This window comes from Moschus berezovskii, chromosome 17 (genome assembly GCF_049115385.1).
Source record: "Moschus berezovskii isolate FMDL1 chromosome 17, NW_MosBer_1.0, whole genome shotgun sequence".
NCBI classification, from domain to species: domain Eukaryota; kingdom Metazoa; phylum Chordata; class Mammalia; order Artiodactyla; family Moschidae; genus Moschus; species Moschus berezovskii.
In genome coordinates, this window is record NC_142476.1 from 49,922,381 (window position 1) to 49,993,872 (window position 71,492).

The 71,492-nt window shown below is 48.6% G+C and overlaps 1 protein-coding gene across 1 annotated transcript; it reads left to right on the forward strand.

Annotated features, from left to right (window-relative positions):
* Positions 1 to 10,689: 10,689 nt before the first annotated feature.
* Positions 10,690 to 45,720, forward strand: DISP3 (dispatched RND transporter family member 3). The gene is made up of 20 exons (XM_055418829.2): positions 10,690 to 11,788; positions 12,723 to 12,942; positions 24,825 to 24,961; positions 26,207 to 26,341; positions 26,751 to 26,911; positions 28,100 to 28,239; positions 29,878 to 30,026; positions 30,264 to 30,425; positions 31,335 to 31,496; positions 33,632 to 33,745; positions 34,570 to 34,706; positions 35,892 to 36,076; positions 38,417 to 38,547; positions 38,625 to 38,797; positions 39,799 to 39,925; positions 40,628 to 40,773; positions 43,039 to 43,198; positions 43,797 to 43,910; positions 44,327 to 44,493; positions 45,358 to 45,720. The coding sequence occupies exons 1-20, from the start codon at positions 10,690 to 10,692 to the stop codon at positions 45,718 to 45,720; spliced, it is 4,182 nt and encodes a 1,393-aa protein (XP_055274804.2).
* Positions 45,721 to 71,492: the final 25,772 nt, after the last annotated feature.

The window sequence follows — 71,492 nt, forward strand, 5'->3', positions numbered from 1 at the left end:
TCCCTGCCATGGGTTTGAGTACTTTTCAGTGTTTGCTTTCTTTCAGCTTTCAATTTATCCTTGAGCTTCGCTTTCATGGTATGGGGCCAAAAAGAGTCTTTGCAGTATCCCCAGACCCACAGATGAGATCTGGGTGTGTATGGTGGGGGGAAGACGGGGTATTGGTCTCTGGAGCTTACCCCAGAGCTAAGAACTGGCAGGTTACCATCTACTATGTCCCAGCAAAGCTGATGGCATCCAACCAGCACAAGCTATTTGGCCTTTCCTGCTTCTTCTTGGCTTGATGTTTTATCAGGACCCCACAGTGTGCCCCCACCCAGGTATACATTAACTTCTGAATAGGGATGAAGGGGAACCCCCTGTCCTCTCTCTGCCTCCCTGTCTTGGGCAACAACTAAGAATCAGAGGGTTTAGCGAGCATTTCTCCCTACCCACCATCTGACAGATGGGGGACCACCATCCAGAGATGTTCAGTGACTTGTTCTAGGTGACACAGCAGGCTGGTGGCAGGGCAGGTCCCACTGCTGCTGCCCCAAGACCCATCCCTGCTGGCACCTCCTCCCTTGTCCCTGAGCTTCAGCTCGCAGGAAGCGCTGGCTGGAGCTGGAGAGGAGACACAAGGGGAATTGTTTTACATATTTGTTAATCGGGTCTCAGAGAGAGAGAAGGGCTCTGAGCTCATCAGCCAGGAAGGAATCCAATTTGGCTTTTATGGCCATGGTTATTGGTTGTATTTTGTGGGGATCTTTTTATTTTTTATTAATCCAGCAGTCTGGGGCTGGGGAGCCGACTGGTTTCTGGGCCCCATGGGCCCTCCTGCTCTCTCGGAGTTCCAGGCAACAGCCAGGGGGAGAGGTGGTAGAAAGAGCAACCTGGACAGTTGGGTCCAGGCATGCAGTGGGGGATTTCAGGAACCTTCTGATCCTTCAGGTTAGGGGTGTCTGGGGGCCTGGCTGTATTTCACAGGTTCTGTAAGTATTGTTCGTTTTATTAAGCTTTTATTGCCTTTTTCTCAGAGATGCAAGACTGCTTGGTGGGCAGGCCTGGTAGGTCTGGGCCTTAAGGCCTGAGTTGTGCAGACAGAACAGAATAGGGAGGGAGGGACAAGAGTGGGTCAGTGGGTGAGATACTAAAGCTCAGTGGCTAAAAGGACGGGCTCTGACTTGGGCCTGCAGAGGCTCAGATCTCAGCCCTGCTCCTGAAAACTGCCTTATAGAGCTGTGGCTGGGTCAGATGAGGAGTCCACAAGCAAAGCAGCAGTGCCAGCACACAGCAGCACTCGTGCTGTGCCAGCCCCTTGAGCAGGGTCTTCTATTTTCTTTCACTGCCTGGCCCCATCAGGAAGAACTGAATGGCAGACCTGAATGCCATCATTTCTTCCTTCCCATGGCCAGAGGAAGGGGCATTTGGTCGGAGGACTGAGTCCTGGCCAGAGATCCAGGAGCCTGAGTCCATCCCCAGAGCCAGGGGCGGGCAGGACAAGCCTGAGGAGAGGCTAGTGTGAGCCCCAGCAGGGGGAAGGCCAAAGGCAAAGTCATCTGATGAAGGAATCCACTGGGAACTGGGAGGGTGGCCAAGGCAGCAGGGTATTGCACAGAATAGTCCTGAACCACCTACAAAAGAATCATGTGGAAGGTGGTATAAATGCAGGTTCCTAGGTACCACCCCCTGAGCATCTGATTGAAGGGATCTAGTGCCTGGCCCAGGAGTTTGCATTTTAACTGCCTGGCTTCTGATCCATATTAAAGCCTGAGGCTGATGTGTGTGTGTGTGTGCGTGTTAAGACACTTCTAGTTGTGTCCAACTCTTTGCGACCCTATGGACTATAGCCCGCCAGGCTCCTCTGTCCATGGGATTCTCCAGGTAATACCAGAGTGGGTTTCCATTTCCTCCTCCAGGGGGATCTTCATAATCCAGGCAGGGACTGAACCCTCCTGTATAGGTAGGCAGGTTCTTACCCACTAGTGTCACCTGGGAAGGAGGGCTGATATAGCAAAAAAATAAGAGTTAGTTCTAGCCAACTTGCCAACCTGCCCATGCACATGGGCTGGGTTTGGGGCACTTCCCATCTTTGAGGCTCATCGTGACCATGACTCAGCAAGCAGGGTGTCACCACCCCATTTTACAGATGAAGAAACTGAGATTTGCCCAGGGCACCCAGCTAGTAGCAAAGCCAGAGTCTGAACTCAGGACTGTTGCTGCCCTTTCCCCCCAAAACCAGGCCCTGGTGCTCTTAGTTCCAGACATCCCTCCTGCTGGGGGACCAGTTCTGTTCCACTGAGCCCACCAGAGAGAGAACACGTGGAATGGGGGAAACCTAGGCTGTTGCGACAATTAATGTTGGTTTCTCTGGTGCTGGTATGTTTCCCCGGGTGATATATTGATGAGATCAAAGCTTGTTTGTCTGATATATATCGAGCTGTTGGGCTTACGAGTCAGTACCCACAGTTTCCTCACCAGCTGTCAGCCTGGGGAGCCCAGCCGTCCTTCATGTGCTCCATCTTTGCAGCCTGGTCTTCTCTGAGAAATGAGGGGTCTGGATATGCTTCCCCGTAGAGCCCCCCTCCCAACACTCTTCCCTCTACCACCCCAACCTGGGCTTACAATAAATAAGCCCAGATTTTCTTTGGGGAAGAAGAGGTTGCTCTAAGTTTCCTGCCCTCTGCTGGCACATTTAGCCAATGAGGATGGTGTTTCTTGGGGGGCAGGAGGTCTGATAGAGAGTAACTAGGTACAGGTGTTTGCTTCAGCTGCAGCCGCAAAGCCAGACTTCCTCAGGGCTCGGGCAGGGAGGATGGGGGTAGTAGATTTAGGGTCTTCTAGGGAGAGGGGCTCAGAAAGTCACCCAGCCATACTCTTCTGTGGAACAGACCTTTGCTAGCTCTGTTCCCATTTTTGTCTGAGATTCTGGGTAGGACTTGGGGCTTCTTGAGAGAAGTTTCTAGGAGGGTCGTAGGATCCAGATGCTACAGTGGGGCTTCCTGCTTCGCTCACACTTTCCCTCTAGGGAAATTATATTAGTGAGTGTTCTTCCAGAGAAGCAGAACCGACAGGATGTAGGTTAAGTAATTAGGTAGGTAGGTAGTATTAGTTACTTAGTTGTGTCCAACTCTTTGCGACCCCATGGACTACAGCCTGCCAGACTCCTCTGTCCATGGAATTTTCCAGGCAAGAATACTGTCGTGGGTTTCCATTCCCTTCTCCAGGGAATCTTCCCTACCCAGGGATTGAACCTGGGTCTCCTGCATTGCAGGCAGATTCTTAACATCTGAGCCAGCAGGGAAGCCCCGGTAGGTAGGTAGGTAGATATCGAGGGATAGAGAAGTTGAGACTTCAAGGTCTGCAGTTGGCAAGCTGGGACCCAGGAGAGCTGATGCTGCAGTTCCAGTCTGTGTCCAAAGGTCTGAGATCTAGGAGAGCTGGTGATGTAACCTCCCATCTGAAAGCCAGCAGACTCGAGACCCAGGAGGAGCCAGTGTTTCAGTCTGAGTCTGAAGGCTGGAAAAGATCAATGTCCCAACTCAGGCAGTCAGCAGGGAGCATTCCCTTTCACTCAGCCCTTTTGTTCCATTCAGGTCTTCAACTGATTGGATATGGCCCACCCACATTAGGGAGGATCATCTGCTTCACACAGTCTGTACATCCAGAATCATGTTTGGTCAGATGCATGGCATCCCATGGGGCTTCCCAGGTGGTGCCAGTGGTAAAAAAAAAAAAAAACAACCTGCCTGCCAGTGCAGGAGACACAAGAGACATGGGTTTGATCACTGGGTCAGGAAGATTCCCTGGAGGAGGGCATAGCAACACACTCCAGTATTCATGCCTGGAGAATCCTGTGGACAGAGGAGCCTGGCAGGCTACAGTCCATGGGGTTGCAAAGGACTTGTGACATGGCTGAAGCCACTTAGCACGGACGCACTGGCATCCCATGGCCCAGTCAAGCTGACATGCAAAATTAAAATTAACTGTCACACCCATGCTTTCCTTGAAGGGAAGGCCAGGCTTCCAAGACTGCTGGAGCCTTCCTTTGCATCATGCCCTGAGCTGCCTGAAACCTACCAAAGGGTGAACTGCTGAGACCTGTGTGATTTCGGGTCTTATGGAGATGCTGCAGTCTTGCTAAAAGACAATGGGTTTCTTCAGTGAGAACTAACACCTCAGTTCTCAAGGAATTCTAAGGATGCTTGGAATAGTAAACAGAACACAGGCTTTGGAATTGGTAGACCTGAGGTTCAAATGCTAGTTCCACCCCTCATTAAGCTGTGTGACCGCAAGACAGTCACTTAACCTCTATGATTGTTTATTCCTCTGTAAAATGGGGAACTTATAAAGCCTCCCCTGTGGGGCTGATATATGAGAGAGGGTGTTTGCACATAGTAGATGCACAGCTAATTATGTTAGGATTCTCTTCCTGGGTGTCAGTTTCCATATCGAGTTAGTTGGACTTTCAGCTTCACCTTATCTGTGTGATTTTGACCCAGTTCTGCCGCATGTCTGCAGTGTATCTGCAGCCTCCCTGCCTGACATGGAGTATCCAGGTCTCCGAGAAGAATTTGGAATTCTGGATGGCAGGCACATAGCTGGGGTATATAGAGGGTGGCAGACTCTCAGAAGATGGGGTATTAGGATTTAGGATAGTGGCACCAAGGAGGGACCAAGTCCTCCTCTTTCCTTTCATCTCTTTTCCACCCAGATGAGCTGAATTCACCAAAGGGGAGATCCATAACCAGGGAGTGGAGAAGGTACAATGTCCCCAGTTCAGCACATCAGGAGAAAATGGAGCTATTCGACTCAAAATATCTCATTTTGAATTTCTGCCCAAATCTCTCAGCCCAAGAGTAAGAGAATCAAAGACCCCAAGATGTTTTCAAGGACCAGGGAGGCAAAACACCCTGAGACAAGAAGAAAAAGCTGATTAGCTCCTAATTGCCGTTAAATTATATATACATATACGTGTTTTAAGCCGAATCTGCATGGCTAATGTGATTTTTTGATTACATTTTAATAGTCTGGCTGGGATGGGGGAATGAAGAAGGAAGGGTTCTGTCTCCCTTCTCCATAAGGAGGGAAGTTGTAAAGAGGGATACAGGCAGGCTCGGGGGTGGGTCCACGTCCCTGGGAGCCTTTCTGGAGAAGAGCAGGGCACAGTAGGGGGCTGGGGGTGTCTTTGAGGCAATACCGCTTCCAACCCTAAGTCCCATTCTGTCCGAATGGGGAAGTCCATCTGCCTTGTGACTTGACAAATGCCTCTTTTCTAGACCTTAAAAATAGACTCCCTGGATTGACTCTGTGGGTCCCCATGTCATCTTCCCCAGGCCTAGTTCTTCCCTTGGACTGCCCAAAACTTCCCCCACCCCACCCCTGAATTTGGTGATGGAACAGATAGAGCACACCTTTGAGCCAAGGGTCCTGACTCGGCCACTGTAACATGACCTTGAGGGGACTTTCCTGGCAGTACAGTGGTTAAGACTTCACCTGCCAATTCAGGGGGTGCGGGCTTGATCTCTGTTTGGGGAGCTAAGATCCTACATGCCTCATGGCCAAAAAATCCATAACATAAAATGGAAGCAATATTTTAACAAGTTCAGTAATGACTTTTAAAATGGTCCACATCAAGAAAATCTTAAAAAGAAATATAACCGTGGATAAGACCGTTTGCTGGGCTTCATTTCTAAGCTGTGAAATGAAGGAGTTGGACCAGTGCTCTGAACCCTTCTGGGTCTGATAAGCCAGGATCTCCTTCCTGGTCATTTTAAAGACCCTCCCCTGTCCATCTCAGGGGAACAGAAGACTGCACAGTGACTCACTCGCTGGGCATTTACCACCCCCCGCACTCCCTAGGTCCTTCTGCTTTCTAACCAGGGTCTCTCTTGCTGCAACGCTCCTTGTTTCTCTTTTGGGAGGACAGAGCCCCACCTCCTCCCATGCCTATTATAGTAACTCCTCAAAGAGTTGAAGGCTGTTAGCAAAATCCCTCTACATACATGTCCTATTTAAAACATGTTTTTAAATGACATTTATTTATAATTCTAAAAGGCAGGCTGTACCTGATCATTGTAGAAATATTGGAAAGAGACAAGTATAAAGAAGAAAATAAAAATCACCCATAATTCTCCTAGTCAGAGATAATCACTATTAATGGGCTTTTTTAAATGCATATATTTGTAGTTTTTTTTTTTTTTTTCCTGTTATAAAATTGGGATTAGGCTGCAAATGTGGCCTTGGCTTGCCTCAGGCTTGGCCCTTGAAACTGGGCTAGGTTCTTTTTCTCCAAGGCTCCCCAGTGTCTGCTGTTCCCCTTTAGGTGGCTGTCTCATTTGTCTTTCCCAAGAGGAGGGAGACCGTGTTCCATGGATGTGTGTCCACCTTGGTTCATGAGATCCCAGGAGTCCCAGAGTTTAATTCTGACTATCTCTGAGTGTGTGTGTTGAGGGGGGCGGTGTATGTGAGACAGAGACAGATGGAGAGGGAGGGAGAAAGCACACACGCAGGTCACTGAGCAGGAACACCCTAATGGGAGATCATACAGGCAGGAACACAGTCCATGGTGATCACAGTCCGTCTTCAGGCTCTTTGTCTGAGCCAGTGACAAATATCAAAGAAGCCATCCCGATCTCCTTTCCACGGAGCAGCTGGAGCTCTTCACTAAGCTAATCAATTCCCATCATTTGAGAAAGGAAAATAAATTTGTGATTTGTTGCCCATCCTGGGAGTGGGTGCTGAGAACAGGGTTGTCAGCTGAGGCATTAGTGTCAGACCCCAGCTGCTAGCTGGGTTGGTGGAGACTCTCAGATTGTACCCATCTGCCCTTGGCCTGCAGACTAGGGCTGCTCAGAGAATCTGGGAGTGTCATGGAGGGACCTGGGCTTTTACCATTCCACAACCAGATGGGGGAGATAATATCTCCCATCTCCCAGATGGAGGAGACAAGGCACCAGGAGGGGGCCGGGACATGCCCAGGGCCACACGGAAAGTTGGAGGCTGAGCTGGGTCTGGAGCCATGTGTGGTATCCCACCTGGCAGTTTTTCTTTTCAGAAGTAGGCTAGGAAGGAGGGCATGGAAGTGGATGGGGGGAGGGGAGTGACAGTAAAAGAAACCAACAGATCTACTTCCTGTTCATTTGTCTCAACCTCTCCAAGATCCTTCACACCCAAGACAGAAGAAACCACACTGTCTGCCCTATGTTTATATTGTTATCTCCTCTGTCCAAGGAGAGTCCAGGGGGTATTTCTACCTAATATCTAGTCCAGATGCTTCTGCTGCTTCTGAGATTCGCTTTCCTTCTTTCATTTAACAAATACCTGCTAACTACTGACACACACCCTGGCCCCCAGGCAGGAGTATTCAGGAGTATTTTAGACCATGGGGACCCAGCAGGGAACACGACAGTCAAGTCCCTGCTCCCTTGGAATTTATGTCCACTGGGCTGTGGGGCTCTCACTGGGAGACAAAATGGCTGTGCTCAATGTTCTGATCACTTAAATCTAGCAAGCACAGACTGCAGGACACAAAGTCATGTGGGACAGAGTTCCATTGCAGTTGTTCACTTATTATTGCTATGGAACAGCTAATCCAAAACCTAGTGATATATGGCAGCTGATACACTATGTTCATGGATTCTGTGGGCCAGAATAGAGCACAGGAGAGGGTGGCTTAGCTCAACTCCACAGTTCCCTAGTCTCAGCTGGGACAACTAGAAGGTTGGGTATTACTTGGTGGCTAGGGGCCCAGAATCACTGGAGACACTTTCACTCATATCTGGTGGTGGATGATGGCTGTCAACTAGGTTGTCAGCAGGAGCTCCTATGTGTAGTCTCTGCATGGGCTAGTTTGGGCTTCCTTACAGCATGGTGGCTAGGATCCAAGGATGAATGTCTTAAGAAAGACAGGTGGAAGCTGCATCTCCATTTTAACCTAGCCTCAGAAGTCACAGAGCATCTAGATTCAAGGGATGGAATGAAGATATAATTTCTTGGTGGGAGAAGTCTTACAGTCACATCATGAGAATATGTGAGATGGGAGACATTGTCGTGGCCATCTTTGGCAAATACAATGGGCCACATGGATGTTTTAGGAGTTCACAGCCTTTTGTGAGGAAGCAGAGTGTAAAAGAAAAGTGGCTATCATTTCTCAAGCACTTATACCTCCTAGGCACTATGGTCAGCCTGCTGTTTATATCATCAAGCAAGCTCTGTGTTGATCACTGTTAGCCTTGCTTTGCAGATGGAAAAACTGAAGTTCAGAAATATACTGCCTGCCTTAAGTCATATAGCTGGGATTTGCATCCAAGTCTGTCTGTCTCTCAAATCATGGCCTTTACCACTGCTACAGTGCCTCTGCTTCCCTGTCCTCAGGTAAATTTTTATCCCAGAAGTGTGGTGAGAAGCTTGGACACATATCTTGGAAGGGGTGGGTATGGCTAGTGTTCAGATCTGGGAAGTCTTCTTGGCAGAGGTGACACTTGAGCAAGGTCTTGAAAGATGTTTTAAACTTGGACTTCTGGGGCAGAAAGTAGCATTCCTGGTGAAGTAACAATGGGCTAGAAGGATCATTCAGGGAGTGCTGACATGACCCAGAATCCTGGTCTTAGACCCACTCACATGCCAACACATTGAAAACTGTACCCTGGGTAAGGGGCTGGGGGCCAGTAGATGGATTTAGTCCCCAGAAAAAATGCAAGCATCCAGTGTCCCTCTCCACTATACTACCATCAGCTTCCTCCTTCAGCGGTTAGGGATGGAGTGGAGGCTCCCACACACAACCCCCACCTCCATGTGCAGATTTGGGTTTGCCCTTTGCAGATGGGGTGAGCCTGAGCTGCCTCTGGTTTACTCCCACAAGTTTCTACTGATGCAAACTGAGCCTGAGAGCAGGTAGCATCCCCTCAGGAGGCTAGCTTTAGGGCATCAGAAATGAGAAGTTTAATTATTGCATCCGTAGGAGTCTCAAATATTTCTGGAGCAGTTCCTGCCCCTTCCAATCTCTCTCCCTATCAAGTCTTCCTCTCTCATCCACACTTGGCACCCTCTCCCTCACTTTTCTGTTTTTCTCTTCCTTTATTTCCCTGTTTGCATCTATCTCCAACCCCTGCCCCCTAACTCCACTCTCCTGTCTCCTGTTTTCATTTTTCTCTGTCTCTCATCTCTCCCATGTCCTGTCTGTCTTTCTCTGTTTCCCTCCTTCCCCTCGCCCTCTCTTCTTCACTTTCTTTGGGATGATGGCAGCCTGTTCTCTTCCCGGACAAACCGTCTAATTGAAAAGGAGCATTCTAGAGAATGTTAATAGGAAAAGCAGCATTAATTAGCCAACACTGGCATAATTAGCTTCCTCCTCTCACTGCCTGGCGTCTAACTAGATAATGAGTCTCTTTCCGTCCAAACAGAGGGCAGGCAGGACAAGGGGGCAGGCCATGTCTGGGGACACCAGGGGGCCTCCTGCCTTTGGGCCACCCTGCTGGAGTCCTCAGACTGCCCTCTCCTGCCAGGCCCTCCTGCTGCTTGTGCCCACATCTTGGGGAGACAGATGCCCGGCCTCTGTCTGTGCCCAAAGTTTTGATGTCCCTGGAGCTGCATATTAAGTGGTCTGAGCCCGACAAACAGTGGCTGCAGCTGCAGCATCCCAAAGAGGGGGTGGGGAGCTATTGAGAGTTCTTGAGGACTATGACAGGCATCTAGTGCTGTCAAAGCTACGTGGGCAATGGCTGAGCACATTACAGTCCCCAGAGAGGAGCAAAGAAATGTATTCATGTGATATATAATAACAAATATCGGAGAAGGCAATGGCACCCCACTCCTGTACTCTTGCCTGGAGAATCCCAGGGATGGAGGAGCCTGGTAGGCTACAGCCCATGGAGTTGCTAAGAGTCGGACACAACTGAGCGACTTCACTTTCACTTTTCACTTTCATGCATTGGAGAAGGAAATGGCAACCCACTCCAGTGTTCTTGCCTGGAGAATCCCAGGGACAGAGGAGCCTGTTGGGCTGCCGTCTATGGGGTCGCACAGAGTCAGACAGGACTGAAGCAACTTAGCAGCAGCAGCAGCATAATAACAAATATACCACACAGACTGCAGGGTGCTTCCTCCCTAGACCTTCCCCACAATCGTGTGAGGCAGAAATGGCCACCTGTGCTTAATAGACAAAGACTCTGAGGCTCACTGCCTTGCCAGTGTTCACACTACCAAGACCCAAACAAGGGTCCAATTCCAGAGAGCGTGTTCTTTCCCTTCTACCCTGATACTTTTGGACGACTTTATAGTTGCTCGTTAAATAAAAGTGCTTGCGACAAAGTCAGACCTCACATTGGCTTTGAGTTCCAAAATCAGAGAATGCAGCAAAAATTGGGAAATCATGCATAATCAAAATTCCCCTCGAATATCCCTTCCTTGTGGAGGAATGTCTCTTCTGTTTGCAACTGGGCGCTGATTCTCCTTTTTCAGTGGCCTTGAAAGCCCTGATCTAGTTGGGAGCTGTGATGGGCAAATAACAGGATATTTTCTTTCTGTTTTGTACACATGTGGTTGAATTCAGTTAAGTGCAGTTAAGTGCCTGTTTGATGCGATTCCATTGTTGTATCTGTCTTGGTTATGAGTGGGCGAGGTTAACACTCAGGGTGGGCGACTGCAGCTACGGGAGCACCATCCTCTCCTTCTCTGTAGCCTGCTCACCCTCTCCCTCTCCTGTAGGCTATGGACTCAGAGGATGACCCCTTGCTGCAAGATGTGTGGCTAGAGGAGGAGCAGGAAGAGGAGGAGGAAACAATGGGTGAGGCCTTTAGGAGGGGCCAGAAGAAGCCGGGGCCCCACGCTGGGGCAGGGAGGCAGTGTTGCTGGCGGCGCTGGACCTTGCCTTCCTGGCCCCCAGCCTCGGGCTTCTGGAGTACCCTGGGCTGGGCCTTCACCAATCCGTGCTGTGCAGGGCTGGTGCTCTTTCTGGGCTGCAGCATCCCCATGGCCTTGTCAGCCTTCATGTTCCTCTACTACCCGCCACTGGACATTGACATCTCCTACAATGCCTTTGAGATCCGCAACCACGAGGCCTCCCAGCGTTTTGATGCCCTCGCGCTGGCGCTCAAATCCCAGTTTGGGTCCTGGGGGCGCAACCGGCGCGACCTGGCCGACTTCACTTCTGAGACACTTCAGCGCCTCATCACAGAGCAATTGCAACAGCTACATCTAGGGAACCGCTCACGGCCGGCCGGCCGAGCCCCACACACGGTGGTTGCTGTAGCCACGCAGAGCGGCTTGTTGTGGGACACCACCACCTCCCAGAAGCCAACAGCCAATCGAAGAGGGCGTCTACGGCGAGAGGCTCCACCCCTGGAGAGGCCAGCAGCCAACCAGAGTGAAGCCCCGATAAACTCGGGGCCAGACAAGAGTGGGCGGCGCCCACCCAGTGCCCCGCCCCCCATAGAAGCCAAGGCCAATCAGAGCTGTGCCCGCCGCGGCGCCTCACGCTGGGACTACTCACGCTCCTATGTGAGTGCCAATACCCAGACGCATGCGCACTGGCGTATAGAGCTCATCTTCCTGGCACGTGGCGACGCTGAGCGCAACATTTTCACGAGTGAGCGGCTGGTCACAATCCACGAGATTGAGCGCAAGATCATGGATCACCCGGGCTTCCGGGAGTTCTGTTGGAAGCCCCATGAAGTGCTCAAGGACCTGCCGCTCGGCTCCTACTCCTACTGCTCCCCGCCCAGCTCGCTCATGACCTACTTCTTCCCCACTGAGAGGGGTGGCAAGATTTACTATGATGGCATGGGCCAGGACCTGGCTGACATCCGGGGTGAGCAGCCCTAGGTGTGCTGGGGTGGGGCCTGTAGGAACCTGGTCTGAAGGACCCTGGAGGCGGGGCTTGTAAGGGGTGGAGACTGAGGATAGGTGGGGCTTAGGGGTGAAGATGCATGGTTAATAAGGTGGGGGCGGGACTTGGAGATAAAGGAAAGGTTGACTCTGCAGTACTTTGCAGGTTGGTAAGAGGATGAAGTTGGAATTGGCTGTAAAGTGGAGTCAGGCTGGAGCTGAGTGCTGGGCAGGCCTGCAGGCCATTTATTAAAGAAGGGCAGGGAGAGGGTTGGATGTGAGATGGGATCTGAGGGAGGCAAGGAAGGAGGTACATACCTAGATTGATGGAGATTGGGAGTTACGCTGTGCCCAGAGTTAGATAAAGCTTGGCCTGGGGCTAGGGCAAGACGTTGGTTAGAGGGGAGCTGGCATGTGGTTGCAGAGAACTGGGCATTTGGAGAGAGGCTGAGGTTGCAGAAAGATCAAGGTGGATTAGTTTGAGGTACATTAGGGATGGGACTTGAGAAAGGATGGGGAGGGGACAGAGGCTGGCCTTGGGGCAGAGCTTTGGTATGTGTTTTAAGGGGGACATGGCAGGGTTCTAAGCAGATGAAGGTGGGACAGGGATGGGAAGGAGTTACAGGACTACAGAGACTGAGCCTTGGTATTAGGTGAAGTTCAAGCTGAAATGAAGGTGTAAACTTAGTGGGAGCCACCTGAGCAGATCTTGGGGGCTGCTCTTTTTGGGCAGCATTGATTTCTCTAAACCATCCCTCTGTCCTGTTAGAGACAGTTGGAGGCAGCCCAAGCTGGGACAGTTTTCCATTTCCTTAAAAAGGGGGTGAGATGTTGAGGAGGGCAGGATGACTCTGATGGAAGGTTTGTGGGAGCTGACTTACTGAGCTCCTTGGACCTCTTGACCCCTGCCCCTGCAGGCTCCCTAGAGCTGGCCATGACTCACCCAGAGTTCTACTGGTACGTGGACGAGGGCCTCTCCGCAGAAAACCTCAAGAGCTCCCTCCTACGCAGCGAGATCCTCTTTGGAGCACCCCTGCCCAACTACTACTCGGTGGACGATCGCTGGGAGGAGCAGCGGGCTAAGTTTCAGAGCTTTGTGGTCACCTATGTGGCCATGCTGGCCAAGCAGTCCACTAGGTAGGCAGTCCAGCTGCATCTGATGTGTGCCTGTCCTTGTTTGTACCAGGAAAGGGCTGTATTAAGGTAGGGAATTGGTTTCCAGATGGTTCTTTCTCATACATCCCAGATCCCCTTCTGCAACCTTTTCCCTGGAAGTCTTTCTTTTCAAATCAGAGGCAGAGCCAGATACATCCTCATCATCACTATGACAGATGAAAGGATGCTTTTCCTGATCAGTGCTAGTGGTTAGTGAACATGTCAGCTTTGGAGAACTTCTGCCCTGGAGGTCTTGGGTATTGATTTTCTTCTGCAGTGGTGCTAGAAGGCTTTCTGGAAAGAGTATTAACCAGGGAGTAAGGAGTTCCTCTCTGCCTTTACTATCCAAGGAGATAGTGGGCAAGTCACTTCACTTCTCTGGGCCTCTGTGACTGCTAAAATGGGAATGATGAGTCCTGCTACCCTTCTGCGGTCATTAGAAGGAGATGAGCTAAGAGATGTGACAGAGCATTTGGGCAGTAGGTGCTCTGATTGTCCTCTAGTCCTTGGGATGTGTGTCTGAGAAACAACTGGGCCCCTCCCCACCGGTAAAATCACTTGATAGTTCATCTGTCAGTCCTGCGGGGCAATAACTCCAATACCTTTCAGTCTCTTGCCCTGACAAGTCAACCCCTGGCACAGGAGGAATCATTCTGTCTGAAATACCCTCGTTCCTTTATTGAACAGCTACTGTAATAATCAAAGTTAACATTTATTGTGCTTGTCCTGTGTCACATACTGTCCTAAGCCATTTATTCACACCATCTAACTTAATTCTTACACCATCCTGATGAGGGAGGAGCTGTTATGATTTTCTCCATCCTACAGATGAGGAAACTGAGGCACAGTACAATTAAGTAAACTATCAAAAATTTTGAGGCTCATAAGTGGTGGAATGGGATTAAAATCCAGGGTTTCTAATGCAGTGCCCTAGTGCTGTGTGTTTTTACAGCAGTTGCTGTACTGAGTCTTCTTGCATTAGTGCCTCATTGCCAGGCAAACCCCTATTCATCTACTAAGATCCAATCTGGCTATTATTTACTTGAGATTGCATTAAATTATCACCCTACCCATTTCCACAGACCCTTTGCTTCTACATAAGACAGGCAGGAAAGAGCAAACAGGCTTTGCGGTAAGATATATCTGGGGTCAGATCCCAGTTACTCCACCTAATTGTGGGAGTTTCAGTGAGCTATTTCACCTATCTGAGCCTCAATTTCATCATAGTATTGATGAAAGCTTGTCACTTTGTATTTTACTCTTTTAATTCCTTGTCATTCAAAGTGCATCTCGAGTAAGCATTAACATCACCTGGAGACTTGTTAAAAATGTAGAATATCAAGGCTTTTCCCAGACCTATAGAGTTTGCAGGTGACTTATTTATAAATCTGAAAAAGTTCTGGTTTAACTATTTCTCATAGAGTATGAGTTTGTTGAGGACTGGGATTGCTCCTGCTTCCTTTCTGTAGGCGTAGCCCCTAGCACAGTACCTCTTTTTCTGAGGAATGAATGGGTGGCTGGCTGGATGGAGGTACCTTAGGGAAAGGTCCTTGGCTGGGTTGGAAATCTGGGAAGGGCTGGCTGTAGAAGGAGCATCAAGATTTTAGATACCAACAGTTAACTTATGCTTAATACATTCAGCTGCTGATACAAAATCCATGTCCTGGGTTAAAAAAAACAATTCTCTTCCCCTTACCATCCCCCTAGAGCTTCATAGGAATGGTGATAACCAGGACCTCTATAGTCTTGACGTTAATACCTTCTTTTAGATCAATAAAATCTTTTTTTTTTTTAAATCAGTCTATCATTTGTTACCTGAGAAATGACAACATACATCTTGACTTATTACAAAGAATACTATAAATTATCACTTTTACTGCTTCCCTGATAATACCAGAATCTTAGAACTCATTCATTGCATTTATATCCCTTCAGTCTTTTGCCTTATTGTTACATGCATTTTAATTCTATATACATTTTAAACCTCATAAGACATTACATTTTTATTTTACTCAGTCAGAATCCATATTTACTCACATATTTATGTTTTCTGTTGCTCTTCATTACTTTCTACAATTTCATGTTTCCCTCTGGGATCATTTTTCTTGTATCTGAAGAATTCTCTTTAGTATTTTTTTTTAGTGCAGTTTGATAGTGATAAATTCTCTGTTTGTCTAGAAGGCATCTTTATTTTACTTTCATTTTTGAAATATATTTCTTCTGGTATAGAATTTGCCGTTATTTTCTTTAATATTTTAAAAGATATCAGTCCATTGTGTTTTGACTTTCATCATTTTGGGGGGGAAAGTCAGCTGTAAATCTCTTTGTTGCCCCTTTAAACAATTGTCTTTTTTTATTCCCCCGGCTGCTTTTAAGATTTCTCTTTGTTTTTGGTTTTAACAATCTCACTATTATATTTTGATATGGTTTTCTTTGTATTTGTTCTGCTTGAAGTGCACCGACCTTGAATCTGCTGGTTTATAGCTCATCACTTTTAGGAATTTCTGGGCTATTATGACTTCAAATATTGCTTCTACCCCATTCTCTGTCCTATCTCCTTTAAGGATTCTAACTATACAAATGTTAGATATTTTCAAAGTCTCATGTGTCTTTTATTTATGACTATGATAATAAAAGGTGGGAGCTGGAAAGATAAGCTGAAGAGTTTGGGGTAGTCAGCATGCTGCTTTCTTCATTTAAAAAATTTAATTGAAATTTTTTAATATAATTTTAAAAGTTACACTCCATGTACAGTTATTGCAAAATATTAGCTGTATTCCCCATGCTGTACAATACATTCCTATAGCTTATCTTATATGAGTCCCATGTGTTCTCAGTGCTCTTTTCCAGGTTTTTCTTTGCTTTACGTGTTTTGGTTTAGATATTCCGATTCACTGATCCTGTCTTCCGTTGTATCTAATTTGATGTTTAATGTCTCTGGAGATTTCAAGGTTAGTGCCTTTCTGTTGAGGATTTCCAATAATTCTTTATTATAGATCTAAATCCTCGGTGAAATTTTTCACCATTTAATTTATTTGGTGCATATTCTTCTCTGTGTTCTTAAGCATATTAAGTTAGATTATTATGGATGAAAGTAAAAGTAGCTCAGTCATGTCCAGCTCTTTGCAACCCCATGGACTATACAGTCCATGGGATTCTCCAGGCCAGAATACTGGAGTATTCCCTTCTCCAGGGGATCTTCCCAACCCAGGGATTGAACCCAGGTCTCCCACATTGCAGGTGAATTCTTTACCAGCTTAGGTTATTATGGATATGGTTTTTTCCCTGTGGTCTGTTCTTTCACTTGGTTTTTGGTCATGTGGTCCTGCCTGTTGGTATGCCTGGTAATTTTTACTGAGTAATGAATATTGTATGTAGAAACGTAGAGGTCCAGATGATGTTATTTCTTCCAGAGAAAGTTTATCTTTCCCTCCACTAGGCAGATGGAGTTGTGGCTGATCACCTTAAACAAACAGCAGTTGCACAGAGTTGAAACTGGTTTGTAGTCCTGAAAAGTCACAGCCTACCTCTAGTTTGCCCTTGGTTCTCTAGGATTTTCAACTGCGAGCCTAGTGTATTCTGCAGAGCCCGTTTCCCCTGACATGTTCCAAACCCTAAGCTTTGATCTCTCAGAAGAGCTAAACATATGTCTTCTCTGGTTTTTCTGAGGCATTCTGCTTAAGTTTGTAGCCTCATACCCCAGATTGCCCCAGTATTTGGCAGAAGTGCTGCAGAAGAAACTGGTTTTATGCTTTGCTGGTCTGCAAGTCTCTACCCACAGCTCTGCTAGTTTTTCTGACTCCCTGCCTAGATTTTCAGCCTCCTGCCTGTGTTCAGAATCAGCAGATACCTCCAGGATAAACACAGCTGTAGAAGGGAAGCTTATCTTTTGTAGGTTCTTCCCTTTCTGGAGTCTCAGCTCTCTAGTTTCATTGCTTCAGGAAATCTCTAATGTCATCGAATAGATGATTTCCCAGTTTTATTTGATTTCTTAGTAGTTCTAAGCAGGAATATTGGTCTTGCATGAGCTATTCCTTTCTACTCAAGAGTAGAAGTTTGGGCCTATATCTTTTTATAGCTGGAAACTAAAAGAGGACCTAGAACCTAGAAGGTGTTCTATAAATGGTATACAAATGAATGAATGAGTGAACAATTGACCAAACTTTCAGTTTTCAATTCTAATGAAAGCTCAATTAACCCTTTGTTGAATTTAATTCAAAAAAGTAGTCAATCCAAAGATCTTTTCTACATTTTTTTTAAGTGACCTGGTTGACTTTTTAAAACAACTTTGAGTTGATATTCACTAGCTGCATATATTTAAAGTTTACAATTTGATTAGTTTTGACCCATGTATACACTATGAAACCTTTATCACAGTCGAGTTAATGAATGGATCCATCACCCTCAGAAGTTTACTCATGTTCCTTTGACAGTCACTCCATCCCGCCTCACCTTCCTTCCCATTCCACCCCAGGGCCACTTTCTCTTTTCTGTCACTATATATTGGTGTTCGTTTTCTGATTTTGTATATGTGGCATCATGTAGAGTGCACAGCTCTGACTGATCTCATTCCCTCAGTAATTGTTTTGAACTGTATCCATGTTGTTGCATGTATTGACAGTTTATTCTTTTTAAGTGCTGAGCAATATCATTGTGTGGAGACGCCACCTTTTGTTCATCCTTTTGTTTATGGATATTTGGGTTATTTCCAGGTTTGGCTATTGTAGATAGAGATGCTACAAAGCCTTTGTGTGAACACATGCCTTCATTTGTCTCAGATAAATATCTGGGAGTGGTGTGACTAGATCATATGATAGGTGTATATTTAACTTTTAAAAAAAAACCATAAGTGTATTTTTTTAAGATTTTTTTTTATGTGGATCATTTATTTAAAATCTTTATTGAATTTGTTACAATACTACTTCTGTTTTATGCTTTGGTTTTTTGGCTACAAGATCTGTGAGATTTGAGCTCCCCCACCCACTCCACTGGAAGGCAAAGTCTTAACCACTGAACTTCCAGGGAAGTCCCCATGTGAATTTAACTTTTTAAGAAACTGTCAGATTGTTTTCCAAATTGATTGTACCATTTTACATTCTCACTCAGTGTATAAGAATTCCAGTTCCTCCACAAACTCTCTAACACTTGGCATGGTCAGTTTGAAAGTGAACGTGTTCGTCACTCAGTCCTGTCTAACTCTTTGGGACCCCAGGGACCATAGCCCACCAGACTCCTTTCCAGGGGTTCTTCCTGACCCAGGGATTGAACCTGGGTCTCCTGCACTACAGGCATATTCTTTACCATCTGAGCCACCAGGGAAGTCCATGGTCAGTTTAAAAAGTCTAAATTAGCCATTCTGTGTAGTGATAGCTCATTGTGATTTTAACTTGGATTTCTGTACTTCCTAGTGATGTACACATGCTTATTTGACATCCATTTGTCTTTGTTGGTGAACTATTTAGATCTTTTGACTATTTTAATACTGGTTTTACATTTGGTTCTGTGATATTCCATTTTTTAGTTCATCTTTGTATATGGTATAAGACATACACTACATATACTTTATATATAGCATAAGGTGATGATATTTTTTATTGTATATGGATATCCAGTTGTTCCAGCATCATTTGTTTAAAAGATCATTCTTTCTTCACTGAATTGACTTAGAATCTTGGACAAAAGTCTTTTGTCCATATATATGTGGGTCTGTTTCTGGGCTCTGTTCTGTTCCATCAACCAATTTTTAAAATTTTATTTACACATTGGTATTACACTATCTTGATTATGGTAGCTTTATGCCATGTCTTGTCCAAGTGTTGGTCTGCCAACTTTTTGTTCTTTTTCAAAGTTATTTTAGTTATTCTGGGGCTTTTACATTTCCCTATGAATTTTATATTTCTTAATAGTTGGTTCTTTATTTTTTTGGCCATGCCATGTGGCTTGCAGGAGCTTAGCTCCCTGACCAGGTTAGAACCTCTGCCCCCTGCAATGGAAGTACAGAAAACTAACCACTGGAATTCCAGGGAATCCCCTTCCTATGAATTTTAGAAGCAGCTTATCCATTTCTCCAAATAAAAGTCCACTGGGATCCTGGTTATGTTTATATCAAATACTTGGATCAATTTGAGGAGAAATGACATCTTAACAGTATTGCGTCTTATGACCAGTTAACCTGGTGAATCTGATATCTTTTGTCAGATTTGTCCCTATTTCACATTCTTATTCTATTGTAAATGATATTTTTAAAAATGTCCTTGTTAGTTGAAAGTATACCAGTTGTTAGTTGCTTGTATTGGGTTGACCAAAAAGTTCTTTGGGGCTTTTCCATACCATGCATGGATGTGAGAGTTGGACCATAAAGAAAGCTGAGCGCTGAAGAATTGATGCTTTTGAATTGTGATTCTAGAGAAGACTCTTGAGAGTCCCTTGGACTGCAAGGAGATCAAATCAATAAATCCTAAAAAAAATCAACCCTGTATATTCATTGGAAGGACTGATGCTGAAACTGAAGCTCCAATATTTTGGTCACCTGATGCAAATAACCGACTCATTGGAAAAGACCCTGATACTGGAAGGATTGAGGGCAGGAGGAGAAGAGGGTGGCAAACGATGAGATGGTTAGATAAAATCACCAACTCAATGGACATAAATTTGAATAAACTCTGGGAGATAGCAAAGGACAAAGAAGCCTGGTGTGCTGCAGTCCATGGGTTCACAGAGTCAAACAAGACTTTGTGACTGAACAAGAACAATACCATGGAAAGCCCAAATGAATGTTTTGGCCAACTCAACATATAGAGATATAATTGACTTGGGTCCTGCGACCTTGATAAGCTCCCTTACTAGTTCTAGAATTTTTTTCATAGATTCTATTTAATTTTCTACATAATCAATCATGTCTTTTGCTAATAAAGACAGTTTTACTTCTTCCTTTCCAGTTTGGATTTCTTTTACTTATTTCTCTTTCCTGAATGCACTGACTAGAACCTCTAATACAATGTTGAATGAAAGTGATGCGAATGGACAACTTTTCGTTATCTCTGACTGAAGTCTGTAGGTGTTTTTGTAGATGTCTCTTATCAGGTTAAGGAAGCTCCCTCCTATTCCTAATTAGCTGATAAGTTATTTTTTTAAATCAGTAGTGAATATTGGATTTTTCTCAAATATTTTTCTGCATCTAGAGAGAGAAAATACATTTTTAAATTTTAGTTTAATATGATTAATTCTATTAATTGAGTTTTAAAGTTTAAACCATCCTTGCATCCTTGCAGATCCCCCTTGGGATTATCCTTTTTGTATAGTCTTAGATTCTGTTCGTATTTTTTGTTCATTGGCATGTTAATGATGTATACTGGGCTGTAGTTTTCTTGTAGTATCTTTGTTTGATTTTGATATCAAAATGGCTTCCAGAATGAGGTGGGAAATATTCTCTTAAGCTTTCTGGAAGGTTTTTATGGAACTGGTATTATTCTTCCTTAGATGTTTGGTAGAATTTATCAGTGAAACTCTCTGAATCTTGAGTTTTCTTTGGGGGATTTTTAACTACAAATTCAATTTTTTTTTAATTAAAAAAATGTTTTGGGCCATGCCATGTAGTATGCAGGGTATTAGTTCCCAACCAGGGAACTAATGTTCCTGTGTCCCCTGCAATGAAAGTACAGAGTCTTAACCACTGGATTGCCAGGGAAGTCCCTACAAACTCAATTTTTAAATATACATATGGAGCTTCCCTAGTGGCTCAGACGGTAAAGAATCTGCCCATAATGTGGGAGACCCGGATTTGATCCTGGGGTCAGAAAGATCCCCTGGAGAAGAGAATGGCTACCCACTCCAGTATTCTTGCTTGGAGAATTCCGTGGACAGAGGGGCCTGGCAGGCTGCATTCCATGGGGTTGCCAAGAGTCAGACACAGCTGAGCAACTAACAGTTTTGTAGGGCTATTAAAGTTATTTCTATATTCTAACACAAGCCTTGGTAGTGTATTTCATGAAATTTGTCCATTTCATTTAAATGGTAAGAATTTGTTGGTGCAAGGTAATTCATAATAAATATCCCCTTATTATCTTTGAATACTTACTAAAACTGTAGTGGTCTCACCTCCTTCATGTGTGTCTTATCTCCTTTTTTCATGATGAGTCTGGCTGGAAATTTATCAATCTTATTGGTCCTCTCAAAGAGCTAGATTTTGGTTTCTTTGATATTTATTCTTTCTGTTTGTTTATATATTTATACTCTGATCTACGTTATTTCCCTTCCTCCACTTACATTATGTATAATTTTCTCTTGTTATGCTTTCTTGCAGCAGAAGCTGAGGTCACTGATTTGAAAACTGTATTCTTTTCTAATACAGGTGTTTATTGCTATAAAATTCCCCTTAAGCATCATTTTAGCACATCTCACACATTTTGACATGTACTTTCATTTTCACTCAATTCAAAATACTCTCAGTTTTCCCTTTTGATCTCTTCTTTGATCCTTATATTATTTAAAAGTTTGTTAGTCTCCAAATATTTAGGAATTTCCCAGATAGTGTTTTGTCACTAATTTTTAATTTAATTCCATTGTGGTCATAGAACATACTTTTTATGACTTAAGTTATTCTAAATTTTCTGAGTCTTATTTTATGGTCTAGAGTGTGGTTTGTCTTGATGAATGTTCCCTATGCACTTAAATGTATTCTGCTGTTGTTGGGTGGAGTGTTGTATAAATGTCAATTAAGTCAGGTTGGTTGATTGTGTTGCTCAAGTCTTCTGTATCCATACTGGTCTTCTGTCTAATTGTTCTAGCAGTTATTGAGAAAGGGGTTTTGAAATGGCCAACTATAATTGCAGGTTTGTCTATTTATTTCTTCATTTCTGTCAGTTTTTGCTTCATGTATTTTAAAACTCTGTTATTAGGTCCAAAGCAATTAGTATTGTTGCATTCTTTTAACGAACTGAGCCCTTTATAATTTTTAAATGACTTTCTTTATTTATAGTAATATTCTTTGCTCTGAAATTTATTTCATTTATTATTAATTTAACCATTCTAGCTTTCTTTTGGTTCATGTCAGCATGGTACTTTTTTCTGTACTTTTATTTTTAACCTATTTGTGTCAACATTGAACATGAGTTTCTTGTAGGCAGCTGGGTCTTGATTTTTTTAATCTAATCTGTTCCAAAGAACAGCAAGGAGAGATAAGAAAGCCTTCCTCAGTGATCAATGCAAAGAAATAAAGGAAAATAATAGAATGGGAAAGACTAGAGATTTCTTAAAGAAAATTGCTTTTTCCAGCGGTCATGTATGGATGTGAGAGTTGGACTATGAAGAAAGCTTAGCCTCAAAGAATTGGTGCTTTTGAACTGTGGTGTTAGATAAGACTCTTGAGAGTCCCTTGGACTGCAAGGAGATCCAACCAGCATGCTCCAACTGCAAGGAGTCCACCCTAAAGGAAATCAGTTCTGAATATTCGTTGGAAGGACTGATGCTGAAGCTGAAACTCCAATACTTTGGCCACCTGATTGAAGAACCGACTCATTGGAAAAGACCTTGATGCTGGGAAAGATTGAAGGCAGGAGGAGAAGGGGATGACAGAGGATGAGATGGTTGGATGGCATCACCAACTCTATGGACATGAGTCTGAGTAAGCTCTGGGAGTTGCTGATGGACAGGGAAGCCTGGCGTACTGCAGTCCACGGAGTTGCAAAGAGTCGGACGTGACTGAGGGACTGAACTAAACTGAGATGTTAACTAAACTGTATGTTGTTAACATGGTTAGACATAAGACAGTTTTATTTTATTCTCTTTGCCCCATATATTCTTAGTTCCTTTTTCCTCTCTCCTGACTTCTTTTAGATGGGTTTCCCTTGTAGCTCAGTCGGTAAAGAATCTGCCTGCAGTGCAGGAGACCTAGGTTCCATCCCTGGGTTGGGAAGATCTCCTGGAGAAGGAAATGGCAACCCACTCCAGTATCCTTGCCTGGAAAATCTCATGGACAGAGGAGCCTGGTGGGCTGCAGTCTATGGGGTTGCAAAGAGTTGGGCACGACTGAGTGACTAACACTAACTGCCTTTTTTTGGACTGAGAATTTTTCATTATTCCATTTTATTTTGTTTGATTTTTTAGCTATAAATATTTAATTTAGTGGTTGCTTCAGGGTTTATAGTATATATCCTTAAGTTATCAGTGTACCTTCAAATGATGTTAGACCACTTGATGTATCAGTTCAGTTCAGTTCAGTTCAGTCGCTCAGTCGTGTCCGACTCTTTGCAACCCCATGAATCACAGCACGCCAGGCCTCCCTGTCCATCACCAACTCCCGGAGTTCACTCAAACTCACGTCCATCAAGTCGGTGATGCCATCCAGCCTTCCTCCTGACCTTTATACTGTTGTTGTCATATATTTTATTTTCATGTTATAAACCCCACACCACATTACTGTTATTTCTGTTTAAATGGTCAGCCATCATTTTAAAAGATTTATGTAGTAAGAAATTTTTATGCTCTTATTCATGTTGTTACCATCTCTAGTCCTTTTTATCCCTCTGTGTAGATGTGTATGTCCATTTGTAATAATTTGACTTCTCCCTGAAGGATTTTCTTTAACATTTCTTGTAGTGAAGGGGTACTGAAGATGAATTCTTTCGGGATTTGTATACTGAAAAAAAATCTTTATTTCACCTTTGTTTTTGAAATATATATTTCAAATTATAGAATTCTGGGTTGCCTTTTTCCCTCAGTATGGAAAGGATCTTGCTCCATTGTCTTCTCACTTGCATTGTTTCTGAAGAGAAATCTCCTGTCATTCTTACTTTCGTTCCTCTGTGCATAATGCATCTTTTTTCCCCAGTCTGCTTTCAAGATTTTACCTTGGTCACTTATTGTGAGCAATTTGATTATGATGTGCATTGTTGTTTTATTCGCGATTTTTTGTGCTTGGGGTCTGCTGCTCAAACTTTTTGAATCAAGGGGTTTATCATTTTCATCAAGTTTGGAAAACTTTCAGGCTCTTGTAAGATGTCTGTTAACCCATATGTTGCTTGCTCATTCACTCATTTGTGTCTCTTTGTGACCCCATGGGCTGTAACCAGCCAGGCTTCTCTGTCCATGGAATTTTCCAGGCAAGAATACTGGAGTGGGTCGCCATTTTGTACTCCAGGGGATCTTCCTGACCCAGTGATTGAACCTGTGTCTCTTGTGTCTCCTGCATTGGCAGGTGGGCTCTTTACCATTGCGCCATATATTAGGATGCACCAAAGCCTGGAAACTTTCTCAAGCCAGTAAGTCAGAGTGACCATAAAGTCCATTTTATTTATTATCTCTTAGAGATCACCATTCTTTGTTGTCATGTCCAGAATCTTGTTTCACCTATTTTCTCTCTCTTTTTTTTTTTTTGTTAGTTTCACAGGAGAGGAAATGTAGATTTCATCTTGTTACTCCATCTTGACCAGGAACAGATCTCACCCCTCTTGGTATTTTAAAAATCAACTTCACCAACTTGGTTAAGTTTTTCTAATAGCTTCTGTTAAATGGACACTGAATAGCACTGTAAGACTTGAGTATCTGGAAGCTGATTTGAATTTAGAATTTTGCTGTGAACAATTCAGAATTGAGGATAATTGAGAATGACATAGAATTCAGCTATAATTGACTATTATCTGTGTGAAGCAGCAATCTCAACCTCACTGATAATTCAGTCCCACCCGAGACATGCTGGTTTCACTTGTCTAGAGTATGACCTGGACATCAGGATTCTTGAAAGCCCCCAGGTGATCATAATGTACAACCAAGGTAGAGAGCCACTGAGGAGGTAGGTGTATGGTTCGTGGTCCTCCTCCATCTCTGATCCCCTCTGTCTTCCCTCCCTCTGTGTCCTCCCTTCCCAGCAAAGTCCAGGTCCTGTATGGGGGCACAGACCTCTTTGATTATGAGGTTCGCAGAACCTTCAACAACGACATGCTCCTGGCCTTCATCAGCAGCAGCTGCATCGCTGCCCTCGTCTACATTCTCACCTCCTGCTCAGGTACAGTTTCCCCAGCAGCCCCGCATGGAGCCAGCCCCTTCTTTCCTCCCAGTGTGCTTCTCTCTGGACAAAGCCTTCCTGCTCAGGAATGCCAGAAATGGGCTTGAGTCCACTGTATCAGAGCTGGCAGTGGGACAGCTGCTTAGACATCACCTTCTAACCCTGGGCAGGGAGACTGAGGTACAGAGGCAGGCTGGGCCATGCCCCATGGCCCGCTCCCCCAGGACCTTGTACAGTTGAACCTTTTGTTCTTTGACGGTCTTTATCTTGTTGATAAGTTTTGTGGAGTTTGGAGTATTGGACACTTTATGGGTTATTCCTTGGCCTGTTTATTATTGTTATTATTTAACATTTATTCTTTTGGCTGTCATGGGTCTTAGTTGTGAACTGTGGGATCCTCGTTGTGTCATGTGGGATCTTTCATTGCAGTGTAAATTGTCTGTTGCAGCTCATGGGTTTCCCTATAGTTGTGGCACACAGGCTCTCTAGTTGACGGTGCGTGAGCTCCAGAGCGCATGGGCTCAGTAGTTGCCACGCACCAACTTAGTTGTCATGTGGTATGTGGGATCTTAGTTTGCCAACCAGGGATCAAAGCTGCGTCCCCTGCACTGGAAAGTAGCTTCCCAAGCATTGGACCACTGCCAGGGAAGTCCCATCCTCAGCCTGTTTTAAAGTCCCAGGTGAGCTGCCATTAGACTCCCAGTTCACTTTTCCACCACTCCCTCCCCATGCACCCTAGCTGCTTTTTTCTACATATACAGAAGGTACTCTTTATTGGCCAAGTGGATGAGAGATTGGTCATGCCTTCAAAAATGGAAAAGAAATTCACTCATCCATGTAACAAATATTAACTGGGCACCAACTATGTGCCAGATGCTCTCAGGTGCCAGAGTTCTAGTAGTGAACATCACTGATGTACTTCTGCCCTCCATGGAACCTCTAATTTACTGGGGTGACAGATGTTAAAAATATAATAATTCCCTACTAGCATGTGAAGTAAGCTCTGCAAAGATGAGGGCCCATGAACAACCTGACTTACTCAACAAGGGCTTCATCTGCTACTCAGGCCTCCTGCCCAACACCTTCTCAGGGCATAGAGAAATATACTGGGCTCGGATAGGGTGGTGAAGGTGCCCCCGGGGATGGGGGTGTATGAGGCAGGACCCAGCCGGGGCCAGAGACACTGAAAGGCTGTGTTCTGTTGGGTCCCCACACTCCATCCACTGTTCTTCTTGCCCTGCCCAGTGTTCCTGTCCTTCTTCGGGATTGCCAGCATCGGCCTCAGTTGCCTGGTGGCGCTCTTCCTGTACCACGTGGTCTTTGGTATCCAGTACTTGGGCATCCTTAATGGGGTGGCTGCCTTTGTGATAGTGGGCATCGGTGAGTTGATTCTGTTCCCATGGTAATGGGCCTCCCACTTGGGAATTTGACCCCCAAAGGGCCTTTTACAGCATGCAAAGTCTGGCTTCCATGGGGGCTCTAAAAAAGTCCTCTCTCAGACCTCAGAGCCTTGGACTTGGGGTGGAGGGTGGGCAGAGTGTGAGTGGTGTGTGATTCTTGGCATATGGTGGGTGGAACCCCCCAGAGGTGAAAGGAGTGGGTGGATATGCTGGGTGAAGGTTAAGCATGGTGGGAAAGGTGAGGGGTGGTGACGATTTGGAGGAAGGGGTCTGGCTCTGGTGAGGGAGGGGGCCCGTGCAGCATGAGGATGGGTCTTGGGTTCATGACCCAGGTTAGATCTGACCTGGACACAGCAGAGTAACCCGGCTGGCCCGGCCCCCTCCTGTAGGCGTGGATGACGTCTTTGTGTTCATCAACACCTACCGCCAGGCCACCCACCTGGAAGACCCTCAATTGCGGATGATCCACACCATCCAGACGGCGGGCAAGGCCACCTTCTTCACCTCGCTGACCACGGCCGCCGCCTACGCGGCTAACGTCTTCTCCCAGGTGGGAGCCGGCCCTCCAGCCCGGCCTGGCGTCCCCTGCCCCCACCCCCGCCCATGCATACCTGGACCCTGGTCTCCGCTCTTCCCACCCACCCCTTCTCTTGGGGCCACGCAGCCTCCGCCTCAAGGTACTTGCCACGTCCCTAGAGTCCATTTTTTGTTACTAATCACCATCACCAGAACTTAACAAATGGGAGAGTTCTAGTAATACAAATTGTGTTTCTTATTGGTGCTCATTACTGATAACCCACTCTCAGCCCTGAAGGGCGTTTAGCGGTTGTTTCCAAAGGTCCCCCAGCTGACACATGGTAAGCCTGCCCATGACTCCTGACCCCAGTGCAGGGCCCTCTCCACCCACCAGCTGCATGCTGCGTTGTTATCCCTCACACACACTTCCCTCTCGCTGGCCCCACACTCCTTCCTGTCTGAGCTGGGCTTGGGAAAAGGATCCTAGGCCAGGTCCTCGGTGCCAACAGAGCCTGAAAGGCAGTGAACCTGTCTGAGTCTGGGAGGTCTTATGACCTGGGCTGAGGATGCTGTCTAGAAACCACTAGATGCTCTGGGATTCTGTAGGCTTTACTAGAGAACCACGCCCAGAAAACAAGCTGAGCTGGATCTCCATCCCTTCTCTGCCATTTTCTGGCTGTGTGACCTTAGGCAGCTTGTTTAACTTCTGTGAGCCTCACTCTCCTCACATGTGGATCATCAGAGACTGGAATGAGATGCTTGTGAAAGTGTTCCATAGACAGCAAAGGGAGGCCTGTCTGCTTGTTGGCTGCAGCTTCCCTCTGACGGCCACACCCTGCGCAGGTCCCCGTGACACTCCTGGGGCACACCCTGCGGCAGCTTTCTCTCTCTTCCCCTCTGCTAACGTGTGCCCTGCTCTGACAGTGTGTGTCTTCCTCTGTCCTTCCTGTAATGAGTTACAGAGCGCTTGCTCTGTGCCAGGCACTTTTCCGGGCAGAGGGCTGCAGTGTCGACCAGAGGCTGGACTCTCCGTCTCTGCCACACCCCTGGCTCCAGCCCGGCCCTCTGACATCCTCCTAGGCCAGTGCCTTCATTCCAGCACCGTCAGCCTTCGCATCCTGCCTCAGTCTGGGGGTGGTCAGGGCCCAGTGCTGCAGGGTCCCTGGGCTCCTTGGGCTCCAGGCCTGATCCCCTCCCATTGCCCCCACCTTTCCATCACCAGATCCCAGCTGTCCACGACTTCGGCCTGTTCATGTCTCTGATCGTGTCCTGCTGCTGGCTGGCAGTGCTCTTCACCATGCCCGCTGCCCTGGGCATCTGGAACCTTTACATGGCACCGCTGGAGAATGCCTGCCAGACCAGGTGAGCCGGGTGGGTGAGGGAGGCACAGGGACTGTGTCCTGCTCTCACGGACTAGCCATAACAGGCCCTTGGGGGGCCATTCAGCACACCATCCTCTCTCCCAAAAGCCTCATGATTCACTACTGAGCACCTTCTGTATGCCCCGTCCTGTGCTAGCACTTCTGCACACTCCTGTCTAATAGTTTCATTTGATCACCTACTGTGTACCAGGAAGTGGGCTAAGTGCTTTTGTATAAGATCTTACTGCCATCCCCAGGGACCCAAGGGGCTGGGTCCTCTTATTTCACCCGTTTTGTGAAATGTCTGTAGACAAGGAGGCAAAGGCTTGGAGAGGCTGGGCAGCTTTCTCAAAGTTATCCATTTAATAGACAGCAGAGCGGAAATTTAGACCCCCATAATCTGACTCTGGATCCCATGCTCTTAGCCACCAGGTTAAATGTCTTCTGGGTTCTCATCTTGAGAAAGGAACTGTATTTAGACCCAGTGAGCCAGGTGCAAAGTTGATTGGATCAGTACAGAGCTGCTGCAGCTGAAGGTAGAGGGCTTCGGGTCTTGTGGGCCAAGCCAGCAGGGTTAGGGCAGGGGGCACATTGTTCAAATGGAATCCGGCCTGAGTGGCTGTCTGGGTTGGGAGTACTAGGGAATGATAGAGGGTCTGGCCTTGGTACAGGGCAGGCAAATGCAGGACTGTCAGGGGTCCGTGACAGTGTCCACTTGACCATGGTGAGACGAGGGGCAGGAAGGAGATGAGAGTCCAGCAGGGAACTCAGATTAAGGCCTGGGAAGGACTCCTTAGCTCTCCCACGCATACCTTTGCTTCAGAGTCTCCATGTATGGTGGTTCAGGTTGGGCACTGCACAAGAGCCCTCTAGCTGAGGTACAGTCGTCTGCACTGTGGCCATTCAGATTTGACTGTTTCTATGACAGTTTTGTGACATAGAAGCAAAGTGACTTGGGTAAAAGCCTCCTTTTCCCTGATTTCTACAGAGACACCAACTAAGCCCACCCTGTCCCTTCCCGCAGTCTGGGGTAGGGGACGCAGCCTCAGCCTCCTTGCCTGGGAACTGTGGACCTTTGGACATGTAACTTAACCTCTCTGCACCTCAGTTTCCTGTTCTGTAAAATGGGTACATACAACCCTGTGGGGATTAATGAGAGAATCCACGAGGAGCTCTAGCTCACTCTCTGGCACTGAGCACTCCTGGCACATTTGCCGTGTGCACTGTTCTTGCCCCCAGTCTCCAGGGTGAGCCTTGGTCCCCCATATTCACTCCAACTAAGGCCTCAGCTGCACACTCAGCCCAGCCCCGCTTCCCCATCCCCCTGGTCTCAGGGCCCCGGGCACTTGACAGCACAGGCATGATCCCCCTGCTGTAGTCACCTCTATGCTTGGACAGCTGCGTGCCATCATCTGCTGTCCCTAGGGATGGCTGCTGTCACCATTTGTCTCCCCAGAGGAACTGTAGTACCCAAGGGCCCTGGGGGAGATGACACTGGTGAGAATTCAGGCACAGGCTCCTGGAAGCCTGGGAGGCATGTCCTGTGGGTTGTCAGCAGCAATGTGATGCCTGGTTCACATGTAGCCCGGACATGTAGCCTGGACTCCCAGGACTCACCCTTCCCCCACTCTCTCCACAGCTGCAACCAGAAGTGCGGCCGCAGGAGTTCCCCGCACTTCCCTGGGGACGTGTTTACGGCTCCTGAGCGGGCTGGGGGTGGGCCCACACAGGGCCCCATGCCCTACCTGGATGATGACATCCCCCTGCTGATTGTGGAGGAGGAGCCAGGTGAGAGGGGGTGCAGGCCTGCCGCTGAACCTGCGGGACCCAGGCGGCCGCCTCTGCCAGGGGAAGTGCCTTGATGAGCTACTGTGAGGACCATCTGGTCCTGAGGTGGGGGTAGGATGAGATACCTGGGAGGATCCCTGTCAAGCACATGAGCTTCCCTGGAGGCGGTGTGGACCAGGGGGACTTTAACCCACTTCTGGGTCAGCCCTCTGATGGGCCGCTGCTCTGCCCTGGCAGTGTCGCTGGAGCTGGGAGATGTGTCCCTGGTGTCTGTACCCCCCGAGGGCTTGCAGCCGGCCCCCAACGGGGGCAGCCGGGGGCAGCTCATTGCCCAGCTGCAGGAGCTGCTGCACCACTGGGTCCTGTGGTCGGCCGTCAAGAGCCGCTGGGTGATTGTGGGTAAGTGGGCTCTCCACTCTCCTTCCCCCATCTCGCAGTGTCTCCCAGCACCTGAGATGTGGAGAGCAGACTCCCCCGCCATTTTCTCAAAGAACATGCAGGTCTTGGGAGCCCGTCCCTTGTCCCACAGATGAGCTAGATGTCAGAGACCCGGGCTCAGGTTGCCCACTCTCTCAGAGCCTCACCCCCTCCCTGCAGAGAATAAAGCGGGTCCCACAATAGCTGTTGCTTATTGAGCACCTCCTCCGTCCTGGTCATCATGCTGGACAGCAGAGCAGAGTGCTCGGTGCTTGGGCTCTGGCATTGGACCAGCTTGGCTAGTTGGGATCCTGACTCTGCCACGTTCTAGCAGTGTCACCTGGACTGGGGCAGTTAGTCTGCATCTCAGTTTCCTATCTTATGACTGAGGAGAAGAAGCGTATCTAGTAAGGCTGTTGTCAGGAAACCACGGTATGTGTGAAGGATTTAGCCCAGTGTGAGGCATGCAGTAGTGCTCAATGAAAGTTAAGTGCTATTATTATTATCGTTGTGAAGATTTAGGTCTGTGTAAGACCAAGTGGATGTTCAGTTCAGTTCAGTTCAGTCGCTCAGTGGATGTACTGGCTCTTTATAGACAGTTAGGGCTCTAAGATGATGGCTGCTGCTTGTCCAGGAATGTGAGCTGGAACTTGGAGTCTGACCCCTGGTGACATACATGACAACCGGCCTCTACCTTCAAGGGAGTGATCCCGGCAGCCTCACCCACAGGCTGGCATGCTGGGCCTCTGCCCACTCCCTTGGGATACTTGGCCTCCTCCTCCTCCCCATAGAGGGAGCAGCTCTTTCCCGGGGCTCTCGAGGCCCCGGCTGTGCATGTGTCCCCCGCCCCAGGGCCCCGGCCCTGCCTAGCACAGTGTCCTTTCCTCGCAGGACTCTTCGTCTCCATCCTCGTCCTGTCCCTGGTGTTCGCCAGCCGGCTCCGCCCCGCCAGCCGGGCCCCGCTGCTCTTCCGGCCCGATACCAACATCCAGGTGCTGCTGGACCTCAAGTACAACCTGAGCGCCGAGGGCATCTCCTGCATCACCTGTTCAGGTGAGGTTTCCTGCCAGGGTGTCCTCTTTGGAGTCCACATCCCCAAGACTAGAGATGCCAGGCTCCCCATCACCGTGTGAGCTTAGGAAATCAACTCCACCTCTAAAAAGTGTTAGTCACTCAGTCATGTCCGACACTTTGCAACCCCATGGACTGTAACCCCACCAGTCTTCTCTGTCCATGGGATTCTCCAGGCAAGAATACTGGAGCGGGTAGCCATTCCCTTCTCCAGGGGATCTTCCCGACCCAGGGATCGAACCCAAGTCTTCCGCACTCTAGGCAGATTCTTTATCATCTGAGCCACCAGGGAGTGTCAGTGTTTCCACATTTCATTAAATGAATACTTCTTGGGCACCAGCTGTGCTGGTGCTGGGGAGGCCACAGTGGGCAGGACAGGCTTCCTAAGCTCAGGAATTCACTCCACTGCTGCAGAGGCCATGTAATAGTAGATCTGAGCTATGGTGGATGAAAAGCAGGGTGCCTGGGGAACTCAGCACCATGGAGATAGATCTTCCTGGAGGAGGGACTATCTAAGCCAAGACTCGTGGAATGGGAAGGACTTAGCCAGGCTGGGAGGGGAGAGGAGGGAAGTGGTCTAGGCAAGGGGAGCACCAGAGGCGGGAAACACTAGGACCAGGTTTGAGGGAGGTAGTTGCATCAGCCAAAGCTAGCCAGATGGGCCTGGTGGGCTACAGTGCAGTCTGGATTACACTGTCATTATCACTGGAAGTTAGTGGAGGGCTTTAATCGGAGGGGCCAGTTGCTGTGTGGTCGGAGGGCTGCGTGGAACATGGCTGGTGTAGTCATCTCGACAAAAGACTGTTGGGGGCTGGGGCCAGCGTGGTTGATGGTGGCAGTGAAGTCACGAGGTTTCTAGGAGGTGACATCCACAGGACGTGGCGATGGAGCGTGTGCCGGGGATGAGCAAAGCGGTGAGATAAAGATGTCTGCTTGTCTTAGAGTTAGTCTGATGAGGTCCAGGGTGGGGCGGGGCAAGTCGACCCAAGGTCATACCACTTTGCCGGGTGGTTAGAAAGCAAATGAGAAGACGCTTGGGTGAGCGCTTCCAGCTCCTAGGGGAAGACCCGCTGACTGCTGTAATTGCCTTCATGTAATTAGGGGTGTTCAGATTAACCTGGCCTTCCCCTTGGTGATGGCATGAGCCGAATGCATGATAATCGGTAGCGGCTCAGGGAGGTGCCTGAGGATCCCCTCTTGAATTGGAGGCGACCTGGCCACCTCCCCTCCTCCACTCCCGCCTGCCTGGGCATTGAATTCCATTCTATTCTCACTGCCCCTATAAGGCCTCCCGCCATCCCTTGGGGCCTGGAGGCAAAAAGCCACATCTGTTCCCATTTCATAGATGGACAGACCCTGGGATGATCCCAAAGTTCCTGGAAACATCTGGAGAAGGGCCCCTTGTATCTCTCAGCCTCTTAAAGGGGCCCTTCATGTTGTAGCAAAAAGAGCTTCGGCTGTAGGGGCAGACAGGACCTGTCCTGCTGGCCTCCGCCTCTCACTTCCCCTACAGATCATGTAACCTCCTCGAACCTCTGCTTTCTTCTCTGTCAAATGGGGTTAATAATAACCACCTCCTAGAATTACTGTGAGGATTGCATTTTTGAAGGTGTAAAATGTAGCTCATTAAAAAAACAAAACCAACAAAAAATTGATCTACAATGCTTGGGGCAAAACAGGCAGTCTCCCCTCATCTCTGCCGTTTCTAATTATTCCTATTTATGGAGCATTCAGCATGAGCCAGACACGTTGCTAAGCCCGTGAGATGCAGCGTCCCCTTTGGTCCCTCAGCCACCCTCCGGAGGTAACCCTTGGGGGTGTCATCCCATTTGACAGAGGGGGAAACTGAGGCAAGGTGAGGGTGAGTAGGGAAAGCTTCTGAATGTCTCTGGGTAAGGCTGGTGGGTACCTTTCTTTTGCCTTAAGATTCTTATGCATTTGGCATTTCTTCAGTTCCCCCCACGTTTGTTTTAGAAAGAACTTTTTCCCCAGACACCCTGACACCACCCCCTTTTCTGAGGGCTCCGGAGCCCGTGTCCCTGGGATTATCACTGTCCCAACCTCGGCCAAGCCCAGCCGGGGAGGCCCTCCTGTCCCTGACACGACGCGGGGGGTAGGTCTGTTCCAGGAGAAGCCCCACAGCCTGCAGAACAACATCCGGACGTCCCTGGAGAAGAAGAAGCGGGGTTCTGGGGTGTCCTGGGCCAGCCGGCCTGAGGCCACCCTGCAGGGTCAGTGGGGAATGTGGACTGTCTGGGTGGGGGTGTCGGGATGTCCTGGTACAAGGGTGTGGGGGTCTTGCAGGGAGAGCAGACAAAATCCTTTCTTTGATTCTCCTTCAAGAACAACAGGGTTAGGTGGGGTGGGGTGGGGGTGGGGGAGTGAACTTGAGGCCCTCGCCCAGTGTCCCACCAGCTCTCCTTGGCCAGAACAAAGCAATCCCCTCCTGCCACACCCCAGCCTGGCCTGTGCTGCCCCATGAACCTGCCCTGTGTGCCGGATCCATCCTGATTTGGGGGAGGGGGCCTCCTGAACACTGGAGCCTAGCTTATCCCTTCTGGTGTCCCCGTCAGAGGGGGGATGCTGGGATACATGTGGGAATTAACCCCCAGGGCAGTTCCATATGTCCTTGTCACCCCACAACCATCATCACCCCCTCTGTGCCCACCATCATCACCACCAATGTGGCCCCAGCCTTCACACTATGCTCCTGTCATTGGCATCACTGCCACTTCCCTAGTCCATACTGGAACATCTTTACCACGGCTTCCACCCGCACTGTCACTTCCTCCACGCCTGCCACCTCCCCATCCAGTGTCCACCACCACCTCTCCTCCATCTGTGTCACTGCGCCATCCCGGTGTCCACCACCACCTGCCCCCCCACCACTGCGGTGGGCTCGATCCAGTATACAGGAACAGAACCAACACTTGGAGGTGAGCCCGAGATCAGGTTCAGCTCCTCAGTCAGCAGAGCAGAGGCTGGGCTGCTGCAGGGTCAGGGGATGCCAGCCGAGGTGATCGTCCCCCCTTCTCCACTCCTCGTTTGTCCCTAGACTCCCCAGGCACCGTGTACATCTCCAAGGTGAAGAACAAAGGCCACCCAGCTGTCTACAGGTTCTCCCTCAACGCCAGCCTGCCTGCCCCTTGGCAGACCGTGTCCCTTGGGGACGGGGAGGTGCCCTCCTTCGAGGTAAGCCTGGGCTCTCATGAAGTGAGCTGCCACGACCAGGGAAGGGGCCCTCAGTGCTGCATTGGTGGGCACTGGCCACATGGGGGTAGGGGCAGGGTCTTCCAGGATGGACCTGCTCCAGGCAAATGAGGACCCTCTCCTGCCATCAGCCAGGCCCACAGCAGGGACCTGCAGAGTGGTGAACGCAGGGCTGCTGAGTCAGCCAGGCCTGGGTTCGAGTCCTGGCTGTGCCATTTATAACCTATGTGTCTTTGGGAAGATTACTTCATCTCTCTGAGCCTCAGTTTCCTCATCTGTGTAATGGGGGTATGAAAGGTACCACCCAGGGTTGCTGGGGGTACTTGAGGCAAGGCCTGTGAGTTCTGTAACACCTGGAATGTAGTAAGCACTCAGTAAACGGGAGCCATGAGTTAGACTGTTGTTTTCAGCCTCTGTTCTAACACCCCCAGAAAAGGGTCTCCCAGGGCCAACCTAGGCCTCTGATTTTTTCCTCTCAAACATCATTGGTGTTTCTTTAACATGTTACACCTCCAGGGTGACAGTTACCCATGTCAACTCATGTCAACTCATCTGATTAGGATTTGTATTTCCATTTGAAAGATGGAGTATGTGAGGTATTCCCTGGCTCTGACCTTTACACTAATGTTTACAAGGTGATTCCCACTGCCTGGAGAGCCTGCCTTCCAGCTTAAGGCACGGCTGGCTCCCCGTTCAGGTTTCTTAGCATAATGTCACCTCCTCCCTGGGCCATGTCCTGGAAATAATTCTCAGTTCACCCTCCTCTTCCACTGCCCCATTCCTCCTGGGTCTTATCATCCTAATATTCAAGTCAACCCTTCAAAGAATCTGAAGCCATCGTCACTGGTGGCTCTGGGAGGGCAGGGACCAAGCCCATCTGGTTCAGTGTCGTATTCTCACAGCCCAGCTCAGGGCTGGCTTGGAGTAAATCCTCAGTTGAAGGAAGGACTGAGGCTCAGAGAGAGAGGGAAGGGTTTGCCCCACCTTTAAACTCGAACCCAGGCCTCCTGGGTTCTGCCCAGAGCTCTTCCCCCAACTCTGGGGGCTGGAACAGGGGCGGGGGGCGGGGAGCTCTCCTAGGAGGGAGGGGACCCAGCCTGAGGCCCAGCCCAGGCAGAGGCGGCCTCCCGGAGTCACCTGTCTTGTCTCTGTCAATCCACTGCTTAGGTGTATAGAGCGCCTTTTGGTAACTTCACCAAGAAGCTGACCGCTTGTATGTCTACAGTAGGGCTGCTCCAGGCGGCGAGCCCCTCCCGCAAGTGGATGGTGACGACCTTGGCCTGCGACACCAAGCGGGGCTGGAAGCTTGACTTCAGCTTCTACGTGGCCGCCAAGGAGCAGCAGCACACCCGGTAACAGAGCCTTGCAGATGAGCCGGTTCCTACTCCTTTGCCCCTCCCACCAGAGAGGTCAGCAGGCCCCTGTCCAGGGACTTCCCTGTTGGTCTGGCGGTTAAGACTTCGCCTTCCAATGCAGGGAGAGCAAGTTCAATCCCTAGTCAGTGAAGCTACAATCCTACATGCCTCAGGGGCATAAAACCAAAACCTAAAGCAGAAACAATATTGTAACAAAGTCAATAAAGACTTTAAAAAGTGGTCCACATTAAAAAAAAAATTCTTTTTTTTTAAAAGAAACCTCTGCCTATTTCCACACATGTGCTTAGACAGTCTTCCCCCCAGGGCTGGGGATGGAGGAACCCCAAGATGCCAGGCTCGCTGTTCTCTCCCCCATCTGCCCCTTATCCTCTGAATGGCTCTGTGAGAGATGCCGTCTGCCTTCCCCTTGGCACACCAGGCAGTTCCGAGCTCAGAACTCCTGCATTTGCTGTTCCCTGGACCTATGGTGCTCTTCCCCAGCTCCTCCAGAACCACAGGACCACAAGGGAAGTCCATGATTGACTCCTTCTCAAGATTTAGGTCCTTACCCAGATACTCCCCACCCACGGCTGTCTGACCCGACCGCCCTCCCCCAGCTGAAACAGCCACACCCTGACTCTCCCCATACATCACCCAGCTGCTCTCTTTCCGGTTCCCGTCACCTCCTGGAGTCACACTGACAGCTGGTTCGTATGTGTCTTTGCTCAGGAGAACGTGGCCTCCCGCCATGTCCCCGCACCTGGTCCAGGGCCTGGCACGTAGCAGGTGCTCAGGAAACACTTTTTGTGCACATGAGTGAAGGAGAGGATGAGTGCACTCTGCCCGCCTCTGCAGGGCTCTGTCCACTCTCAGAGCGTGCACTTAATTCAGAAGTTATTTGTTTAGTGTTGCCCCCCCCTAAAGAATCTGCCTGCAACGCAGGAGCCCCAGGCTTCATCCCTGGGTCAGGAAGATCCTCTGGAGGAGGGCAAGCAACCCGCTCCAGTATTCTTGCCTGGAGAATCCCATGGACAGAGGAGCCTGGCGGGCTAGAGTCGATGGGGTCACAAAGAGTCGGACACGACTGAGCGACTAACACTCCCTGAGACTGTAAGGTGACGGGGAGAGCCCGTGTCTGTTGTCCTTTTCTACTATATACCACGCCCTGGCATGAAGTCACTGCCCCCAAATACTTAATGTGTGCTGTGCCTTGGGGAGTCTCTGAGCCAGCTGGGGGCATCTTTTCCCAGGTTCCTCCCCACGTTCTGACCATTGAGGCTGTGTTAGCTGAGGGCCTTACTCTCTCACCCATTCATTCATTTAATAAACCTTGAGCACTGACAGTGGGCCGGCATGTGGCTAGTGCTGGGGATGGTAAACATGACAGATGTGACTCCTGCCCTCGGGCTGACTAGCAGGAGACAGCAGCTAGCAAGTCAAGCGCAGTGTCATTACAAATTACAATACATGCTCCGAAAGGAAGAGCCCGCTGCTGTCGCAGTTCAGATAACGGCAGTGCAGGGCCTGCGCTTCTGACACCAGGGACCATGGTCTGTTTGGCAGGGCCTGGCCTTGGGGCAGCAAGCACCCACACGAGGCTGGACTCAGCTTGGGGCCGGGGGGTGACCAAGATGGGCTCAATGGGCCATTCCAGTTTGGCCCACCTGCCTCGGGAGGTGAAGGGTCCTTCTGCCTGCCCTCTAGGGCTAGGCTCCCTCTGCAGATACACAATAGCCACTGGGGTCATAATGCCTGGATGAGCTTAGAACATTCTATAAAGCACCTGGAACTACATCAAGAAAGTATGTTAGTCAGTCAGTCGTGTCTGACTCTTTGTGACCCCGTGGACTATAGCCAGCGAGGTTCCCCTGTCCATGGAATTCTCCAGGCAAGAATACTGGAGTGGGTTGCCATTCCCTTCTCCAGGGGATCTTTCCAACCCGGGTCTCCTGCATTACATGCAGATTCTTTACCATTGAGCCACCAGGGAATCCTGGAGCTACATCAAGTCCAGTGGTAAATAAGCTGAGCGTGGAATCCTTTCTTCAAACAGAATCTTGAGCTCTGTAACTGTTCAGTTTAAGGTGGTGCTGGGGACTTCTGAGCAATGACCCCAAGGCTGGCTCTGAGGTCATTCAGAATTCTTGCACCCCTGGAGGGCTTCCCAGGTGGCCTTACTGGTAAAGAACCCGCCTGCCAATGCAGGAGACTTCAGAGATGCTGGTTTGATCCCTGGGTTGCTCTTCCAGCCTCTGCACGCCTTTGCCTTTCCTCACCAGCCCCTCTTGCCCCTCCTGGCCCTCCCAGCCTCAGTCCCGGCCTCCTTTGCCTCCACAGGAAGCTGTATTTTGCCCAGTCCCACAAGCCCCCTTTCCATGGGCGTGTGTGTGTGGCACCTCCCGGCTGCTTGCTCAGCTCCAGCCCTGATGGGCCGACCAAAGGCTTCTTCTACGTGCCCAGCGAGAAAGGTATGTGCAGGGAGGCTGCCGTGGGGCCTCGGGAGGCTGGGCCTGGCCTTTCTGTGCAGCTGTGCCTCCCTCTGCAGCACCCAAGGCCCGCCTCTCCGCCACCTTCGGCTTCAACCCCTGCATAAACACGGGCTGCGGGAAACCAGCAGTGCGGCCACTGGTGGACACGGGGGCCATGGTCTTTGTGGTCTTTGGCATCATTGGCATCAACCGCACACGGCAGGTGGACAACCATGTCATCGGAGACCCGGTACGTGCGCCCACACTAGACAGCTGCCAAAGGGCTCCACCGCAGCAGGCTTATGAACTACCACCATTGCAAGGACCACCCCACTACCAGCTCCCCACCCCCATCCTTAGCTCCTTGACCACTCACCCAACCCAGACAGGACCTCCCTGGACCCCTGGGGCATCATTTCTCTTGAGGATGGAGCAGGGTCAAGCTTTTAGAATCACCCAGGAATCTGGGACCGAGCCAGCCGCCCTGCATCACTAGGGGTGGAACAGAGGGGAGGGAAACAAGTGTGTAAAGCCTCCCTGTCCTCCTGCAGGGGCCCCTCACCCCCACCCCATGCCCATAGCCCTTGTTGTGTGCCTCAGCCAGGGGGCCCTCGCCTGGGGTAGTCTCCCTCTTTGTACATGTTTGTGCTGCTGCTGGGCTCTTGGGCGCTGGAGGAGAAAGGATCTGACAGAGAGAGGTGTGACTTGGTCTGTGTGTCTGGCACATGATGGGGGCTGAGACGTGGTGGAAAGGACTGTGGATATAGGTCTCGTTGGTCATAACCCCTGCCTCGGGAAATCAGCCCAGCCGGGTATACAGGGTTTCAGACACAAAGTAATTCAAGAGCCATGTGAAGTCAGAGGAGTTGTGTCCAGTCTGGACCATGAGTCCACAGGTGTTCAGAGGAGGGACGGGGAGGTGGGGAGGAGAGGAAGCAGGTGATGGAGGGCAGGTGGGACTCGGCTATGTGGAGGGAGAGGGGAAAGCAAGGGGCCCAGGTGAGCATGCTGTGAGTAAAGTCAAGGAAGGGAGACTGAGGGGGTCCGTGGGGGTGGGCAGTGATGGGAGCAGAGGTACTGCTGGGGGTGGGGCAGAGCGGGCTCAGGCAGGACCATGGGCAACCAGGCAGAGGGTTTGAGCGCTGGCCAGGATGGTTGCAGGAGCTGCCCGAGGCTCCTCCCCAGGGCGGCGCCAGGACTGAGTCCCTGACTCACTGAGCAGCTGCACTGGCTTGTGTCTCCTTGGGAAAGGGCAGCGTCGTCTATGACAGCAGCTTTGACCTCTTCAAAGAAATTGGGCACCTGTGTCGCCTCTGCAAGGCCATAGCGGGGAACTCGGAGTTGGTGAAGCCGGGCGGGGCCCAGTGCCTGCCCTCAGGTGGGTGTGAGGTCCAAGGTGGGGACAGCCCCCAGGACACGCGCCTGGTGTTGGGGTGTCTGCGGACTCTCGTCTGTGTTTGTGTGTGTCCAGGCGGGGGTGGGAGCTATATGAGCCTTCCAGATGAGAGTAGTCTCATGCCTGAGGATGAATTGGCACAGAGTCCACTGGCCTGGGGAGGTGTGCGGTGTGCAGGGCACACCTGTGGGAGGAGCTTTCCCAAAATTAGGTCAGTAACCTGACCCAGTAACCTGGGTCAGACGAGGGTTCTTGCTGAAAAGGCATGCATGTGCTGCGTGCTAAGTTGCTTCAATCCTGTCTGACTCTTTGCAACCCATGGACTGTAGCCCACCAGACTCCTCTGTCCATGGGATTTCCCAGGCAAGAATACTGGGGTGGGTTGCCATTTCCTCCTCCAGGGCATCTTCCCAACCCAGGGATTGAACCCTCATTTCCTTTGTCTCCTGCACTGGCAGGTGGGTTCTGAGAAGGCACAGGATTTCAGTTTCTGCCCCAATGGCAAACGGGCATTGTAGGTTTCCCAATGACATTGCTAGTAGTTTCAGACATTTTTTAAACTAGGAGGTTGGGGGGAAAGCGTGTGCCCCTGGTGTGTACACACTCAGATGGGCGGGTGGGATGGGGGAAGAGGTGCTCCCGTCCTGGGTCCTCCCCCCAACTCCCTCTCTGCCATCCCTGCAGGCTACAGCATCTCCTCCTTCCTGCACATGCTGCACCCCGAGTGCAAGGAGCTGCCCGAACCCCACCTGCTCCCGGGGCAGCTGTCACATGGGGCTGTGGGCGTCAAAGACGGCCGTGTGCAGTGGATCTCCATGGCCTTTGAGTCGGTGAGCCCTGGGTGGACCAACTGGGCACGGGGCAGCGTGCCAACCTGACAGAGTACAGTGTCACCACTGATCTCTAGCCCCCATCCCAGAGCAGAGCAGAGGGGGTTCTCCTTAGAGGGGAGACAGGCCGAGAGGGATGAAATTGCTCGCCCAAGGTCACGGGATTCATGAATGCCAGCATCAAGTGCAAAACCAGGCTTTCTGACCACCAGGCTGGCCTTTCTGCCACACAGAACGCCAGGCAGTTCTCACCTCCCTTCTTTCCCAAAGGCTCAGGGTTCACATCGTTCCATGAGGGTAGGTGACAGTTCAAGACGCTTCCCTCTGCCCCTGGGAGGGGCCAGGTTCTGGGCCACAAAGCCCCTGTGCTGGGTCCCCCCAGGAGAGATGGAAGCCAGGGGACCAGCCATCCCCACACCCCACTGCTTCCTCTCTCTCACCCCTGATGCTCCCTGGGCTCCGCCAAGGAAGCACCCATATAGCCACACCCGTGTATACCCACCTACATACACACACATACACATCCCGACTGGGCATCAGGCCTGGCCCTGGCACCTGGCATGCTATGAGTTTTGCCCCATGCTGAGCCCCAAGGTCCAGCCCTGGCTCCAGTCTTGCCATGCTCTGTGTCCTTGAGTGGGACACTTGTCCCCTGCAGCCTCCTGCTGCTGCTGCTAAGTCACTTCAGTCGTGTCCAACTCTGTGTGACCCCATAGATGGAAGCCCACCAGGCTCCCCCGTCCCTGGGATTCTCCAAGCAAGAACAGTGGAGTGGGTTGCCATTTCCTTCTCCAATGTGTGAAAGTGAAGTCGCTCAGTCGTGTCCGACCCTTAGCGACCCCATGGACTGCAGCCTACCAGGCTGCTCCATCCATGGGATTTTCTAGGCAATAGTACTGGAGTGGCTTGCCATTGCCTTCTCCGGCAGCCTCCTGCTCCTCCTCTAAAGATTAAGGTTTCAGTTCCATGCCCACCCTCTGGCAGTCATCAGGAAGCTAGGGTCTATCACATACGTGAAGGCATCAGGGAAAGAGAATAATACGACAAGGTGACAAGCTGGCAATTTTTGTTCTCTGGCCCCTGCCCTGCTTTCCATTCCACCACCTGCTCCCCTCAGTGCATGTACAGCCTCACTGCCAGCCACAGGGAGGGAGACCCAGACCCCCTCCAAGCCTGTAAGGGTCCCCAGACTAATGCAGAAGGCACTCAAAGCCCCAAGTAGTTTTTTTAAATTGCAGTAAAATATACATCATAAAATTGGCCCTCTTAACCATTTGTAAGTGTATAGTTCAGTAATATTAAGCATAGTCACAGTGATGCAAATGTCACCAATGTCCATCTCTAAAATCTTTCATCTTGCAAAAGAGAAACTGTTCCCAATAAATGTGGACTCCCCAGGGCCCCCCTCCAGCCACCACTCTGCTTCTGTCCCCACGGATTTGACCACTCTCATCCCTCACATAGCACTGGCTTTTTGTGATTCTTTCATTCCACTTAGCATAATACTCTTCAGGTTCATCTGTGCTTTAGCCTGTGTCCAGATTTCCTTCCTTTTTAAGGCTGAAGCCGCAGACAGTTTGAAGAATCCCTGCTCAGGTCCCTCCATGTGACAGGACATCACTTCCCACCCCACCAGCACTCAGACACACACGTGCGCACAGACTCACTGTGAACTGGTTTGTGCTTAGGGAGGGCAGAATTGGATCAATGAAGTAATATACATGAATGTTCCAGAGCTGGGCACTGTGAACCAGACAGGCCACCTGCCCTCCCAGACTCACAGTCCAGCCAGGAGAAGGCAGGGGCAGCTTGCCAGACAGTGATAAGAACAATGATGGGAAAGCATCAAAGGCTTAAAGAGCCCAGAGGATGCCTGTCTTGGGGCATCAAGGAAGGCTTCCTGGAGGAGATGGAACCCTACTTGAAGGAGGGGCAGAAGCCGGCTGTGCGGGCAGAGGAAACAGCGTGGGCCAGTGATGGCACTCAGAGCCAGGGGCTCTGCGAATTGGAGGTGGTCCTGTTGGAATGGGGCAGGGACTTTGGTTGCTTTGGGACCTGCTGCCACTGCTGTGAGAGTCACACGTGCACCCAGAGGCTGGTGGGAGGTAGTCTCGGATGGGCTCACCCTTCACCACCCCATGCGGCACACTCCATTTGCAAGTGTCCAGGGACAAGCTGCAGCTGTTATAGAGCTGACCGGCCATCACCAGGGCAGCATAACAGGCCTCAGCCGCCTACCCGTCTCACTGGCTCATGTCCCCGCAGACCACATACAAGGGCAAGTCCTCCTTCCAGACCTACTCAGACTACCTCCGCTGGGAGAACTTCCTGCAGCAGCAGCTGAAGATGCTCCCCGAGGACTCGGCCCTGCACCACGGCTTCCAGACCTGCGAGCACTGGAAGCAGATCTTCATGGAGATCATAGGTGAGCGGCAGCCCCTCCCCCAGGGTCCCAGAACAGCGGGCGGTGGCAGGTGACCCAGACCAGGGAGGCTACGGCCTGGCCTGTCTGAGCCATGCTTGTCTTCTCAATTCTGGCCAAGAGCCTTGGAGGAACTGGGATGACACAGTGGCTACCAACACCGATCGGAGACCAGAGTTTGGGTCCCCTCCTGCTTGGGGGCATCTAGCCACACATCCTCTGATCCTGAGTTTGCCCGCTTAAAAAGAAATGGTAATGATGGTAATGGCCATCACAGCCAATGGTCATTACCATTACCAGTGATTGCTGTAAGCAGCCATCTGTCATTAGGAGGCCTTCTTGATGCCAACCCCTGGCTGAGGCCTGGCCCGTGTTATCTCTTTAAACTCCATATGAGGCCTAGGGAGTAGCTACTGTTACTATCCCCTTTTACAAATGAAGAAATGGGGATTCAGAGAGGGCGTGTGGCTGAAAGTCACCAGAGTGCTGGCTGTGGCAGTGGCGATCTGCGTGACCCCTGTACCTCTGAACCACGAGGGTGAGGGGGTTGCGGGTGCCCTGTGGTGCAGCCCGGCTGAGGGCTCTTGCTTCTCCCTCGCAGGCGTGCAGAGCGCCCTGTATGGCCTGGCCCTGTCCCTGCTCATCTGTGTGGCTGCCGTGGCCGTGTTCACCACCCACATACTGCTACTGCTGCCTGTGCTCCTTAGCATCTTGGGTAAGTGGGCCGGGGGCCAGGAGTGGGCAGGGGTCTCACTGGCGGTCTCAAGTTTGTCTCCACCCTTAACTGTCTCATCTCTTCAGTGAAGGTTTCCCAACTCACACACACTCCCCACCCCAGGCAAAAAGAGCCTCTGTGACAATTGCTCGTAGGGCCGTGCACTCCCCAAGAGGAGCCAGGTGGCACCAGGTGTCAGGTCTCAGCCCAGGGATGTGCTGCTGCCCCCTCTGTCACCTCTTTCAGACTCCCTCAGCCCTCTCAGGCCCTGTCCCTCCTCATCTCACTTGTCACCAGAGCTGAGGGATTTACCGTAGACTTTATCGCCTTCCCCAGAGACCCTCTGAATTTGCCCAGCTCCCTTCCAGGACTGTATGGGTAGGGCCAGGTCCAAGCTATCTCCCTGCCCCCTGCAGGCATCGTGTGCCTCGTGGTGACCATCATGTACTGGAGCGGCTGGGAGATGGGTGCTGTGGAGGCCATCTCCCTGTCCATTCTCGTCGGCTCCTCTGTGGATTACTGCGTCCATCTGGTTGAGGGCTACCTGCTGGCTGGAGAGAATCTGCCCCCCCACCAGGCTGAGGTGAGCCCCCCACCTGCCCCACCCATCCCCAAGGGATCTTCTCCCTCCCCAGTGCCGCTGATGAAGCCCCCCAAGGGTAACTGAACACCATGGTGTCCAATTCCCATCCAACATGTGTTGCAGGAGCCTCCATTTCCAGGGCCATTCTCCACACCAGGGGACTTGAGTTCTCAGGCAGCTGCACCCAGCATGACTGTGGGCCGTGGATGCGTCCACTCCCCCAGCTCTGTCTCCCTAAGTGAGCATGAGGGGTTGGACCAGGCGCTGTCCAAGGGCCCTTCCTATTTCTCAAGTCCCTGATTCCCAGTCTCATTCTCAAGCCCAAGACCCTGAGGCCATCTCACCCTCACTGGACCTTGTTGCTTAGGGAAGACATACCCACGTACTCAGTGCCAAGACTAGCTCTGGGTCTCATAAAGTTTTTGGTTTTCCCCAGTTTGGAATTGTTTTGGTGTGAAGCATTCATAAATACATAAATCAGTTATACATTTAGCTGCTCTGGGTCAAAAGAAGGAATCAGTTCCAGTCAGGGCTCCCATGTTCGAGGACCTACGGTGCAGATCATCAGTGTTCTGGTTGTCATAGCGATGTTTAACCAGCCCCCACTGTGTTCCCAGCGCTGGGCACTGCTACAGGGGAGCGGGTTTTATGTTCCCGCAAGGCTGTCGGAGCAGGTGCTGTTATTACCCCCCTCCCCCGCCCCCGACACACATATTTATGAAGGTGGAATCAGAGCCCTGCAGGGTCAAGGCTGGCCTTGGACAGCACGTGCGTGTTTCCCCAGGGCCCATCCCCCCATCCTAAGGCCCAGGCAGGGAACGATCCCTCCCGGGGGGGCCCCAGCGTTCTCTCACTTACCCCCAGGACGCCCACTCGCAGCGCCAGTGGCGGACGCTGGAGGCGGTGCGGCATGTGGGCGTGGCCATCGTCTCCAGCGCCCTCACCACGGTCATCGCCACGGTGCCCCTCTTCTTCTGCATCATCGCCCCGTTTGCTAAGTTCGGCAAGATCGTCGCCCTCAACACAGGCGTCTCCATCCTCTACACGCTCACGGTCAGCACAGCCCTGCTCGGCATCATGGCGCCCGGCTCCTTCACACGGACCAGGACTTCCTTCCTCAAAGCCCTGGGCGCTGTGCTCCTGGCAGGGGCCCTGGGGCTGGGCGCCTGCCTTCTGCTCCTCCGGAGCGGCTATAAGATCCCCCTGCCCAACGGGACCTCCCTATAGCCCTGGCACTACATCTGGACTTGCACACTTTTGGTCCAGTGGGTGGGGGACGAGATGCTTGTTCTCTGCGCCCAGAGGCACTTTGTTCGCAGCTCGGCTACAACTCCTCATGTTCCCAGGCCTGGGCCAGACGTCACCCACCTGTGTGACCCACACTGCCTTCATCACAGTGCCAGCTCCTCCTGGGTGGTGAAGCTGGCTGCCCCTCCCCACTGCTGGACACTGGAGGCAACCCTGCCTCTCCCTGTTAGGGGAAGAGACCAGCCCTCCTGAACCTGGTTCCCAGTGGGTCAGGTGAATTTTGCAGGGGGCTTCCCTCTGCAGAATTTCCACATTGCCTCAGTGCTCACAAGAACTTTCTGATGTGGTTGTTACAGGGCCCCCATTCTATGGATGTGAAAACCAAGGCATCAGAAGGCAAAGTAACTGACCTGTAGCTGGGTCAGTGGCACAGCCAGAGTGGCCTCCCTCAGGAACTCTGCAGGAAGAGCACAGAGGGTTCAAGGGCAGGGCCTCACACCCCCTGCTTCCTCCCTCCCCATCAGTTTTACGGTGGCCAGTGCTGGGTGGTCCTGTGGTCCTCCCTAGGCCTTTAGGTCCTGGCCTGGGAGGACAGAAGGACCAGCCTGGGTTACTGCATGTCCTATCCCCGGCCCCAGACTCAAGGGGCTCTGCTCTTTGGAAAGCCATGGGGCCGCAGCACAGACTTCCTCGCAGATCTGAGCCCCCCATCTCCCCCACCTGACTCTTTGGGTAGAATTTAGGGGAGGGGGCAGCCCCTGGGATGGGGAGCTGGCCCTGCCTGCTGCCTGCTCACAGCAGATGGTTCTTATTAAAGTGAAATGAAATTGCAGACCGCCGCCATTAACATGAGCATTTTAAGCATTTCTGGCTCCATTGTATTCTTCAAATTGAGATAACTAAGTGTTCACATGGTGCCATTGGGAATCTGGCTTGAGGCGGGTGCTGGGCCTGGAAGGAGATGGAGGTGGGAGTGGAAGGGGCAGGACCCTCTGGGGAACAGGGTCACAGAGTACTCTGGGAGCCCAGAGTCAGGCTGGGGAACTTTTGCGGGGGGCACCATAGGAGTGGAGCCCATTTGGCTCCCCACCAGGACACTTATTAGCTTCTTCAATGTTCCCAGTACCGTGCTGTGACTTTCTTCCTTGGGACAGACGTTGGCCCAGGGCATTAGGAAGTTGGACACAGACTGAGCTGGGACTGACCTTTTAGGGTGGGTGGATGGTCTCCAGGTGAGCTCACCTAGTCATCTGTAAATATTAACCGGGAGGCTGGGCATGCAGGACAGACCTGCAACAACCTGTCACCGCCCAGTGCATGCCTGGCACCCAACAGAGGCTCAGTATTTGCTGAAGGAGCGTCAGATCTTGGTTCCCACTCTCCATGGTGAAGACAGACACCAAACACCAGGTTAATGGTGTAAGCTGACATATAGCTCTTACCATGCCAGTTGCTCTTCTTAGGGTTTGTCTTAGTAACAAAGTGCTTCAGACCAGGTGGCTTATAAAGACAGAGGTTTACTTTCTCGCAGTTCCGGAGGCTGGAAATCTGATGGAAGGTGTAGGCAGAGAGGGTCGTCCTGGAGGTTGAGGGGGACTCTGCTCCACCCCCTTTCCTGGCTTCTTTCTGCTGGTGGCTGGCCATCCTTGGCATTCGTTGGCTTGTAGAGGCTTCACTCCCGTCTCTGTCTCCATCTTCACTTGCCTGTCTTCTCTCTATGCAGTTCACATTGCCTCATAAAAACATCAGTTGTATCAGATCCTAATGACCTCATCTTAATTTGATCACCTGCAAAGATCCTATTTCCAAATAAACTCACATCTGGGACTTCTCTGGCGGTCCAGTGGCTAAGACTCTGTGCTCCCAAGGCAGGGGTTCAATCCCTGGTCATGGAACTAGACCCCACATGCTGCAACTAAGGAGTTCACACGCCGCATCTAAAGATCCTGCATGGTGCCTCAAAGATTGAAAATCCCATGTGCCCCAACTAAGACGTGGCACAGCCAAAATAAATAAAACATTTAAAAAACAAAACGTTCACATTCATGGGGACCAGGGTTAGCCTCAACATATCTTTTGGGAGGAACACAATTCAACTCATAACAAGGCTCAACATGCATCAGCTCAGTTGTTAACCTTAGGGAGGGGGTGCTCGGACCCATTTTACGAATGGGGAAACCAAGGCTCGACAGATTGCCTTGCCTGAGTCAGGCAGCTACTAGTGGTAGAGCCAGAGTCTGACCCCAACCAGCCTGTCCCTGGTGGTTCAGACAGTCAAGAATCCACCTGCAATGCAGGAGACCCAGGTTTAATACCTGGGTCAGGAAGATTCCCTGGAGAAGGGAATGGCAACCCACTCCAGTATTCTTGCCTGGAGAATCCCACGGACAGAGAAGCCTGGCGGGCTACAGTCCATGGAGTCACAAAGAGTCAGACGTGACTGAGTAACACACACACACAGCCTGTCCCAGAGTGTGTGCTCATCCCTGAGGGTGTGCAGCCTTTCATTTAACAAAGGGTGATGATGGCACAGGGGCAATCTTATCAAGCAGCTGCTTCTTAGAGAATTTGGGTGGAAACCCTTCAATTTGTACAATACTTCACACCTAAGAATTTCCCCATCAGGCTGTCTGAAACCTGAGCCATCAGAGGCCTGGCAGAGAGCACTGTGGCTGAAGGAGCTGGTCAAGGATTCAGGCAGATCAGCCGGGGCTCCAGCAGCACTTGTAGGGGGTGAGGTAGAGGGCAGAAGGGCACAACTGCAGAGTTGGACATCTTCCAACGACAGGAAGGAAGCAAAAGGCAAACATAGGAAAAGGCCAGGTGGGAGGGGGTGGGGCAGGGAGGGAGCTGGTGAGATGACAAGGCGTCCCAGAAGGTGCTCAGAGAAAAGACTGCCATCTGTCTCCAAGTCCTTGTCCTGAGACCTTCCCAATAATCTAGTATTAACGTGGAGTTAGGGTCATTTGCATATCGTTTGCATGCAGTCCAGGTCATGCCCATTTGTCAGGAAACCCTCACTCAGCCCATTTCCTTGCCGAGAATAGAAGCAAAGCTCCTCTTCCCTCTCCTTGGTCTTGATCTTTCCAGGGTGCTCTGGGGGTGTCAGGCAGGCAGGTCAAGGGTGAAGGAGGCCAGGCCTTGATGTCGCTGTTGCCTCCCTCTGACGGATGACTAGGGCTCCTCTACATCAATACAACTCTCTCATGATCGCCACAGTGCTCCTGGGAGCGGGGTTCCCATTTTACAGATGAACACTGTGAGCCCCAGAAGAGGCAGTGGCAGTGCATGGCCAGGCTGCCTGGGTCCCTGCCAGGTCCACTCTCTGTGGATGATATTCTTTATCTCATCATATGTCCTGGTTCCTCAGGCCCAGCATGGCAACTGCCCTGTCCAGCTCTGGGTCAGTACTTCTCTGTCTCCTTGGGGCAGGGGTGGGGCAAGTCTGGGGGAAGGATATGTGCTCAGTCATTCAGTCATGTCTGACTCTTTGCGACCCCGTGGACTGTAGCCCGCCAGGCTCTTCTGTCCATGGAACTCTCCAGGCAAGACTACTGGAGGGGGTTGCCATTTCCTCCTCCAGAGGATCTTCCTGACCCAGGGATCAAACCGGCGTCTCCTGCATTGGCAGGCAGATTCTTTTTTATTTATTTATTTATTTATTTTTATTGGAGGCTAATTATTTTACAATATTGGTTGGTTTTGCCATACATTGACATGAATCCGCCCCGGGTATATATGAGTTCCCCTTTCTGAACCCCCCTCCCACCTCCCTCCTCTCCTTATCCTCCCTCTGGGTCATCCCCACACACCAGCACCGAGCATCCTGTATCATGCATTGACCCTGAACTGGCGATTCGTTTCACATATGATAATATACATGTTTCAATGCCATTCTCCCAAATCATCCCACCCTCACCCTCTCCCACAGAGTCCCAAAGACTGTTCTATACATCTGTGTCTCTTTTGCTGTCTCGTATACACGGTTATCATTTCCATCTTTCTAAATTCCATATATATGCGTTAGTATACTGTATTGGTGTTTTTCTTTCTGGCTTACTTCACTATGTATAATCAGTTCTAATGAGGTGGATGAAACTGGAGCCTATTATACATAGTGAAGTAAGGCAGGCAGATTCTTTACCGTCAGTCACCTGGGAAACCCACAAGGGGAAGGATGCTGGTGACTATTTGGGAGCTCCGGGAAACTTGGCCACACCCTTTGCTGCCTACTTGGCTACAAATAATTCCCCCTTCATCTTGTTTGCCAGCATTGGCTCCACAGGGTCCCAGAGGCAGTAACTCCCGTGAAAAGGACCTTGACCTTCCTTCACCCGCTAACGCACAGCTCGCGGTCTTAATGAGCTTTTGTTGAGTGCTAATGAGATGCCCTTCATTAGATTGGGCACAGCAGTTAGTCTGGGATCTGCGAGGATGTGCAGGCATTCAGCGGGCCGGGGAGGGGCAGAGGGCCTGAGGGGATCCAGTGGAGAGGGACCCCTGTCACTTACAAAGGTTCCCTGAGCCCCTGCTTCTCTCTCTCCTTCCCTTGGAAGCCAGGAAATCGATGCGAGCCAGTGCTTTAAAGTGCTGGCCATGTCCCAGGCCCCATCCATTCACTCTCGGGAATTCTTGCAACATTCCTCAGAAGGGAATGTCTTTGTCCCATTTCACTGCCAAAAAAGAACCAAACCCCAGGGACTTCCCTGGTGGTCCAGTGGCTAAGACTCTGTGTTCCCAATGCAGGGGCCTGGGTTCGCTCTCTGGTCGGAGAGCTATATCCCATATACCACAACTAAAGATCCCATGCCGGCATGTATGCTGTTTCTTCAGTCATGGCTGACTCTTTGCAACCCCATGGACTATAACCTACCAGGCTCTTCTCTCCATGGGATTCTCCAGGCAAGAATACTGGAGCAGTTTGCCATGCCCTCCTCCAGGGATTTTCCCAACCCAGGGATCAAACTCCTGCATTGGGAGGTGGGTTCTTTACCTCTAGCACCAATTGGGAAGCCCTAAAAGATCCCTGTGCTGTAACTAAGATCCTATATAGCCAAAAATAAATAAATAACCCCAGAGACAAAAAGTAACTAGCCTGAGGTCACACAGCTTGTGAGTTATAGAGCTGGAATTCCCGCCTAGGGCTCACAGCTCCTGAGTACATGCCCTCTCTCTAATACAGCCTCGCCTGCAACCAGATTTGATTCGCGGAAGCAGCCAGCCCCAGGCCAGCTGGGCAGCCAGGGTCCTCCCTCCTTCATGTTCGTCCACCTGCTTGCTTCTCTGAGAGGAAAGAGCACCAGACTGAGAGTCCAGCGTTCGAGTCGGGGCTCCAGCCTAGGTGACCTGGAGCAAATCACTGCGCAGTTTCAATCCTCTGGAAAGTAGGGAGGGGACAGCATGACATCCAGGGCTCTGCCTCCTCCCACTTCTATGCTGCCGGATTTGAGTCTCCTTAAGTCAATCTGCCCCAGGGCCCACCCTCCATGGCCATCTTCTCCTCTGAACCTTTCCCATCTCCTCATTGTTCACATCCAATGAGGAGTATGTGCACTGGAGCTGTTGTCTGTTCAACAGTGATTAACTGAACACCTACTATGTGTCCTGCACTGTTCCAGACCTCTGTGATCCAAGGAAACACAAAAACAAACCCAGATCTGACTCCATGGACCTTACAGTTGAGGTGGGGAAAATCTCTTTAGTAAAAGAACCCTCAAATACATAACCACAAACCAGAGGGCTGTGAGGGAGAACAGTGAGGGGTAACGGCCCCAGTCTTGTGACAGGGATCCCTGGGGATGTGGCTTCTGCATGGAGATTTAAAGGATGAGGACCGTTTCCGCTGCTGAGGGGCTTGTTCCCTCCAAGCACAGGCCTCCTTGAGCCACAGGACAGCCTACGGCAAACTGATGCGAGGACCTAAAAGGACGGATTCATTGTATCTTAAGGGTCAAGGCTGGAGCTTCTGCAGACAGGAAAGCAGTGACAGGCTGGGTCAAGAGAGCATTGGCTATTAGGAGCTCAGAGTCACACACCCACACCCCACCCAGTGACTGGAGAGGGAGGCGTGGAGTGACCCTCTGCACATGGTTCTCAGACCAACCTCAGTCACTGGGAGGAGGGGAGGAGGGGAGGAAAGGGAGGGAGGGAGTGGGGGAGGGGAGGGAGGGGAGAGGAAGGGGAAGGGGAGGTGCCCTGGCAGAGAAAGGTGCCCAGGCAGAACCGAGTCTCCTTTTCCTGCTGGGGCCTCCAGAGAACTTCAGAGTGGCGTTCCTGCCCACTCCAGCTGGCAAAATACCATTGCCTTTGGCATTCAAGGCTCAGAGGAGACCTGTGAAAAGCAATCCACTCCAAATAGGCTTAAAATATGAGCCCAGAAGCCAGAGGCTGTGAGTCCACACACCACCATGCCTGGGGGGCTCAGGCTGGTGTAGGGCCTGAGGTCTTTGCCCAGCCCTGCCCTCCAAGGCTGCATGGATTTGCCTAAGACTATTCAGTCGTGTTGACTCTTTGTGACCCCATGGACTATAGCCCACCAGGCTCCTCTGTCTATGGAATTTTCCAGGCAAGAGTATTGGAGTGGTTTGCCAGGGTGGAGTGTAAACTGGCCCTACCATGGTGGAAGGGAGTTTAGCAGGAACTATCAAAATCACAATGGCACGATCCTTTTTTTTTTTTTAATTTGACTGCACCAGGTCTTAGTTTTGGCCTGTGAACCCTTAACTTCAGCATACGGGATCTAGCTCCCTGACCAGGCATCAAACCCAGGGCCCCTGCATTGGGATCGAGGCATCTTAGCCATTGGACCACCAGGGGAGTCCTGGCATGATCCTTTTGATTCAGCAATCCCACTTCTGAGAATTTATCCTGCAGAGAAACTTACACTGGGCAGGTTTTTCACTGAAGCCTTGTCCAGTATATCCAAGGACTCGGAGCTCCTCAATGTCCCTCAGCTCAGTAACCAATGAAATAAGTTACAATCAGTCCTTTCAGACGATAAGATATTCTGTGACTGTAACAACGAATGAGCAAGATTTGTAAGTGCCAGTACGAGAGAAACCACGAAGCTCTATTAAATGAGAAGAAAGTTGCAAAAAATATGTGTAAAACACCTTGAAAAATGGGTGGGAGAGGGAAAGAATGCTCATTTTGCTTGTATACATATAAAGAAACTAGAGGAAACACACAAAAAAATCTAAGGCAATGGTTACTTGTGGGAATTGGGATGTGGGGACTAGGCAGATGGCAGACAGCCACGGGAGGAAGGCTTTTATTACAAATCTTTTCACACTCTTGGATTTTTTGACTACAAGAAGATATTACCTGGATTTTTTTTTTTTTTTAAGCAAAGGAGAGACATGGTCTTCATTTGCTTCTTAGAAAACTCATTCTTACTGCGGGGCAGAGGATGCACTCAGGAGGGTGGAGAGCAGTGAGGAAAGAAGAAAGGAGTGCCCCTCCCAGAGAAGATATCAATAAACATCACCTGAAGTTCTCTGAACCCAGACACTGCCAGGATCCAGGAGGGGGGCGGGTAACAGCAGGCTCCCTGCTACCTTCTCTGAGTACAGATGTGGACCATTGCCCCCTCTGGTGATGTTCCAGAGCCCCTGGAGTGCTCAGGAGTGTGGCACTGTTTGATGCTGCTCCCTCACCTCCTTGTAGTTGAGCCGGAAGAGGGAATGACTGGAAGGAAGCAGCGCTGGGTAACAGAAAGAGTGCACAGTTGGGCTTTGCGACCCCCCTGGTGTGGCTTTCTAGAAATTGGGATTAGTATCCTCATTCTGCCTCCATTAACTGTGTGAATTAGAGCAAGTTCCTTCCTCTATTTTAGCCTGTTTCCTCACCCATTAAATAGAAAAATAATGTCTACCATGCATGATTGTTGTGTTTAAATGAGGTAATATATGCCAACGATTTGCACATAGCGATAGCTGCTAAACCACCATCATTTTCATTGTCATTAGAACAGAGGTTTCCCAACTCAGGATAGTATTTATGGGCTTGAAGTATCAAAACATTTAAATAAACATGAACTATTCCCTCTCCAATTCATTTCTCTCAGACTATGGGTGGAATACGTCTTCTTGTCCCATTGATGTTGGGTCTGGCCATGTGACTCGCATTATCCACTGGGATGTTGGCAAGAGTCAAGCAGGCAAAGGCTTGAAGCATGCCCATCCAAGGGGACTTGCCCTCTGCACTTCTGCCTCTCCATGGGATGAGGATGCCCAGTAGGTTGAGAGACATATGGAGCAGACTTGACCCAATGGTAGCTTGCAGCCAAGCTCACATGACCCTGGCATGGCTCATCCACCTCTCAGCTGACATCAGTTAATTATTGTTTTAAGCCACAGAGATTGGGAAGATTTGTTACACAACATTATTGCAGCAACAGCTGGTGGAAGCATTGTTCATTGCATTCATAATAAAGTTGATTCTTTCTACAGCCTTCACAGTCCTTTTGGACCTCACTGATACTTTCCCTGTTTCCACTGCCTCCTCTTTGCATTTCGGGCTTCAGCCAAACCAATCTTCTTTCAGTTCCTGATGGTCCAGGCTTTGCACATGCTGTTTTCTCTACCTGGATGCTCCTCCTCTCCTTCTGCATCTTCATGAATGTGTTAGTTACTCTGTTGTGTCTGACTCTTTGCGACCGCATGGACTGTAGCCTACCAGGCTTCTCCATTCATAGGATTTTCCAGGCAAGAATACTGGAGTGGGTTGCCATTTCCTTCTCCAGGGAATCTTCCCAACCCAGGGATTGAACCCAGGTCTCTCCCTCATTGCAGGGAGACTCTTTACTGTCAGAGCCACCAGGGAAGTCAAGCTCCTTCCTATTTCCTCCTAATCCTTCAGGCCTCAACTTTCTCCTAGAAGCCTTGATTGGTGCCTCAAGTCTGAGCCAGTTGTCCTGGGATGTTACCCTTACAGCATTTGTATTTCCCGTGCCCTGGCTGTTTCCTGACCTCCTACTGGCCTCTCTCCCCATTTGGACACAATCCCTGAAGGCAAAGCCAGGGTATCCTCAGTTCCTGATATACAGTGTGTTCATTGTAAATGTTTATTGACTGAATGGATTTCCTACCCTTTCAATCCTTGATCTGCCCACCTGTTAAAGGGGAATAATCACATCAGAACTGGGGCAGAGGGAGTTCCTTGGCTAAGACTTCATCTTTCAATGCAGGGAGTACAGGCTCAATCCCTGGTTAAGAAGCAAAGATCCCACATGTCTTGTGGCCAAAAAGCCAAAACATAAAACCAAAGCAATATTGTAACATATTCAATAGTTCAGTTCAGTCACTCAGTTGTGTCTGACTCTTTGCACCAGGCCTCCCTGTCCATCACCAACTCCCAGAGTCCACTCAAACCCATGTCCATCGAGTCAATGATGCCATCCAACCATCTCATCCTCTGTCGTCCCCTTCTCCTCCTGCCCTCAATCTTTCTCAGCATCAAGGTCTTTTCCAGTGAGTCAGCTCTTCTCATCAGGTGGCCAAAGTATTGGAGTTTCAGCTTCAACATCAGTCTCCTTCCATTGAACACCCAGGACTGATCTCCTTTAGGATGGACTGGTTGGATCTCCTTGCAGTCCAAGGGACACTCAAGAGTCTTCTCCAACAACACAGTTCAAAAGCATCAATTCTTCGGTGCTCAGCTTTCTTTATAGTCCAACTCTCACATCCATAGATGACCACTGGAAAATCCATAGCCTTGACTAGACAGACCTTTTTTGGCAAAGTAATGTCTCTGCTTTTTAATATGATATCTAGGTTGGTCATGACTTTCCTTCCAAGGAGTAAGCATCTTTTAATTTCATGGCTGCAATCACCATCTGCAGTGATTTTGGAGCCCAGAAAAATAAAGTCAGCCACTGTTTCCACTGTTTCCCCATCTATTGCCCATGAAATGATGGGACCAGATGCCATGATCTTTGTTTTCTGAATATTGAGCTTCAAACCAACCTTTTCACTCTCCTCTTTCACTTTCATCAAGAGGCTTTTGAGTTCCTCTTCACTTTCTGCCATGAGGGTGGTGTCATCTGCATATCTGAGGTTATTGATATTTCTCCCGGCAATCTTGATAAAGACTTTAAAAAAGGAACTGGGGCAGAGTGGTGCCTGTACCTTGTTTTGCTATAGGGGGAGAAGTTGGCAGGTACCTTAGACTCTCCAGCAACTTGCATCCATTCCTTGCTTTCAGACTCCTTCCCTGCCTCTTCTCAAAGGGACTCGAGGTGAAAGACGCAGATTGTCAGTGGAAGATCAATGAAGCCTTTGTTCTGCACATCTATCTACCTAACAGAGATGCTGCTTGTGCTCATTTGGCTTGATCGAGGAGAGGAGAAGGGCTTCTCACTGGGTCATCCCCACTCACTCCACTCTGCCAGCTGGAGCATCTTCAGGACTGACCTACCTTGTCCTGTGAGAACAGGCAGAAACAGGCAGGAGAGAGAAGGATGGAGGGAAGGAAGCTGAGACATAACTGGGTCTCCTCCAATGCCTCCTCTCCACCCATGAGCTCATTTCAACCCACCTTGGAAGGAAGGTGTGTCCCCAGTTCTCAGAAGAGAAAGTGACTCGCCCACCTTCCCACGGGCAGTGAGAGTCTAATCCAGGCTGGTGACTCCAAGGTCATTTTCTACTACCTGCAGCTGCCCCCACAGAGAGCAGTGACCTGGAGCACCTTGGTGTTGTAGGTGGTGTCAATAAGGACAGAGGGCACCAATGACTTTATTCCAGTAAAGAGAAACTCCCCAAACTGTGTACAGCCCTATGAAATTCTCAAAAGCCTGCCACATTCAGAATCCCATGGGTTCCTCACAACTTTGCAAGGCAGGCTTATTACCACCCCGTTTTACAGAGGAGAAAGTTGAGGCTCAGCAGAGTGAAGTGACTTCTCCCAGGGTCTCAAAGCAAGTGGTGAAGCTGGTGTAACATTCCTCCCACCTTGTCTCCTGAGTCACCGAATTCCAGAGGTCCCACCTAGTGGCTTCCCAGGTGGCTCAGTGGTAAAGAATCTGCCTGCCAATGCAGGAGATGCAGGAGACTTGGGTTTGATCCCTGGATTGGGATGGTCCCCTGGAGAAGGAAATGGCAACCCACTCCAGTATTCTTGCCTGGAAAATCCCATGAACAGTGGAACCTGGAGGGCTACAGTCCATGGGGTCGCACAGAATCAGACACAACTGAGCATGCATGCACACACACACACCTAGTAGGGCCCTTGTCCCAGGGAGACTTTGAGGAATCTGACACCATGCGACACATCCTTTCCACGTGGTGCGGCAATATAACCATGAGGCTGCCTGGGCATCACCTATACCTGTGCAACCTTGGGCAAGCCACACATTCTCTCTGAGCCTCAGTATACTAGTTATTTATTGCCACCTAATCAGTTCAGTTCAGTCGCTCAGTCGTGTCCGACTCTCCGCGACCCCATGAATCACAGCACGCCAGGCCTCCCTGTCCATCACCAACTCCCGGAGTTCATTCAAACTCATGTCCACAGAGTTGGTGATGCCATCCAGCCATCTCATGCTCGGTCGTCCCCTTCTCCTCGCGCCCCCAACCTTTCCCAGCATCAGAGTCTTTTCCAGTGAGTCAACTCATCGCATGAGGTGGCCAAAGTATTGCAGTTTCAGCTTTAGTATCAGTCCTTCCAATGAACACCCAGGATTGATCTCCTTTAGAATGGACTGGTTGGATCTCCTTGCAGTCCAAGGGACTCTCAAGAGTCTTCTCCAGCACCACAGTTCAAAAGCATCAATTCTTCGGCAATCAGCTTTCTTCACAGTCCAACTCTCACATCCATACATGACCTTAAACCACTTCAAAATCCAGTGACTTAAAACAATAACCATTTATTTAGCCCATGATTCTGAGAGCTAATTAAATTAATCTGGGCTCATATGGATAGTTCTTCTGATCCTAGAGGCCTCCTACATGTGTGTAGTCAGCTGTGGGTTAGATGAGTGGTTTTGCTTTAGGGGTTGGCTGGTGTCAGGCTAGGGGAGCGAGGGTCACAGGCCACATGTAACTCACCAGGCTTGTTCACAAGGCAGTATCAGCTTCCTGGGGAATGAGTGACACAAGACCTCCTGTTACGACTTGAACTTCATTCAACCTCCTGTTATGGGTCAGATCCCAGAAGACAGGATTATCAAACTTTGTTTCAGAAAAAGAGAGAAAGCAAGAGGGGGAGGGAGAAGGAAGGATGCACACATTTGCCAACCCCAAAATACAATTTATAAAATGAAAATCTAGTGTGACATTCAACTAAATGAACAATTTATAGATAATTCACAATGCTCATACCATTAAGCAAATGCACTTTAAATTGATTTCAAATTAGTAAGCTAATTATTTCCCCAGGTCCAGTCTCTGCCAGCCCCCAGTGCAGTGTTTTTAATAAGAGGTAGGTGTGCAGTAACAGCCTCTTTATTCCATAATTGAAGCCATAATTGAACTTGAGGTCATATTCAAGGGCCCTATTGATCTACATAGAGAAAGAAAGTGCTGACAGCGACCATCCTCGGGCCAGAGGGGTGGGGTGGGCCACGGCAGAATCCCGCAGCTGTAGTAGACTTGAAGAACACTTCCTGTGTGACCTGCAGGGAGACTTGATGGCTGATGGGGATGTTAAGGAAACTTGAGACAGGCAGGGCTCTCAATCCCAGTCTTGTAGGGGCTCCCTAAAGTCTTGTCAAGGATCCACATGCACCTTCAGGGCCCTAGGGTAAACACTACACCCTCTTTTGTCCCACCATGCCTATCTGACCCCCAATTCTCCAGGACGAGGGCACTCAAGCCCAGGTACAACCACAAATGTGTTCCACTCTCCCTTTTCATCCCAAGGGTCAAGTCCTTGAACCCTCAGTCCAACCAAGAGAGGCAAGGTGGGGCCTCCCTGGTGGCTCAGTGCAAAGAATCTGCCTGCCAATGCAAGAGAAACAAGTTCGATCCCTGATCCTGGAAGCAGCTAAGCCTGAGTGCCGCAACTACTGAGCCTGTGCTCAGCCTGGGAACTGCATTTACTGAAGCCTGCACTATCTAGAGCCTGTGCTCTGCAACAAGAGAAGCCACTGCATGAGAAGACCATGCATCGCAACTAGAGAGTAGCCCCTGCTTGCCACAACTAGAGAAATGCCCGCCCAGCAGTGAAGACCCAGCACAGCCAAAAATAAGTAAATAAAAACAAAAGAGAAAAGGAAGGGTGGAAGGCCTTTGGTTCTTGTTGGCATAACCCCAACTGCTCTCATTTCATGAGGCACAAACCATTATCCACCTCTACTGCTCTCTCTGAAGAGATATGAGAAGTTTTGACTCATCTCAAAATGACATTCAGTTCAGTTCAGTTCAGTCGCTCAGTCGTGTCCGACTCTCCGCGACCCCATGAATCACAGCACGCCAGGCCTCCCTGTCCATCACCAACTCCCGGAGTACACTCAAACTCATGTCCACAGAGTCGGTGATGCCATCCAGCCATCTCATTCTCCGTCGTCCCCTTCTCCTCCCGCCCCCAACCTTTCCCAGCATCAGAGTCTTTTCCAGTGAGTCAACTCGTCTCATGAGGTGGCCAAAGTATTGGAGTTTCAGCTTTAGCATCAGTCCCTCCAATGAACATCCAGGATTGATCTCCTTTAGAATGGACTGGTTGGATCTCCTTGCAGTATAAGGGACTCTCAAGAGTCTTCTCCAACACCACAGTTCAAAAGCATCGATTCTTCGGCGATCAGCTTTCTTCACAGTCCAACTCTCACATCCATACATGACCACGGGAAAAACCATTGCCTTGACTAGAGCCTCATTTTATTCTTCACCAGCCATTTTGGCTGTTCTAAATCCAGAGATCTTTTCTCCAGAGAATATGCCAGACAAGTGGAGGTTGGAGGAGAAGGGGAGAGAGAGAGAGAGAACATTCACAAGGGTGAGTGGACTGTGGACACTTGGTCTCCTAATGAATGGATCAGTGTTTAGGAAAATCCATAAAGTGCTCCCTCTGTGCTCTTGAGATTGTCGAGCTGTCTATAATACAGTTCAAATTTGAACCCTAAATTATTTAAACACCCTATATTAGCAGTAGATATAAGGCTCCAAAATCTCATAAAAGTTCATAAAATTGGGAAAGACAAGAGGGGAGCAGAACAAAGGAGAAGGAGCTTGCTCTTCTCCCTGCTACCTGTCCCACTCCCATTCTTGGAGCACAAAACTCCTTACAGATTTTTCAACTAGCCTTCTCGTGTGTAGGATTTCTCCACTGGCACTGGGGGTCAATTCCATGCTCCCTACTCTCCTTGATGAGATTCTTCTCTCGGACAGGTTGTGGCCTGGGGTGTGGAGGAAGAAGGGAAAATTATTCATCTTAAACTTTGCATCACCTCATTCAGATTCCATTACAGCAATCAGTCATGGTGATAACCAAAAAGAAGAAAGGTCTGAGGGAAGAATGTCTCTAGTTTCTAGAAAGAGATTAGTAGAGAATAGTCATCTGATCAATATTGATCAATAAAGTGTCCCAGAAAAATCTAAACCCACATTACTTAAACAAACCTTCCCTAGAACATCTCTGTCAATCAGAGAATGCAGAAAAGGCAAAATCAGGAAGGAGGGATTAATGTCTTTTTTTGTTTTTTTTAGTGACTGTAAAGTAAAACAACCACTATGGCCAGCAATTCCAATCCTGAGTACATACCCAACCTAAATGAGTGCTTTGTCCTCAAGGGACATAGAATATTCATGGCTTTATTCACAACAGCCTCAAACTGGAAACAACCCAAATGTTCATCAGCAGTAGAATGGATCAATCATCAGTGCTTTATTCACACAAAACAATACTATACAGCACTAAAGAAGAATGAACTACCAACAAGCAACAACATGGATGAATCCTAAGACACCATGCCGAATGAAAGAAGCCAGACACAGTAGAGTGCCTACTGAATGATCCCGTTTATATGAAGTTCAAGAAAAATAAAAACTGGTCTATACCAACAGGCGTCAGAAAAATGGTTATCCTTAGTGGGAGTTAACACAGGGAGGTGGTGCTGGAAATGTTATTTATTTTCATCTTGATGGTGATTACGCATGCACATATAACATATTTTAAGTTGTACATTTCAGATTTGTGTACATTACATGTTACACCTCAAAAGTTTTGATTTATTTTAACAGTAATTCTTAACTGTTAGCTTTTATAATTTTATTTATTTCCTTATTTAATTTTGGCTGTGCTGGGTCTTTGTTGCTGGAGGGCTTTTCTCTAGTTGTGGTGAGTGGGGGCTCCTCTCTAGTTTTGGGGTGTGGGCTTCTCATTGTGGTGGCTTCTCTTGTGAATCGTGGACTCCAGGGCACACGGGCTCAGTAGTTGTGACTCTCTGGCTCTAGAACACAGGCTCAATATTTGAGGCACATGGCCTTAGTTGCTCCGCAACATGTGGGATCTTCCCAGATCAGGGATCTGACCTGTGTCTCCTGCATTTGTAGGCAGACCCCTTACTACTGAGCCACCAGGGAAGCCCCACCTCAAGATTTTTAACAAATATTTTTAAATCATCACACCATCCCTCAAAAATTTAAATTATCATGTGTCCTTCACTTCACAACATTCACAGAGTGTGCTTTACTTTCTACCTTGAGGGAAATGGTAACGTACCTGCGCATAGCACAAGTGAGGATGCAGAGGCATTGAATGCACCATTTCAGACCATGCAGTCCAAGACTGGGTGGACAGGTGTCATGGAGAGTGCAGACAGTGACCTGTGATCTGTGTCACGTCTGTACTTTCTCATGGCATTATTGATGTGGTTCACAGTTGAGACTGCATACACCCTCCAGTTACAAAAGGGCACACCATCCCATTGCTCTGGCACTCTTCCTGGAGCAGAGTAGGATGGCTGTTACAGCAGCTCCAGGATGAACTTTTGAGAGATGCCAAATGAAAATTGAATTAGAGCCCAGCCTTGTGGTTTCCAGCAGCTATCATCGCAGTGTAATCCACCTGTGTCAGTACATGGTGACCACAAGCTGCCGGGCAGCTCCCAGAGGCTGTTGCAACACCTTGGATAGAGGTGCCCCTGCATGAAGCACAGGCTCCCGGCTGAGTCTATTGTTTCAGCACCAAGGACAGCGGCTCGTGTATTAAATAGTTCTGGAAATAGACTGGAAGGGCAAAACGTATTTGCAGAAAACACTCTTCCCACGGTTTGCTATTTACACACAACGCTATTGCTTCCAGCTTTGTATAAAAAATTAAATTCTGTTAGCATTAAAAATGTGTGTGTGATGAGAAGATTGGTTTGGAAAACATGCAACATTTACCTCCCTTCCACCCCTACCTCCTTCCTCCAATCCAGGTGTTCCCCAAGAGAACTGCACTTCAGGGAATGCCCAGGTAAGTGGAGTTTTTCATATTCAGAATTGTCAGTGGAGTACCTGGGTAGAACAGGGCCCCTGGGACCCAACTTGCTTTCCTTCTGAAACCTAGATGCAAGAATACCATTCACTTTGAGAGTGAAAAGGGGGGTTATTTAGAAACCTTTTCTTTAAAATATGGGTACCATGAATTCATTCATTCATTCAACTAATATTTCTGGAAAGCCTACTGTGTTCCAGGCTTTGTGCTAAGCACTGGAAATGCAACAATGAACCAAATGAAGTCCCTGCTCTTGTGGAGTCTACATTCTCGTAAGAGGTATAGACCATAAACATATCGATAACTAGGATAATTTCACTGGTAGCTCAGCTGGTAAAGAATCTGCCTGGAATGCAGGAGACCCCAGTTCAATTCCTGGGTCAGGAAGATTCCCCTGGAGAAGGGATAGGCTATTCTTGGGTTTCCCTCATGGTTCAGATGGTAAAGAATCCACCCGCAATGCAGGAGACCTGGGTTTGATCCCTGGGTTGGGAAGATTCCCCAGAGGAGGGCATGGCAACCCCCTCCAGTATGGGCTTCCCTGGTAACTCAGTTGGTAAAGAATCTGCCTGCAGTGCAGGAGACCCAGGTTCAGTCCCTGGGTCAGGAAGATCCCCTGGAGAAGGAAATGGAAAACCATTTCAGTATATTCTTGCTTAGAAAATCCCATGGACAGAGGAGCCTGGAGGGCTACAGTCCATGGGATTGCAAGAGTCGGACATGACTTAGTGACTAAACCACTAAACCAGGATAATTTCAGTTTGTCACAAGTTCCAGTGAAGAAAACAAAGTAATGGACTGTACTGTACCCAGCAAGGATCTCATTCAAATATGAAGGAGAAATCAAAAGCTTTACAGACAAGCAAAAGCTGAGAGAATTCAGCATTACCAAACCAGCTCTCCAACAAATGCTAAAGGATCTTTTCTAGACAGGAAACACAGAAAGGGTATAAACTCGAACCCAAGGCAATAAAGAAAATGGCTACGGGATCGTACTTATCAATAATTACCTTAAACGTAAATGGGTTGAATGCCCCAACCAAAAGACAAAGGCTGGCTGAATGGATACAAAAACAAGACCCCCATATATGTTGTCTGCAAGAGACCCACCTCAAAACGAGGGACACATACAGACTGAAAGTAAAGGGCTGGAAAAAGATATTCCATGCAAATAGAGACCAAAAGAAAGCAGGAGTAGCAATACTCATATCAGATAAAATAGACTTTAAAACAAAGGCTGTGAAAAGAGACAAAGAAGGAAACTACATAATGATCAAAGGATCAATCCAAGATGAAGATATAACAATTATAAATATTTATGCACCCAACATAGGAGCACCGCAATATGTAAGACAATTACTAACAAGTATGAAAGGGGAAATTAACAATAATGCAATAATAGTGGGAGATTTTAATACCCCACTTACATCTATGGATAGATCAACTAAACAGAAAATTAACAAGGAAACACAATCTTTAAATGATACAATAGACAAGTTAGACCTAATAGATATCTATAGGACATTTCACCCCAAAACAATGAATTTCACCTTTTTCTCAAGTGCACCCGGAACCTTTTCCAGGATAGATCACATCCTGGGCCATAAATATAGCCTCGGTAAATTCAAAAAAGTTGAAATCATTCCATGCATCTTTTCTGACCACAATGCAGTAAGATTAGATCTCAATTATGGGAGAAAAATTATTAAAAATGCCAACATATGGAGGCTGAACAACATGCTGCTGAATAATGAACAAATCATAGAAGAAATCAAAAGAGAAATCAAAATATGCATAGAAATGAATGAAAATGAAAACACAACAACCCAAAACCTCTGGGACACTGTAAAAGCAGTGTTAAGGGGGAAGTTCATAGCAATACAGGCACACATCAAGAAACAAGAAAAAAGTCAACTAAATAACCTAACTCTACATCTAAAGCAACTAGAAAAGGAAGAAATGAAGAACACCAGGGTCAGTAGAAGGAAAGAAATCGTAAAAATTAGGGCAGAGATAAATGCAAAAGAAACAAAAGAGACCATAGCAAAAATCAACAAAGCCAAAAGCTGGTTCTTTGAGAAGGTAAATAAAATTGACAAACCACTAGCCAGACTTATTAAGAAACAAAGGGAGAAGAACCAAATCAATAAAATTAGAAATGAAAATGGAGAGATCACAAATGACAACACAGAAATACAAAGGATTATTAGAGAATACTATCAGCAATTATATGGCAATAAAATGAATAACCTGGAAGAAATGGACAAATTCCTAGAAAAGTACAACTTTCCAAAACTGAACCAGGAAGAAATAGAAAATCTGAACAGACCCATCACAAGCACGGAACTAGAGGCTGTAATCAGGACTCTTCCAGCAAACAAAAGCCCAGGTCCAGACGGCTTCACAGCCGAATTCTACCAAAAATTTAGAGAAGAGCTAACACCTATTCTACTCAAACTCTTCCAGAAAATTGCTGAGGAAGGGAAACTTCCAAACTCATTCTATGAGGCCACCATCACCCTAATCCCAAAACCTGGTAAAGACCCCACAAAAAAAGAAAACTACAGGCCAATATCACTGATGAACATAGATGCAAAAATCCTTAACAAAATTCTAGCAATCAGAATCCAACAACATATTAAGAAGATCATACATCATGACCAAGTGGGCTTTATCCCAGGAATGCAAGGATTCTTCAATATCCGCAAATCAATCAACGTAATACACCACATTAACAAACTGAAAAATAAAAATCATATGATTATCTCAATAGATGCAGAGAAGCCTTCGACAAAATTCAACATCCATTTATGATAAAAACCCTCCAGAAAGTGGGAATAGAAGGGACATACCTCAACATAATAAAAGCTATATATGACAAACCCACAGCAAACATTATCCTCAATGGTGAAAAACTGAAAGCATTTCCCCTAAAGTCAGGAACAAGACAAGGGTGCCCACTGTCACCACTACTATTCAACATAGTTCTGGAAGTTTTGGCTACAGCAATCAGAGCAGAAAAAGACATAAAAGGAATCCAAATTGGAAAAGAAGAAGTAAAACTTTCACTGTTCGCTGATGACATGATCCTCTACACAGAAAACCCTAGAGACTCTACCAAAAAACTACTAGAGCTAATCAATGATTACAGTAACGTTGCAGGATATAAAATCAACACACAGAAATCCCTTGCATTCCTATACACTAATAATGAGAAAATAGAAAGAGAAATTAAGGAAACTATTCCATTCACTGTTGCAACGAAAAGAATTAAATACTTAGGAATATATCTACCTAAGGAAACAAAAGACTTGTACAGAGAAAACTATAAAACACTACTGAAAGCAATCAAAGAGGACACTAATAGATGGAGAAATATACCACGTTCATGGATTGGAAGAATAAATATTGTAAAAATGAGTATACTACCCAAAGTAATTTATACATTCAATGCAATCCCTATCAAGCTACCAACGATATTTTTCACAGAACTAGAACAAATAATCTCACAATTTATATGGAAATACAAAAAACCTCGAATAGCCAAAGCAATCTTGAGGAAGAAAAATGGAACTGGGGGAATTAACCTGCCGGCCTTCAGGCTCTACTACAAAGCCACAATCATCAAGACAGTATGGTACTGGCATAAAGACAGAAATATAGATCAATGGAACAAAATAGAAAGCCCAGAGATAAATCCACGGACCTATGGACACCTCATCTTTGACAAAGGAGGCAAGAATATAAAATGGAGAAAAGACAGTCTCTTTAACAAGTGGTGCTGGGAAAACTGGTCAGCCACCTGTAAAAGAATGAAACTAGAACACTTCCTAACACCATACACAAAAATAAATTCAAAATGGATTAGAGAGCTAAATGTAAGACCAGAAACTATAAAACTCCTAGAGGAGAACGTAGGCAAAACACTCTCCGACATAAATCACAGCAGGGTCCTCCATGACCCACCTCCCAGAATATTGGAAATAAAAGCAAAAATAAACAAATGGGACCTAATTAAAATTAAAAGCTTCTGCACAGCAAAGGAAACTATAAATAAGGTGAAAAGACAGTCTTCAGAATGGGAGAAAATAATAGCAAATGAAGCAACGGATAAAGGATTAATCTCCAAAATATACAAGCAGCTCCTGCAGCTCAATTCCAGAAAAATAAATGACCCAATCAAAAAATGGGCCAAAGAACTAAACAGACATTTCTCCAAAGAAGACATAAAGATGGCTAACAAACACATGAAAAAATGCTCAACATCCCTCATAATCAGAGAGATGCAAATCAAAACCACAATGAGATACCATTTCACACCAGTCAGAATGGCTGCTATCCAAAAGTCTACATGCAATAAATGCTGGAGAGGATGTGGAGAGAAAGGAACCCTCTTACACTGTTGGTGGGAATGCAAACTAGTACAGCCACTATGGAGAACAGTGTGGAGATTCCTCAAAAAAACTGGAAATAGAACTGCCATATGATCCAGCAATTGCACTCCTGGGCATACACACCGAGGAAACCAGAATTGAAAGAGACACGTGTACTCCAATGTTCATTGCAGCACTGTTTATAATAGCCAGGACATGGAAGCAACCTAGATGTCCATCTGCAGACGAATGGATAAGAAAGCTTTGGTACATATACACAATGGAGTATTATTCAGCTATTAAAAAGAATCCATTTGAATCAGTTCTAATGAGGTGGATGAAACTGGAGCCTATTATACAGAGTGAAGTAAGCCAGAAAGAAAAACACCAATACAGCATACTAACGCATATATATGGAATTTAGAAAGATGCAAATGATAACCCTGTATACGAGACAGCAAAAGAGACACAGATGTATAGAACAGTCTTTGGGACTCTATGGGAGAGGGTGAGGGTGGGATGATTTGGGAGAATGGCATTGAAACACGTATGTTGTCATATGTGAAATGAATCACTAGTTCAGGGTCAATGCATGTTATAGGATGCTCAGGGCTGGCATGCAGGGATGACCCAGAGGGAGGATGAAGGGAGGAGGGAGGTGGGAGGGGGGTTCAGGAGGGGGAACTTATGTAAACACGGGGCGAATTCATGTCAATATATGGCAAAACCAACCAATATAATATTGTAAAATAATTTGCCTCCAATAAAAAATAAATTAATTACCAAAAAAAAAAAAAAACCAAAGTAATGGACTGTACAGTGACTGAGAACTACTCTAGCTAGGATGGTCAGGAAAGGCCACTCTGAAGAGACAATGTTTGAGTTGAGACCTGAACAATGAGAAGGAGCCAGACTTGTGAAGACCTAACAGAAAGACATTCCAGCAAAATGGTGCAGCATCTTCAGAGATGCTGAGGTAGAAACAAATGTGGCATGTCCAAAGGATGGAAAGGAGGTTAGTGTGGCTGGGGTACAGTGCATGAGGATGAAGACACGGAGAAAATAAGCTTGGAAAGGCAGGAGGGGACCATGCCACATGGAGCTTGTAGATCATATAAGGAGTCTGGATCTCAAGCATAGAAGTGATACGGTCTGATTCGTGTTTAAAACCATCTGCATTTTTTTTACCTGCTGTGTGGAGAATGGGCTAGTGAATGGGAGGAGAAGCTGGAAGACCATGTTAAGCTGTTGCAATGGTCCACTGAGAGATGATGGTGATGGAAACCCCTCCTTATTTCTCTACACATGTAATTTGATCTCCAAAATTAAGGATGGCCTAGGTCTCTGAGTCACCCATACTTCTTTTGTCCAGTCCCTCCTCTAACGTTTGTGAGATATTATGAGAGAACACTGTTCATGGGGCTCGTGAACAGACATGGGGTTCATGAACAGGTCAGGGAAGCCTGGCGTGCTGCATTTCATGGGGTCACAAAGAGTCGGAGATGATTTAGCAACTGAGCAATGAGAGAACACACAGAGTCACATTTTATATTCTATTTACTGTTGAAAGGGGCTTCTTAGGTGGCACTAGAGGTAAAGAACCTGCTTACCAATGCAAGAGATTTAAGAGACGCGGGTTTGATCCTTGGGTCAGGAAGATCCCTTAGAGGAGGGCATAGCAATCCACTCCAGTATTCATGCCTGACAGAGGAGCCTGGTAGGCTATAATCCATAGGATTGCAAAGAGATGGACACGATTGAAGTGACTTAGTATGCATGCACACTGTTGAAAGAGTGACTGAAATGATACTTCAGAGCTACTTGGCTCATCTAGAAATGTAATCTGTTGCCTTTTTTATGCCAACTCTTCCCAAACTCTCAGTTCATGGGCTGCCACTTGGGGAGGAAGGGTATGCAGAGCACTTAATCCACTCCTCACGGCTCATCATCTGAGAAACAGACCTCACCTGATGGGATGCTCATGGGAGAGACTATATACTACCAATTTTGTGGTGAACAAAACCGTTAACGTATATGATATTTAAAGCATTACTACAACAGGGATACTCCTTCCCAGACTAGCTAGAAGGCCCCAAAAGACCACACATGCATAATGAGCAAGACCAATTAGGTTCATCAGCCATAAGTACCTTGATAACTTGCACACATACAACCACCAGGAAGGGAGCGAACCGAACAATGAGAAGAAAAACAAAGATCAGTTTGCTTAGCATCAGAGCCCATGGTGCTTGGTCTCATCTCATTTACTAACTCATTTGAGGATATTAGGCAAATCCCTTTATTTTCCTGGGCCTCATTTTTCTCAGCTGTAAAATAAGGGGGGTTGTTTAAACTCCATGATCCTCTAGCTTCAGCAGTCTGTAAATCTGTCAACAATGACCTAGGACCTGAATTTCCCAGTTTCTAGATCTCCTTTGGTCCTCCCAAACCTCCCCCTAACCACCCCCCCACAAAAAAAAGTAGAGAAAATATGTATCATTGTGCCCACTTTTCAGGATGGGAAAATCGAGACCATGAGATCACCAGGACTAGTTACAAATTTACAAATTGAGTTAGAGGGGGTCAGGTGCCTTTACAACTCACTCAGGGAAATCCTAACTCTTCAGAAGCTCACTCTGCAAGGGCTTATTCCCCTCACCCCATTCAAGCCCTGGCTCTCCTGCAACCCCTCCAGTTATCCTCAGGAGGTGTGCTAGGACCTCAAATGTGCCTGTGCTCCACGCAGCCTCTCCATGTGTATTCTTAGTTCGATTTCAGGGCCACTGGCAAATCCCATCATGGCCTAGCCCTTCCACTGGGCTCATAATTGGAATCTGCCAGCTCATTAGCATGGGGAAGGGGAGGAAGACACACTGGGCTTTATCCACCACTCCTGATTTAGTAGGTGTTCCCTTTTGCAGCTCTTGGGCCTTGGAGGAATCTGTGCGCCTGTGTTTGTTATGGAAATTACCACTCACTCATACATATAAATCTGCAAGAGAGCCTCTTGTCATCTCTAATAGTTCCACGGGCTGCACTGAGTGAAGCCTAGGCAGAGCTGAGGCTGTTTTGGAGACACTGAGACCTCCATTCTTATACTAACATTAGAGCAATCTTGACCACCCAAAGAGCTCAAGTCACAGATTTCAGTCTTCAAGAGTTTGCAAGTGTGCCCAGCACTGTGCTTGGGGTTCCCTATGTACCGTCTCATTTAATCCTCACAATAACCCATGATTTCCATATTTTAGTTGAGAAAACTGAGGTTAGGAGAGATTTAAGGGACTTGTTTAAAATCGTAAGAATGAAAAGCAGCTTCCCTTAATTAGCCCAATTCTAGGACATTTCCATGATTGTTGGGTTCTTTGGGGAATAAAATCATGGTGGAAGGAGAGGAAGGAATGGGAGTGATAGACTTCATGGAGGGTAGAGACCCCCACAAAGCAGCCCTGGAAAATGTTCTGCCTTCCTGGCAGATGTTCCCTGGAAACAGTTCCGCCTTCCTCTGGAGGAATTTTCTCTGCCCGTAAAATGAGACTGGGGGCTCAAAATCTCGGCCTTCTCTCTTATACCTTTGGGATATAGTCGTACCTCTCCGCCCTGGCTCTGTTGTTAAGAATCCTTTTCATTGTGTCAGAAACATGAAATCCTGGACAAGACCTGGTTGGGGGCATGACTCTACCCATAGCAAAAGCAATATTGTTAGAACTCTGACTCTCTCCAACTCTAAGCTCTGCGTGTGTCTGCTTGGAATCATTCCGCAAGTAGGCTTGCCGCAGCTGGCAGCAAACAAGGTTAGCCCGGACTCAGAATCTCATCCTTCCAGAAAATTCCTCTCCCAAATACATAGATCAACACCTAGGAGAACTCTAATGGCCCTGCTTGGGTCATATATCTACCCTTGAACATTTCACTGTTGCCAGAGGGATGGAGTATCTCATTAACCAGCATAGATGGGGTGACCACTCCTGGGGCAAAAACAGGGGCACCATAATCAACAACACACCGAGACGGAGTGTATGTGTATTATATTTTTCCCTACGGGGCCTTTGCGACAACTCGCATCTCGCACACACTTTTAGAATGTGATATTGACACTCCTCCTATCTATGGTTGAGTGTATGTCCCTTCCCCTTGAATCTGGGCAGACTTTGGTCTACCTTGACCAATAGAATATGGCAAAAATGACACTGTCCTCATTTCCAAGTTCACCCCTTAGAAACTGACAACTTTCACCCCTTGCCTCTTGAGACACTCATCTGTGAAGCCCTGGACCTCCATTTAAGAAGTTCAAGGCTCTCATGTTGTGAGGAAACCCAGGCCACCTGGAGAGGCCATGGGCAGGTGTTCTGACTGCCCCAGCAGTGGTCTTAGTGGACAACCAACATCAACCATAGACATTTGAGTGATGATACCTCAAGAGGATTCCTGTCCCTGGGTTGAGCCCTCCTAGGTGAGGCCTCAGATGTCATGCAAACGGAGACAAGCCACCCTGTTGTGCCCTTCCCCAAATTCCTCACCAAAGAATCTGTACTCTGTGAGCATAATAAAATGGTTATCTTAAGTCATTGAGCCTGGGGTAATGGGTTCTGGAGCAAAAGATAATTAGAACACAAATTTGTGTGTATGTGTGTAGGCATATGTGTATGTGTGAGAGTAGTATGTTGGGAGGTTGTTTCCCATAGGAATTAGAGTACGGGGGATGGACAAGCATGTTAGACAAACAAGCACTCTATCTAACACCTTCAGGACTGCCCATGATGCCCACCATTTTTAACATACCAACTTTTATTCGTGGGAGGAACGGTTGTGTGACATACTTGATGCACAAGTTGGTGTGTTCCAGGTATTGAGTCTCACATTGTGCAGTTAGCTTGGCAGAGTGTTAAAGCACTTAACTTGGCTCTTGTCTTCTTTCTACCCAGTGAACTGCTGCTCATCTAAATGAAGTGTCCCCAGGCAGGGTCT

Excerpts from the sequence above, each read along its gene's own strand:
- DISP3 (XM_055418829.2), top strand. The coding sequence starts at position 10,690 with ATGGACTCAGAGGATGACCCCTTGCTGCAAGATGTGTGGCTAGAGGAG. Across the intron at positions 33,746-34,569 it reads GCCTGAGGCCACCCTGCAGG|ACTCCCCAGGCACCGTGTAC; the intron begins GTCAGTGGGGAA and ends GTTTGTCCCTAG. Across the intron at positions 38,548-38,624 it reads CTACGTGCCCAGCGAGAAAG|CACCCAAGGCCCGCCTCTCC; the intron begins GTATGTGCAGGG and ends CTCCCTCTGCAG.